The sequence below is a fragment of the Pleurodeles waltl genome, chromosome 11 (genome assembly GCF_031143425.1).
Source record: "Pleurodeles waltl isolate 20211129_DDA chromosome 11, aPleWal1.hap1.20221129, whole genome shotgun sequence".
NCBI lineage: Eukaryota > Metazoa > Chordata > Amphibia > Caudata > Salamandridae > Pleurodeles > Pleurodeles waltl.
Genome location: NC_090450.1, coordinates 360,711,889 through 360,783,977, shown reverse-complemented (window position 1 = coordinate 360,783,977; position 72,089 = coordinate 360,711,889).

The window sequence follows — 72,089 nt, the reverse complement described above, 5'->3', positions numbered from 1 at the left end:
TTGGCTCCCAGTGAAGGACAAATGTGGACTCATTTTGCAGGCCACGCAATTAATGCCCCGTTTTCTTACAGGCAATGTACGTTTTATTACCAGATATGGTAGTGATGTGGGGAGATTAAGTCATATTCCTAACAAAAACTGCTTCATGCTCCAAATGGATCTCACACTTAAGGAACTTGTTACGTCACATCCGAGTATTACTTACCAGAGGTTCACAACTGTTAAATAATATCATTAGTCTGACCTACCCAAGATCAGCTAAACCTCAACGTTGGCCAGGTCCTTTGTCTAATGGATTTTTCAAATGTGGATTTTGTTAGGCATGCAGATTAGCAATTGATAACAATTGCTCATTTAGTTACAATGGTAGCCCTGAATACTCCATCAAGATGCAGTTGACATGTCAAACTAAATATGTTGTATATGTTTTACTGTGTGCCTGTGGAAACATTTGTGTGGGAGCACTATGCGACATCTGAGGAAGAGAATCCTGAAACACATAACAGCTGTCAAAATGAACAATGATAAATACCCAATTGTTGTAAATGCGTCAACACATGATGCTATGAAATTGCATTGTAATCTTAAATTTCATGCTATTGATAATGTGCCTGTTGGTCCCAGGCATAGCAATAGGGAATTAAGCCAGCAATGTCAGCATGCTGAGTGGATAATGAAAATTCAAGCTGTTGACTGTGGCTTTACTATGAATCATGAACTACAGTATGTTGTGGGGGATTGAGCTTTTGTTTGCGTTGTGGGTTATTATACATAATTGGTTGCATTGCATTGATTCTCCTCCACACAGCTCTTTTTGATCACACTTTCTTTTGATCAGCCTTCATTTGTTTTTTCTCTCTTCCTTTTCATGACTTACTAGTCTACCACACTTTACAGAGGGCTTGTTGAGTTGAGAGTTATAGTGGGGATCTTACAGTTGATTTTGTGTCTTTAATAGTATACAATAATATTACATTGAATGGTTATTGGTGTACTCTGATCTCTAATAGATATGGCACCTGTGACTGATGTTAGTAATCCTTTGGCTCTCTTGAGGCATCATAGTTACAAGTGATTCTGTTTGTTAATAATGTCCACTTAAATGACTGTGGATACCACTTAATATTGAGCTTTAACTTGTATGTGCTCTATACTTGGCTCTACATTTATCACATATCACTTTTTGTATACTTTTGCGCATTTCTTTCTGTCACTTCCCATACAATAATTTTACAGAATGTATTTATGTAAGATATCGTTAAGAATATAAATACTTCTAAATGTTTGAGTTTAAAGCAACGTTAAATGAAAGGGGAGCACAGGAACACATTTAGGGCCACACGTACGAACGATTTTGCACATCGCAAATAGCAAATCTGTCTGTTTGCGACGTACAGAATGCAGTTCCCGAAGCACAAGCCCAGTTTTGCGATTCGGTAAACTTTTTACCGAATTACAAAACAGGATTACAACTTGCAATTAGGAAGGGGTGTTCCCTTCCTAACTGCGACTCACACTCCCATGTATGATTGTTTTGTGACCGCGAATGTGGTCCCAAAAAACAATCGCAGTTAGCACCAGTGGCGCTGAAGCTAACACATTCGCAAACGGCAAGGGGTCCCCATGGGACCTTCCCCTTTGTGAATGTCACTGAAAAAATATTTTCAAAGGAGGCAGTGGTCCTACGGACCACTGCATGCTCTGAAAAAATGAAACAAAAACGTTTCATTTTTTGTTTTTGTCATGCATCTCGTTTTCCTTTAACCTCTTAGCTGCTGGGCCTTTCCCCCCCCTAGTGCTGAGCCCTTTTTTGGCTATTTGGGGTGGTTCACTCTTAGGCCTTCATAACTTTTTGTCCACATAAGCTATCCATGCCAAATTTGTGTCCTTTTTTTACAACATCCTAGTGCTTCTAATGGTACCCAGAGTTTGTGGTTATCCCTGGAGGAGACCAAGAAATTAGCCAAAATACAGTGAAAATTTAGTTTTTTTCCAAAAGAAATGGGAAAAAAGGGCTGCCAAAGAAGGCTTGTGGTTTTTTCCCTGAAAATGCCATCAACAAAGGGTTTCTGGTGCTAAAATCACCATCTTTCCACCTTTCAGGAACGGGCAGACTTGAATCAGAAAACCACATTTTTCAACACGAATTTGGCATTTTACTGGGACATACCCCATTTTTACTATTTTTGGTGCTTTCAGCCTCCTTCCAGTTAGTGACAGAAATGGGTGTGAAACCAATGCTGGATCCTGGAAAGATAAACATTTCTCAAACCTAGACAAAATTCTGAATTCAGCAAGGGGTCATTTGTGTAGATCCTATAAGGTTTTCCTACAGAAAATAACAGCTGAAATAAAAAAATATTGAAATTGAGCTGAAAACAACAGCCATTTTTCTTTATGTTTTACTCTGTAACATTTTCCTGCGATGTCAGATTTTTTAAAGCAATATACCGTTATGTCTGCTGGACTCTTCTGATTGCGGGGATATAAAGGGCTTGTAGGTTCATCAAGAACCCTAGGTACACAGAGCCAATAAATGAGCTGCACCCTGCAGTTGGTTTTATTCTATACTGGGTATACAGCAATTCATTTGCTGACATATGAAGAGTGAAAAATAGGTATCAAGAAAACCTTTGCATTTCCAAAATGGGCTCAAGATAAGGTTTTGAGGAGCAGTGGTTATTTGCACATCTCTGAATTCTGGGGTGCCCATACTAGCATGTGAATTGCAGGGCATTTCTCAAATAGACGTCTTTTTTACACACTCTCTCATATTTGGAAGGAAAAAATGTAGAGAAAGATAATGGGCAATAACACTTGTTTTTCTATTCTATGTTCCTCCAAGTCTCCCGATAAAACTGATACCTCACTTGTGTGGGTAGGCCTAGCGCCCGCGACAGGAAATGCCCCAAAACACAACGTGGACACATCCCATTTTTGTGACAGAAAACAGAGCTGTTTTTTGCAAAGTGTCTAGCTGTGGATTTTGGCCTCTAGCTCAGCCGGCACCTAGGGAAACCTACCAACCCTGTGCATTTGTGAAAATTAGAGACCTAGGGGAATCCAAGATGGGGTGACTTGTGGGGCTCTGACCAGGTTCTGTTACCTAGAATCCTTTGCAAACCTCAAAACGTGGCTAAAAAAACAAATTTTCCTCTCACTTCGGTGACAGAAAGTTCTGGAATCTGAGAGGAGCCACAAATGTCCTTCCACCCAGCACTCCCCCAAGTCTCCCAATAAAAATTATACCTCACTTGTATGGGTAGGCCTAGCGCCCGTGACAGGAAATGCCCCAAAACACAACGTGGACACATCCCATTTTTCTACAGAAAACAGAGCTGTTTTTCGCAAAGTGCCTACCTGTAGATTTTGGCCTCTAGCTCAGCCGGCACATAGGGAAACCTACCAAACCTGTGCATTTCGGAAAACTAGAGACCTAGGGGAATCCAAGATGGGGTGACTTGTGGGGCTCTGACCAGGTTCTGTTACCAAGAATCCTTTGCAAACCTCAAAACGTGGCTCAAATAACACGTTTTCCTCACATTTCGGTGACAGAAAGTTCTGGAATCTGAGAGGAGCCACAAATTTTCTTCCACCCAGCGTTCCCCCAAGTCTCCCGATAAAAATGATACCTCACTTGTGTGGATAGGCCTAGCGCCCCCGACAGGAAATGCCCCAAAACAGAACATGGATACATCCCATTTTTTGACAGAAAACAGAGCAGTTTTTTGCAATGTACCTACCTGTAGATTTTGGCCTCTAGCTCAGCCGGCACCTAGGGAAACCTACCAATCCTGTGCATTTTTGAAAACTAGAGATCTAGGGGAATCCAAGATGGGGTGACTTGTGGGGCTCTGACCAGGTTCTGTTACCCAGAATCCTTTGCAAACCTCCAAATGTGACTAAAATAACACGTTTTCCTCACATTCCCGTGACAGAAAGTTCTGGAATCTGAGAGGAGCCACAAATTTCCTTCCACCCAGCGTTCCCCCAAGTCTCCCGATAAAAATGATACCTCACTTATGTGGGTAGGCCTAGCGCCCGTGACAGAAAATGCCCCAAAACACAACGTGGACACATCCCATTTTTTGACAGAAAACAGAGCTGTTTTTTGCAAAGTACCTACCTGTAGATTTTGGCCTCTAGCTCAGCCAGCACCTAGGGAAACCTACCAAACCTGTGCATTTTTTAAAACTAGGGACCTAAGGGAATCCAAGATGGGGTGACTTGTGGGGCTCTGACCAGGTTCTGTTACCCAGAATCCTTTGCAAACCTCAAAATGTGACTAAAATAACACGTTTTCCTCACATTTCCGTGACAGAAAGTTCTGGAATCTGAGAGGAGCCACAAATTTCCTTCCACCCAGCGTTCCCCCAAGTCTTCCGATAAAAATGATACCTCACTTGTGTGGGTAGGCCTAGCGCCCGCGACAGGAAATGCCCCAAAACACAACGTGGATCAATCACATTTTTTCATAGAAAACAGTGCCTACCAGTGGATTTTGGTCTCTAGCTCAGCCGGCACCTGGGGAAACCTAGCAAACCAGTGCATTTTTTAAAACTAGAAACCCAGGGGAATCCAAGATGGGGTGACTTGTGGGGCTCTGACCAGGTTCTGTTACACAGAATCCTTTGCAAACATCAAAATGTGGCCAAAAAGACACTTTTTCCTCTCATTTCCGTGACAGGAAGTTCTGGAATCTGAGAGGAGCCACAAATTTCCTTCCACCCACCATTCCCCCAAGTCTCCCGATAAAAATGATACCTCACTTGTGTGGGTAGACCTGGTGCCCGCGACAGAAATAGATCACACAACGGTCAATGTTGGTCCTTACATGAGGCAGCTGTTGACCCTGGGGTGATCCATTCCTGACGCAGGGACTAGGTGTAGGCACTCAAGTGGGGTAGTGTTTTTATCAGGACAGGTGAGGAATCACTGGGTGGTAGGAATTTTGTGGATCCCAGCATATTCCTGTAGTTTGTGTGACAGAAATGCGAGAAAAATAGAGTTTTTATTCAACATTTCAGCTTTGCAGGGTTTTCTGGGTAAGAAAACTTTGGGGAATCCACACAAGTCACACCTCTGTGGACTCCCCCGAATGTCTAGTTTCCAGAAATGTTTGGGTTTAGTGTATTTCTCTATATGGCCGCCGAACCCAGGACCAAAAACACAGGTGCCTGCCTTACAAAACCAGTTTGTTTTGCGATAGATAATTTTGATGTCTCCACAATACGATTTGGGCGGTGGAATTTGGGGCTGAACTAAATTGGGGAGCTCCCAAGAGAGCACTCTCTCTCTCTTTGCTTGCCGCCGCATTCACCTGCTCTCTGGGTTGGGCTAACCCACTATTACCCAGTTGCACAGACTGCTTGCGAAGGGACAGCAGGACTGTCCTCATCACCTCCCTCATAATGTACTGGAAGAGGAGTTATCGAATGGGACTCCTCCGACTGAAGAATCACTCCCAAAGTCTGCGCCATTGTCCTATCCCTCAGATGCTGTCTCAGTATCTGATGTCTCAGTCTCTGATCCTATGTCAGAGCTGTCCTCTATAACCCGAGTGCCGGCAGCAGTCACCCATCAAGATGCCATCTCTGCTATTGGCTAAACTGTTGCTCTAACACACTAGCCTACGTAGACAGTCACAAAATCGATGGTGTGTGTGAGATACGTGCAACAGTAGAGGCCACCTTACCTGCGCTTCTTCCCTCAATCAGCACGTTCTTTCAAGACACTCAAAAAACACCTTGTCATATACCATTCGTCACAGTCTTTAGCACCTCTTGCGCCCAGTCCAACAATCATTATTGGTGCTCCCACTCCCTCCTCCTCGGATTCCCTCATTACCACCCAGCAAAAGTTCCCTTCATCTCTCCATAGCCGCCCTCCACCCCGCACATACATTTAATTTGTATTATAGCGCAGGTAATGGCTGACTTTACTAATGTACTCAGCTATTTACATAAAATACAGATTTGCTCTTTGCAGTAGGCATATAAACCTTCTGCGCTTCTTTATGGCACTAAAACTGCCACTAGACAAGTCTGACCCTTTTGTAGCAGAAACATAATCACAATACTTACTTGACTTTTTTATTGCTGCCTAAAAGCTACAGTTGAAAAGCGTCTGTTGAAGTATGTGCATTGCTTTGAAGACGCAAGCTGCAACTGCAAGACAACTGGTGGCAAATCTATATATATATATATATATATATATATATATATATATATATAATTTTTGTATGTGGGTCTGGTTTTCCTGGAGGCCGATCACAGCGGGTGGGGGGCAGGGAGAGCTTCCGTGTGTCCCTGGGACCAAAAAAAATATATATATATATCCTCGGGTGCATCGCGAGCATTTATTAAACCCCGCTGGTGTCGGCCACTGGTCGTGACCCGCACCAGGGAGGTAGTACGGGCGTCGGCCAGTGGCCGACGCCCGCATTGAAGGGGTTAAGGAAAATGGGCTGCATTACAAAAAAAAACTGCTTTGTTTAAAAGCAATCACAGACATGGTGGTCTCCAGCAGGCCACCATCCCTGTGAGGGCGGCTATTCCCAAGGGGTTGCAAATTGCGACCTACCTCATGAATAATCATGAGGTGGGCATTTGCGACCCACTTGCGAGTCGCAAATAGTGTCAAGGACACTTTACTACATACGGTTTTGCGACTTGCAAATTGCGAGTCGCAAACAAAAACATTGATACATGTAGCCCTTACTTCAGTTGCCCTAATTGTACAAATATGAGTAATCATGTCTTCTTTCAATTACACCTAGTTGTTAATTTTGGTTGTGAATATGAACTGATTGCAGCCAGGTAAGTCAGCAGGCAGGATCACCCTACTATTGCCCAGATTTACAAAGAAGTTGTGTTGAGTTTGTGTTACTGTTTTGATATTGACCAGACGCAAAATTCATTTTGGTTGTTACAAACCTCGGTTTGTGTTGCTCTGTAAAAAAAAAAAAAAAAGAGTTAACTCAATGCAAGACACTGTGCTGCTTTGCCTTACTTTGCTCAGGTAAGTGTGGAGGCATGGGAATGTCTATTCACCAAACATTGACTCAGACATAAACCCATATCTACCAATACTTGCAGATACTGATTTGGGCTAAAAGTGGTGTGCCTGCCTATGGGTGGCATAGCAAAGAGAAATGTCTCTATTTTTCCCTGTTATTTCCTTATTGCTTTTGTGCTGCATTCTGCAGCACACACAGAAAGAGGAAATAGCCTCCAGGCATATTTTTTGTGCAAGAAGGTACACCTTTCCACACAAAAACTACTCTAACCATAATGCGGGCACCCCTGCACTATGGCACAAGGGTGCCTAAGTTGGCACAAGGCAACCCCAAGTCCATCAGTGCAAGAAGAGAACAGAACTGCCCCATTTCTTTAGTAACATGGTGCAGTTCTGATCTCTCCCTGTCAAGCAATACAGCAACTTCACCTGGTACACTGCGTTGCATGAATCAGTGAAGTGAACTGTGTACACCTGGGTCTATGTGTCGGCCTTTAGCAGTGGTGGAATGCAAGCTTCTTTAGCCCCCTCCATCTCCCATTACAAAGGGGCCCAACCCTCAAGAGGACCCCTAGCTATTCACAGGGCCCCAATAAGCGCAAGTTCAATGCATATCTTTGCTATATAGGAGACTTTGGGGCCCCACATAACATTCTGCAGGAGGGCCCCATCATTTTCTGTTATGCCACTGGCCTTTAGCGACGCAGTCAGGCACAGTGATTATGATAAGTAAGCTTTGAAGGTGGGCTGTGCAGGCGTGCACAGACCTCGCCACCCATGTAGGAGGCTGGCATGTCTTATAGTGGGTACCTTGTGGTACTTACACCATGTGCCAGGTCCAGTTATCCCTTATTAGTAGAATAGAGGTGTTTCTGGCAGCTTAGGCTGATGGAAGGTAGCTATGGCAAAGCAGCTTAGGCTGAACTAGGAGACATGCAAAGCTCCTACTATACCACTTATATCATATAGCACAATATCATAAGAAAACACAATACTCAGAGTTAATAAAAATAAAGGTACTTTATTTTAGATACAATATGCCAAAAGTATCTCAAAGAATACCCTCACTTAGGAGGTAAGTAATATACACAAGTTATATGTACACAAACCCAAAACAGGTATGCAACAGTAAGACAAGTAGTGCAAACAATGTAGAACCACAATAGGATGCAATAGGCAAACATAGGTCTAGGGGCAACACAAACCATATACTCCAAAAGTGGAATGCGAAACAAGAATGGACCCCAGACCTATGGGAAGTTGTAGAGGGTCGCTGGGACTGTAGGAAAACAGTCAGGGTGTCCAAAATACCCCACCCCAAGACCCTAGAAAGTAGGAGTAAATGTACCCTACTACTCCAGAAAGACACAATAGTCGTGATAGGGGGATTCTGCAAGAACCACAAGCACCAGCAAAACACTGAAGACGGAGTCCTGGACCTGAGGACCTGAAAAGGAAGGGGACCAAGTCCAAGAGTCGTGATAGTGTCCGGGGGTGTAGGAGCCCAGGAAACCCCGGATGAAGATGCAAAAGGGCTGCCTCCGGGTGGAATAAGCCAATGACTGTGCAACAACGAAAATGGCTAGGAACTTCTCCTTTGGATGGAAGATGTCCCACGGCGTGCTGGATGTTGCAAAAGTGTTTCCACGCAGAAATACTGCAAACAAGCCTTGCTAGCTGCAAGGGTTGAGGTAGAGGTGTTTGGGTGCTGCTGGGGACCAGGAAGGACCAGGATGTCGCCCCTTAGAGGAGGAGACAGAGGGGGTGCTCAGCAACTCAGAGAGCCCCCGCAGAAGCAGGCAGCACCCGCAGAAGTACTGGAGCAGGCACTTAGAATATCTGTGAACTCAGAGTCACAAAAGGAGGGTCCCATGATGTCAGAGTCCAACTCAGCGGGTTGAGCACTGCAGGATGGAGTGCTGGGGACCCAGGCTAAGCTGTACACAAAGGAATCCTTGGAGAAGTGCACAGAATCCAGAGCAGCTGCAAATCATGCAGTACACAGGTTTGCTGTCTGGCGTGGGGAGGCAAGAACTTACCTCCACCAAATTGGGACAGAAGGGCCACTGGACTGTGGGAGACACTTGGACCCAGCTCCTGTGTTCCAGGGACCATGCTCGTCAGGATGAGAGGGGACCCAGAGGACCGGTGATGCAGTCTTTTGCTGCCTGCATTAGCAGGGGGAGGATTCCGTCGACCCACGGGAGATTTCTTCTTGGCTTCCAGTGCAGGGTGAAGGCAGACAGCCCTCAGAGCATGCACCACCAGGAAACGGTTGACAAAGCCAGCAGGATGAGGTGCTATAATGTTGCTGGTAGTCGTCTTGCTACTTTGTTGCAGTTTTGCAGGCGTCCTGAAGCAGTCAGCTGTCAATCCTTGGCAGACGTCAAAGAGGGAAGTGCAGAGGAACTCTGGTGAGCTCTTGCATTTGTTATCTGAGGAATAGCCCAGAGGAGAGACCCTAAATAGCCAGAAAAGGAGGTTTGGTGACCAAGAAAGGAGGTTTGGCTACCAGGAGAGGTAAGAACCTATCAGAAGGGGTCTCTGACGTCACCTGCTGGCACTTGCCACTCAGAGCAGTCCAGTGTGCCCCCAACACCTCTGAATCCAAGATGGCAGAGGTCTGGGACACACTGGAGGAGCTCTGGGCACCTCCCCTGGGAGGTACTGGTCAGGGGAGTGGTCACTCACCTTTCCTTTGTCCAGTTTCGCGCCAGAGAAGGGCTGGGGGATCCCTGAACCGGTGTAGACTGGCTTATGCAGGGTTGGGCACCATCTGTGCCCATCAAAGCATTTCCAGAGGCTGGGGGAGGCTACTCCTCCCCAGCCCTTCACACCTATTTCCAAAGGGAGAGGGTGTACCACCCTCTCTCAGAGGAAATCCTTTGTTCTGCCTTCCTGGGCCGCGGCTGCCAGACCCCAGGAGGGCAGAATCCTGTCTGAGAGGTTGGCAGCAGCTGCAGTGGAAACCCCGAAAAGGCAGTTTGGCAGTACCCGGGTTCTGTCGAGAGACCCGGGCGATCATGGAATTGTTCCCCCAATACCAGAATGGTATTGCGGTGACAATTCTATGATCTTAGACATGATCCATGGCCATGTTCGGAGTTACCATTGTGACGTTACACAAAGGTAGTGACCTATGTGCAGTGCACGCGTGTAATGGTGTCCCCGCACTCACAAAGTCCGGGGAATTTGCCCTGAACGATGTGGGGGCACCTTGGCTAGTGCCAGGGTGCCCACACACTAAGTAACTTGCCACCCAACCTTCACCAAGTGAGGGTTAGACATATAGATGACTTATAGGTTACTTATGTGCAGTGACAAATGGCTGTGAAATAACGTGGATGTTATTTCACTCAGGCTGGAGTGGCAGTCCTGTCTAAGAATTGTCTGAGCCCCCTATGGGTGGCAAAAGAAATGCTGCAGCCCTAGGGATCTCCTGGAACCCCAATACCCTGGGTACCTAGGTACCATATACAAGGGAATTATAAGGGCGTTCCAGTGTTCCAATGAGAATTGGTAAAATTAGTCCCTAGCCTGCAGTGACAATTTTAAAAGGAGAGAGAGCATAAACACTGAGGTTCTGGTTAGCAGAGCCTCAGTGATACAGTTAGGCACCACACAGGGAACACATAGAGGGCATACATTATAAGCACTAGGGTCCTGACTAGCAGGATCCCAGTGACACATAGGCAAAAACAAACATACATATAGTAAAAATGGGGGGAACATGCCAGCAAGATGGTACTTTACTACAACCACTGGTCTCCAACTCTAAGGAAGCTCCAAGGCTCCTTAAGAGACCTTTTTCTCCCTGCAGAAAGGGAAACAGCCTGTGGGACAGGTATCATGTGCACTGTAATTTTCTCTACACAAGACACCGGTAATTGTGTGGATGGCACGCAAAAGATGATGAAAAGTCATTCAAACCAAGTGTGTTTTCTACGGCAAGCCACTGAAGGCAGACCAATAAGGGCATGCTAAGGACGGCGCAGAGGCCCAATCCCAGATTTATTTTCAGTGTGCTCTCTGGATAAGCAAGAGTACATGGATGTGGGAAGGACGGAAAGAGTACTACTCCCCAGTAAACAATGACTCCTGGGGGAGGGGCCATTTGGCACAAATTTATCTCTGCTTTCTGGACTGGCCTCTGAAGTGGATGCACACAAGAGGCTTCAACACTGCAGTTTCTGAGAGCTTTGTTTGGGGCCAACCAGTCCAAGAGTGTCCCCTTTGAGGTGAAATGTATGGGAAGCCCTGATAGGCCTCTAACGCAATAAGAGATGCTTCTTGTACTTTAGGGTGGGTACTACTGGCTTATTCTTTCTGCTTGGATTTCTTAGAATGGTTCCTTCTTTTGTTCATTTTCTCTCTCGTGCAGCCAGCCCTGCTGGCGCCTTAGTTGCACCATTTTTTAAGATGACTTGGACTCTGAGTGGGTTAGGGTGCAGTGGAGGGACTGTTTACAGGAGGTGGCACTGTGGTTCAGATATCCTGGTATCTGGCTGCTTTGCAGGTATTGGTCTAACGTTTTCAGTTTTTGGCCATGTGTGACCTCTATCACAGGTCATGGTATCCTTTCAGTATCTGGGTTTTCTGCCCGAAGGGATTCACTTTGGTTTAACTGCCTTGTTTTTGAGTGGTCAGAGGGGAGCTAAGTATGTTTCTGTGTTGTGTGGTTGCTAACGGGTCCTTCTATGTCAATTTATTACACATTATGACTCGTTTTAGGCCAATGAATCTTGTAACCCAGTGGAGGGACACCGTAGGATGAGATAACTGATCAATATGTCAAGCTATATATCAATAATGTCATCAATATGTACCACCACAATGCATTTTACTTTGGATAGAGACATTAATCAAATTGTCAGCGCAACCATGGCCTTTAAGCCATGAATAACCACACCTTTTGATAGAATTTTTTATGAATGTTATTCCCTATTGATTACAATCTACGAGCAGCAGGGTTAATCTCAATACCAGAAAGCATAAGAGCATAGTCACAATATGGCAACTGTGATAAGATTTCATTAATGCAAGAATCACAAACATAAGAACATGGCACGGCGTGAACATAGATCAGAATACAGTGAATATCATATATGTCTCAGTTCAGCATAGCGTAACGTCAGTCATTTGTCTATTTGCGTCAGTTGAAGTGAACTCCTATTCTAACCACTAATAAGCATCAGCATGTTGGGCTTCAGGCAAAAACTATTTAGAACACCAATTTAGAAAACATCTAACTATGGTCTCTATCAAAATGAGCAGTTGGTACCTAGAAAGGAAAAGCAAACAGACAAATTACAAATTGCATTGTCAAAATTACCCTCCAAAGATTAGGTCAGCACGCAGGATCAGTCTTCGTCTTCAGGACATCAGTCAAAACGCCATCAGTCTAAACTCGTATAAAGGATAGGGGACACTTCCCTCATAAGGAGGAGAAGTGTAAGGGGCAGTCTATGAGTGAGGATGATTTAATAAGTCTCAAAGTCACCAGACAGAGTGACAGAGTTTCTGGATAAAATCAAAAGCATTCCCTACCTAGTTATTCTGACCCTTCTGTGACATGGGTTTTTATCCCTTTTTCGTAATACCTTCCCCCAAAATTCTATTGGACATTTACTATACCCCACTATCTTTAACCTATCAAATTATACATTAGGTAATTCTAATTGTCACCCCACGATCATTCATAACACTTTGATTGGTCTTCGTAATTGGCGTTTTCGGAGGTGGCACATCCGGAGATTATTTCACAGCTTGGCACGTCTTCTCGGGTCATGAGTTCCTTTGTCCATGGTTTAAACGTCCTTGTACACTACATTTGTTTCAACTTTGTGTATAAACTCATACTAAAGCAGCAAGCATGCGGATGAGAACAGAATTTGTACTGATACATTGGGATGAAGAAAAGAACATTTGCAGGGTCATGGCCCTTTGCAAGTCAGCACGCTGAAAAACAGAAAAATGCTTTTAATATGAGAGCCAGGCAGCTAAAACCCACAGCTTACCCTAACTTAAGGCCTATGAGATTTTCAATATAATGCAATATCATAATTGTTAATATAACTTGATTAACCATAGCATTAGTGATTCTATTAATGAGTTATTAGTTTGCATATACATTGGTAGCCACACACATTATAGTCATAATTCGAGTGCACGTTTAAGCAAAATCACTATTATTGTCGTTTTCTATGCAACATCGTTAAGCATTGATATTAAGCATTTCATTTTTAATATATGTTATTTAAACTACGCTCTCTCATGGTCACACATGTCTCCAATGATGCTCTTTGCTCACATCTTGAACAGTTAACTTCAACAGCTGCCAGGGTGTCCTATATTCTAGTGCAGAACGTTCGCCAACCTGTGCACCGGCACCCTTTTCTCTGTTGTAGTTTCCTTGAGAAGGGTTCCACCACGATTATCTTACAAGCCATACCCTCTCACTTCCTCTTAGCACAGACTTTTAATGTATTCTTTATCCCCGTTCTCCTCTCTTCTGGGGTGTCTGAGCTCCATTATTTTAAGTTGTGGAAGGTTCTGCCTTTAGGTTTTATCCTGTTGCCATGAGCTTCCTTGGCAATGCTTTGTTAGCTGGAGTCTGCACCTTGGCATGCTGTGCCTAAGGCTGAAGACCCTCTTCTGGTGGGTTTCTTAGGTTACACTGTTTGTGACTTGGCAGCTTCTTGGGACAGGGCCCGGTTGCTCCTTTAAAGAGGTCTGTGGTGCACTGTCTCCCTTTTTATGGTCTAGCGTGCAAGGGCATGCACTAGTGCATATGTCTCTCTTGCAAGGCACCATTATATACAAAAATGGCTTGGAGCCTGCCTACAGCTTACCATTTGTTGACTTCATGTCATTCCTCTTTGCAGCCTCCTTAATTAGCCAGTGAATGCGAAATTTCATTTCTGATCATTTTTGTAGAGCAGAGACCAAGCAAAGATTTATTCAGGATCGAGCCTTTGAGAGCATCTAATAGTGCACGTATCTCGCTTCTAAGATAATATTTATACAAAAAGGGCTTGGATCCTTCCAATTGGTTACCATTTGTTGGTTTAACATCACTCTTCTTTGTAGCCTTCTTTATTAGGGAGTACATGTGAAACATAATTTCCGATATTGTTTGTGGAGCAGAGACCAAGCTCAGATTGATTCAAGTTAATCTGTGGCTGTCCACTGCTCCCAACGATATTGAGGTACTAGTTCTTCCTACCTGCCAGGCCCCCTGCCTACTGCTCTCTCCATAGCGCTTAGTTTTTTTCTTGTTTCTTTAGTCTCTGATTTTGCTCCATTAAAGGCACACAGGTTTTCATGTTTGGCAATGCTTGAGGCCTTTTCATGTGAACTGATTGTACTCATTGCCAGGAAGAGCCAGGGCAGGGCCACCCCCCTAATAATTTGAACGAGGTAGGCTCAAATGTGATGCCCCTTAAAAGCAGTGCGCCTGGGTCTATTTAAGTACAAACAATCTTACCCATATCGCACTACCTCCCAATTAGGGCCTATGGGCTTCTGGAATTTATTACCCAAGGTATTCATAACTCCCCCTTCGCGCACTAGTTATAAACGTCTTTGAGGCAAATAGCTTACCAAGATGGGGAAAAGGAAAGCTACCAGTAATCCTACTGAGCAGGGAAGGGCAAAAAGAGCACCTCGACACGCGGCCGAAAATTGTACGCTCACCCAAATTGACGATCTTATAGAGGAAGTGGAGAGTTTGCTAGCCACGAAACCCTCAAAATCTCGTAGGAAAGATGCTTCTTCCTCCTCTAATGTCATAAAATCTTTCTTCGCTCCTGTACACAGAGATTCGCAGATATCTATACCCCAAGGCACCAGCACAGAACTTAGGAAGTCAGAAATTTTAAAGAATCCAACAGAGAGCCCTAACTTAAATTTGCCTAACCGGCAAGATGGTGTATCCCCCCTGCCAAACTGTAATAACCGTTTCTTACCCCTTGTCCTACCATCGCCAGCTGAATTAGAGAGAACCATCTCAAGGGAAATTGAGAAACCAGTCCCAGTCATAGCCACTCAAGATGAACATCTAGCTGTCTTCCAGCTAGTAGAGATAAGAGATGAAATTTTAAGCCTTAGAGAGCATCTTACATCTTTTACTCATATGATATATGAGAAGCTGGACGGCATATCTGCAGTAATTGGGGATATAAGGAAGATACCACAAAAATTAGACCTTAATTCCTTACCAAAGTCAGTTGAAATACCGGAAACACCCATCCCACAGAGGCGTAGGCGTCAAAGGGTCGAAATGGTAACACAGACTACTCAGGGGGGCAATAGCGCACCTCCTGTAGCGTGTGTTCGTAATAACTACAATCCACCCTTGGACACAGGGAATAATTGGAAGGTGCACAGAGAAAGACACCTAGATACAAGCTCCAAATGCCCCTTGGGAAATAACCTCCAATGCCAGACTAAACATAACGTCTATGATATTTACATAACAAACGTCCCGAAGCTAAGTAAAGATCAATTTGAGCAAGGGGATTCCCTTAAAAATAAAGTTATACATTGGATAAGAAGGACAAAGAAGTGTAGATCCATTATAAGGGACGATATAGTCATTGCACAGAGACTTATAAAAATAGGTTCAACATCAGATCTCATAGGGATAAAATTGACCAGTCAGAATCTAGTTAAGGGCCTTTTGGCAATTGAGGAAAGAATGAGACCGGGCACCTCCTCCCAAATGACACTTGTTCACAAACTTCCGCAATCATTGACAAACCGGTCTCCACAAGAGATAAATAGTACTATAATGGCCCAATATTCTTGCCCGCAGAGAAGGGATCGAAAGCAAACCCATACTTCAGACATAGATTGACGCGAAGTCTCTGCCGTTGAAGTTCCTGCCGTTGAAGTTGGGAGCAATGGCATACCCAATCCCGACTCTTATACTACAAAAAATGACTTACCTGATATCCTGGGAGCAGAGCCTAAAACTTATTGTAGTGGCTCGCCAAAGGGAAAGTCCCAGCAAGAAATATTTTGTACATATGAGACTAGGGAAAATCTACCAGAAAATGGGCATGACCATGACCCACCGATTAAGATTCTATCCTGGAATGTGGCAGGCCTGACTCAGAAAATAGCTAATCCTGACTGGTGCAGACTTATAGATCAACACCACATCATTTTATTACAGGAGACCTGGGCGCCATCTGTAGTAAATAGAGAAGGCTATTGGACCTTCCAGAAGGCTGCATTACCATCACCATCAGGTAGGGCTTCAGGCGGCCTGATAATTTGGTTAAAACACGACTTGTTCCCAAAAGTTAAAGAGATAGTATCCCCTTTGAGGGATTTATTAGCCGTTGCAGTTGAAATTAGTACTGTTAAAGGTCTTGTTAACATAATAATTGTAAATTTATATATTAGACCTGGAACCCAAAGGACCCAGACCATCCAGATGAGTTCAATAGTAGAATTTCTTAACTGCTTACCTATTGGGCGGGGTATAATGGTTGCGGGCGACTTCAATATGCAATTGAATCGCGGAGATGGCAATCAGCAAGAGGGATCCCAGTTCACAGACTCATGGGATAGATCAGGGCCGGTGCAAATTACATCTAAGAAAGAAGGTGGAGCCTTAGACCTACTGGAAGACCTAATAAAAATAAAGGGATTAAGAATAGTAAATGGGAATACCAGATCAGACAATCCGGCGTCACCTACATATAGGAGAGGTGTATATACTAGCCACCTGGACTATGTCTTAGTAAATGACGCCCTCTGGAAATCCCTAACTGACATGATAGTTCTCCCTCGCATTGATAGTGACCATCTAGCCTTAAGTACCTCCTTTTCCACTATCTTATTTAGTTCCAAGACACTATCAACGTGGACTTCAAATAGTGCCCTCATTAGGACCAATGACCGTAAAAATGTGAAATGGGATCGGGTTGAAAGTGATGTAAATTTCCAGCTAGCGATCTATAGAACAGTTGCAACAACACTTTCCCCCCTGAAACATATAAATATCAAATTGGTTGATTTGGTCTATCTTCATAATATCTTGGCCATCCGACTAAAACCACACTTTCAGACGGTAAGGAGGCGGACAGAGACTGTGATTAAAACCTCTAGGTGGTTCTCCAACTCCTGCCGTCAAGCTAAGATACACTTACTGGGAGCACTTAAGGAAGGGAATTTAAGAGAGATAAGGAAGAGCAGGACTGTGTACAAAGATGTACTTAAAAATGCAAAAAAAGAATGGGCGAATAGGAATTGGAACAAGATGGTTGTGGCGCTCCAGGAAAAAGATCTTAACCTATTCTGGAAACTAGTGTCAGACAAGAGTAGCCCTCGAGAAATGGAAAGTTACCCTGTCATCCAGCCAGGAATTTGGATGACGCACTTTTCAAATATATACAGAAAACCACATACCAATAGCACTATTACACCCCTACTAAAACCTAATGATCCTGTTGGCAATACCCTAACGTGGGGGAGTACAACACCACCCAAATTTGACCTGGACTTATTCTCCATAAAAGAAACAACAGAGGCTCTCCAATCCACACGCAAGGGAAAGGCCCCTGGTCTTGATGGTATCCCAGGAGATTTATATCTTTCTCATCTGACAACGTGGTCATTGTATCTAAACGCACTTAGTAACGAAATACTGAGGGGGGGAGGACTCCCTACTACATGGCAAGGAGCAGTTATAGTCCCTATTTATAAGAAAGGGCCAAGGGAACAACCTAACAACTATAGACCTATCAGTCTTATTGATGTTAGCCAAAAAATCTTCGCTAAGCAAGTGCTGAACAGATTACAGACATGGATAGATGATGCCCAAATTCTCTCAGAATCCCAGGGAGGCTTCAGAAGAGGAGTGAGTACAATAGACCAGGTATTTAGGTTTAACCTCCTCTGCTGGAAATACCTGTCATTCAACAAAAGTCAACTGTATGTAGCTTTTATCGACTTAAAAGCTGCTTTTGACATGGTACCTCGGGATACATTATGGGAAGTTATGGAGAGTTATCAACCCAATAGCGAACTACTAAGACTGATTAGATATCTCCATGAAGGGACTTACGCTCATTTACGTTGGTCAGATAGTGGCGACCTAACGGAAGCCATACCCGTTAATAGAGGGGTTAGGCAGGGCTGCATCTTGGCACCAACACTATTTAACCTCTACATAAACGGTGCTGTGGACCAATTGCTACACTGTAATCATGATGCCCCTAGATTAGCTGGAACCCCAGTCCCTATTTTAATGTTCGCCGATGACACCTTAGTAATTTCAAGAACACCTATGGGCTTGCAAAACGAATTGGACACTTTTTATAATTTTTGCTCTAACAGAGGACTTGAAATTAATTCAACAAAATCTAAGTTTATGGCCTATAACCCACACAAACTATTTAGGGGGAAAATGATGATAGCAGGCCAACCAGTGGAGAGAGTCAGACAATTTGATTATTTGGGGATTAGGTTAAGTGACGACCAACGTTGGTCGGCACAGATTAAGAAGAGTCTGACAACACTTAGGCAAAGGTCTATAGTGATAGCTAAGAAAATAGCTAATACTTGTGAAGGGGAGATAACACCTGCCATCACCGTTTACAAATCAGTGGCAGTAGCGGCCTCAATTTATGGTGCCGAGCTTTGGGGTCATACCAACTATAGGTGTCTGACCACTGTAGAAAACCGGTTTATTCGAAATTTCCTAAAGTTGCCGATGAGCACCCCTCTCACTCCACTAAGATTTGATTTAGCCCTAAATGAAATACACAATGAAATTGCATTAAGACCCCTAATGTATTGGATTAATCTTTGGTCCTCAGAGGACCGGTCCATTCTCCATAAAGCACTAGATGAATTTCTTGCAAATGACAGCGTATTAAAGATCCCTTGGTTCAGATGCATCAGAGATACGTGTAAATTTCTTAAAATGGAGGAGGTGTGGAGTGCTCCCCACAATTTGGCAAAGGGAACAAAGGAACGTGTAAAAAGGTGTTACTGGGAGAGCATTCTGACCCAAATTTGGTTAAAAAATCATGGTAGTCTGACTTTGCAGTTCTTAGACCATAAATGTAGTCCCAAGTTCGAGGCCTATATGGATAATGTAAATCCTCCATATACCAAAACACTATTTATTAAATTTAGACTAGGGACTCTTCCGCTTAAGTCATTTACAGCGCAATGGAGACCGGAGGACTGCAATTCAATATACTGCCATCATTGTCAAAAGACAAAAGAGTCACTCGCGCACTTTATGTTTTTCTGCCCTAGATATTTGGTACCTAGGAAAAAGTGGATTGCTCCACTATGTAGGGCTATTGGGATAAGGGAATGGAATACGGCATTACGACTCCTAACAACTGATACAAATGATAAAATAGTTTTTTCTGTGGTGGGATATCTGCGAAGTGCATGGTTACTAAGAACAAAAGAACTATTATAAATGTGTAATTTTAATACATTGGTTCTAGACTATATTCACTTAATATATCAGTTTTTAACCGGATGAACCTAAAACCTAAACGGTCTGGATTTTAGTTTAAGGAATAATGACGATTTGTATGTTTTATAAATATATGACCTCACTATTTATTTAGGGTTCTTAAAAAAAAAAAAAAAAAAAAAAAAGGAAATTATGCTATTTTCTTCTTTTATCTCGGATAACAGAGACAAATGTTAAAATTGGTCACTCAGCGGCAAGGTTCTTGTAAAATGCACAGGTGACACGAACTAGAATTCTGATAATCATGTGCTTCTAATGTCCTGATTTTAGATTATATTTAATTAGTTTGATAAAATTTTAATTAATTGAAGTTAAATTTTAACAACCTAATACTTTTATATGTCTTTGAGATTTCGTAAAAACAAAAAATGTTTAAAAATAACGTTGTCTATACATTCTTAAAATTTTTAAAGTGCTATGCTTCTTAATCATGTTATGTCTTGTATTGTTTACTTTTATGGCTTATAGCCGAAATAAAGTTATATATGATGATGATTGTACTTTAAAACTTTCTGCACAGTTTTACCAATCAAACCAAGCATTCAATTTCTCACAGGAACATCACAGTCATAGGAACAAGAGTTCTTGCAAGTAGGAAAAGCGCACAGCTCTTCACACTTTTTCATCAAGAGGTGTGTGAACCTTCCCTTATCATCCATTAAATCAGAATATGACTCTTTAGAGGAGTAGGGTCTGCCTGCTCCTGCAGCTTCCAAACCAATTTCTCGAGAATACCAAGACTTGCTTTTATTGTACAGCCTTCTTCCACTTGACACGGAGGAAGGAAGGAAGTGATCAGAACTTGCAACATTAAGATCTGACATAGATCTCCACACCACGTGCATTAAAAGAAAACCTTTTGTACTTGGTTACATATGGATTCAGTTTTTGCTGCTTCGCATCAGTATCAACAATGGGGCTTAATGTTACTCGAGTTATCAGTACTTAATGTCTCTGGAAGATGAACGACACAGTTGGTCATAGACAGATCTCAAAGGCAGTCTCATTAACATCATGAACCATCTGTGCGCATGGAAGAGCACTCTCAGACCTGGCTTACTTTGTTTACAACTAGAATCTCTAACCAATAGGCAGAGATTCTGGTAGACCTATCCACGCCCTGCTGGATAGCAGAAACTGTACATTTCTTCCCCTTCTAGCCTCATTCAGCTCTGGTGACAACGGTATTGGGGAAAGCAAGTGAAGCCCCTAACAAACGCAGCTCAGCGCTGTCAAAGGTGCCACTGCAGGGAGAACACAACTGTTATGTAGATTCACTGTCCCAGAATGGTGGCCTTAATCCTCGTTCGTTCAGGCACACCACTCGGATCTGCAACAATTCCAGAATTGTCTGCGCCTTTGTTGCTGTCTTCCATGGGGTGTGAATTCAGAAGCAGGCCTTGCCTCTTGCACCTCGTTTACTTTTAGGTGCACACACTTGAGACATTTAGGCCCTGATTTAAGAGGGCATAGCGCCACTTTAATGCCACCCTAGCATATTTTTTTTTACGCTAAGGTGGCCTTTTCTTTGTGCCATATTTACAAAGTGGCTTAGTGCATACATTGTGCCACTTTGTAACCCTTTGCGCTACATTATGCCTTCACCAGCCATACTGTATGCAAAGGGTGGGGCCGAAAAAATTGCATTTCTTTGTGTCATTTGTCTGCACTTTTAACCCATGCTTAGAGCAGGCGTTAAAAGGGGGCAAACCACTGTTTACAATGGGACCCTATGTACTTTTTTAGAGTTAGTGCCAAACTTTTGGCGCTAATCCTGAACAGTACACCAATAGTGTCAGAAATTCTGACTCTATTGCCCCTATCCTGTGCCATGGTGCGCCATATTTTTAATTATGGTGCACACATGGTGGCAGTAGGGTGGTGCAAGGGGCCACAAGAAAAGTGGCACTACATGAGTATCTGCATTCCTAATATAATTTTCTCATTTTAACTTTCACTTCTGACATCAGCGTACTTTATTACTGCCTTATTAAGAATAATATTTAAAAGCTACTCTAGGAATAACCTTTACCAGAATTGCACATGCCACAACTCATGAAGTCAATGCACCTATAAAAGACATCTGGGAGTCAATGATTTTCATTCGGTAGGGGCTTGTGGCACAAAAACTTATTGTTACACTTAGATCCTTGAACTAACATGCTCAAATCCAATAGGTCTCGCCTATGCAAGATCAATAAACTTTGTCACTGTTTCTGTTAGCCATGTTGTACAGCCGCGGGGCTGCTGTGCAGCATGAAAGAAAGTAAAAATAAAGTGAAATGATGCAGTTAGAGATGGCTATGACATAGTGCTTTTTTTCTTTACTTTCACAGCACTGCTATATAACACAGCAAAGAAACGTTCACAAAGGCAATAGCTCTAGCATAGGCAAGAACTATAGGTCTTGCCAATGTTTGTTCATTCTTTGGTGTCATTTTGGCAGCATGTAGGTAGAGGGCTATGAATTTCCATAAGAATCTGCATTTATTTTCCCGGTGTTTCTGGTGTTCTACATTTCAGACGTAGGTTCTGGTATCCCTGATGGAAACCAAGAAATTAGCCAAAATACAGAAAAAAATTGTTTTATTCAAACAAATGGGAAAAAGGGCTACAAAACAAAGCTTGTGTTTTTTTCCCTGAAAATGGCATCAACAAAGGGTTTGCAGTGCTAAAAGCACCAGCTTTCCAGCTTTCAGGAACAGGCAGACTTGAATCAGAAAACCCAATTTTTCAACACAATTTTGACATTTTACTGGGACTCACCCCATTTTTACTATTTTTTGTGCTTTCAGTCTCCTTCCAGTTAGTGACAGAAATGGATGTGAAACCAATGCTGGATCCCAGAAAGGCAAACATTTCTGAAAGTAGACAAAATTTTGAATTCAACAAGGGGTAATTTGTGTAGATCCTACAAAGGTGTCCTACAGAAAGTAACAGCTGAAATGAAAAAATATTGAAATTGAGGTTAAAAAACCAGCAATTTTTCTCCACGTTTTACTCAGTAACTTTTTCCTGCGATGTCAGATTTTTGGAAGTAATATGCTGTTACATCTGCTGGACTCTTTTGGTTGCGGGGATATATAGGGCTTGTAGATTCATCAAGAACCCTAGGTACCCAGAGCCAATAAATGAGCTGCACCTTGTAATGGATTTTCATTTTATACCGGGTATACAGCAATTTATTTGCTGAAATATAAAGAGTGAAAAATAGTTATCAAGAAAACCTTTGCATTTCCAAAATATGCACAAGATAAGGTGTTGAGGAGCAGTGGTTATTTGCACATCTCTGAATTCTGAGGTCCCCTTACTAGCATGTGAAATACAGGGCATTTCTCAAATAGATGCCTTTTTTACACACTGTCTCACATTTGGAAGGAAAAAATATATAGAAACACAAAGTGCAATAACACTTATTCTGCTATTCTGTATTCCCCCAAGTCTCCCGATAAAAATGGTACCTCACTTCTGTGGGTAGGTCTAATGCCCACGACACGAAACGCAGCATGTACACATCACATTTTCCCAAAGAAAACTGACGTGTTTTTTGGAAAGTGCCTAGCTGTGGATTTTGGGCTCTAGCTCAGCCAGCACTTAGGAAAACCTACCAAACCTGTGCATCTTTTAACACTAGACACCTAGGGGAATCCAAGATGGGGGGACTTGTGGGGCTCTCACCAGGTTCTGTTACCCAGAATCCTTTGCAAACCTCAAAATGTGGGCAAACAAACACTTTTTCCTCACATTTTGGTGACAGAAAGTTCTGGAATCTGAGAGGAGCCACAAATTTCCCTCCACCCAGCGTTCCCCCAAGTCTCCCGATAAAAATGGTACCTCACTTGTGTGGGTAGGCCTAGCACCCGTGACAGGAAATGCCCCAAAACACAACATGGACATATCACATTTTCCCAAAGATAACAGAGCTGATTTTTGCAAAGTGCCAAGCTGTGGGTTTTGGCCTCTAGTTTAGCCGGCATCTAGGGAAACCTACCAAACCTGTGCCTTTTTCAAAACTAGTGACCTGGGGAATGCAGGATGGGGTGACTTGTGGGGCTCTCACAAGATTCTGTTACCCAGAATCCTTTGAAAATCTCACAATTTAGCCCAAAAAAAACTTTTTCCTCACATTTCGGTGACAGAAAGTTCTGGGATCTGCGAGGAGCCACAAATTTCCTTCCACCCAGCATTCCCCCAAGTCTCCCGATAAAAATGGTACCTCACTTGTGTGGGTAGGCCTAGCGCCCGTGACAGGAAATGCACCAAAACACAACATGGACACATCATATTTTCCCAAAGAAAACAGAGCTGTTTTTTTGCAAAGTGCCAAGCTGTGGATTTTGGCCTCTAGCTCACCCAGCACCTAGGGAAACCTACCAAACCTGTGCCTTTTTCAAAACTAGTGACCAGGGGAATGCAGGATGGGGTGACTTGTGGGGCTCTCACAAGATTCTGTTACACAGAATCCTTTGAAAATCTCACAATTTAGCCCAAAAAACACTTTTTCCTCACATTTCGGTGACAGAAAGTTCTGGGATCTGCGAGGAGCCACAAATTTCCTTCCACCCAGCGTTCCCCCAAGTCTCCTGATAAAAATGGTACCTCACTTGTGTGGGTAGGCCTAGCACCCGTGACAGGAAATGCCCCAAAACACAACATGGACACATCACATTTTCCCAAAGAAAACAGAGCTGATTTTTGCAAAGTGCCAAGCTGTGGGTTTTGGCCTCTAGTTCAGCTGGCATCTAGGGAAACCTACCAAACCTGTGCCTTTTCAAAACTAGTGACCTGGGGAATGCAGGATGGGGTGATTTGTGGGGCTCTCACAAGATTCTGTTACCCAGAATCCTTTGAAAATCTCACAATTTAGCCCAAAAAACACTTTTTCCTCACATTTCGGTGACAGAAAGTTCTGGGATCTGCGAGGAGCCACAAATTTCCTTCCACCCAGCATTCCCCCAAGTCTCCCGATAAAAATGGTACCTCACTTGTGTGGGTAGGCCTAGCGCCTGTGACAGGAAATGCACCAAAACACAACATGGACACATCACATTTTCCCAAAGAAAACAGAGCTGTTTTTTTGCAAAGTGCCAAGCTGTGGATTTTGGACTCTAGCTCACCCAGCACCTAGGGAAACCTACCAAACCTGTGCCTTTTTGAAAACGAGACACCTAAGGGAATCTAGGATGGTGTAACATGTGGGGCTCTCACCAGGTTCTGTTACCCAGAATCCTTTACAAACCTCAAAATTTGGCCCAAAAAACACTTTTTCCTCACATTTCGGTGACAGAAAGTTGTAGAATCTGAGAGGAGCTACCCAGTGCTCCCCCAAGTCTCCCAATCAAAATGGTACCTCACTTGTGTGGGTAGGCCTTGCGCCCGCGACAGGAAATGCCCCAAAACACAATGTGGACACATCAAAATTTTCAAATACTAAACATAACTGTTTTTGAGAGGGTGGGGCCTGCGTTTTTGGTCCTGGACTCAGTAGCCATATAGGGAAACCTACCACATCCAAACATTTCTGAAAACTAGACACCTGAGGGAATCCAGGGAGGTGTGACTTGCGTGGCTCCCCCAATGTTTTCTTACCCAGAATCCTCAGCAAACCTCACATTTAGCTACATAAATCAATTTTTTCCCACATTTCTGTGTGGGATCACTGCACCAGGACAGATTTCCTACCACCCAAAGTTCCCCTCAGTCTCCTGCTAAAAATGATACCTCATTTGTGCCTGTGACAGGGAAGAGCCAAAAACATGTCAACATTGAGGGGGAACCAAAGTGGGTCCAAAAGGAAGTTTGCAAAGAAAGATGTTTAGGCTGACAAGTGCGGCAGAAATGGCCTAAAGACAAGTTGCCCCCCAGGGGAGCGACCCCTGCCTAAAGGGTCGCTCCTCACATATAAAAAAATAATATAAACAAAGAAAAAAATCCCTGGTGTCTAGGTGTTTTTGCCCCCAAGGGGGGCTGATTGCCCTAATTACAATAGGCCGATCTACCCCCAAGGGGGCAGAAATGGCCTACAACAAATTTGCCCCACCTGGGGAGCGACCCTTGCCTAAGGGGTCGCTCCACTCACATGAAACTCAATTATAATAGGCCGATCTGACCCCAGGGGGGGGACAGAAACGGCCTAAAAATATTTTGCCCCGCTAGGGAGCGGCCCTTGCCCTTACGTATACATATAAATTAAAAACAAAATTCCCTGGTGTCTAGTGCTTTCTGTCCCCCTTGGGGGCAGAGTGACCTAATAAAAATAGGCCGATCAACCCCAAGGGGGGGCAGAAAAGGCCTAAAAGTAATTTTGCCCCAACTGAGCGACCGTTGCCTAAGAGGTCACTCCCCACATATAACAAAAAAAATAAAAAATTATCCCTGGGGTCTAGCGGTTTCTGACCACCCCCCCTCCCTGGGGCAGATCGACCTAATTATGATAGGCCGATCTGCCCTGGGGATTGGGGGGCAGAAATGGCCTAAAAATAAATTGCCCCTCTGGTTAGCGGCCCTTGCCCAAGGGGCCACTCCCCTTATTCAATAACAACAACAAAAAACTCCCTGGTGTCTAGTGGGCATTTCTGCCGTGATCAGGCAGCAGGAATGCAGAGAGAGACATCAAAGGAAAGGAAAGGAAAGGCCCTTCCTTTCCTTTTATGCTTTTGATGCTTTTGATGCCTTTCTCGGCCCCTCCAGTAGCTGCCCTGATACAAAGTTGTCACTCCCGGGTTTGTTCTGGGCTCTCCGTAAATCGTTTGTATCACAGGACATTCCACCATAAATGAAACAAGCATTTACAATGCAACGGGTCCCACATTACGTCGAGTTAGAGCTTTTAGCGTTGTAAACTCCTAACTGGACTTTTCTTGCCACATTAAATGAGAAAAAAAACAAGCGCGATCGCGCTGTGGAAAACGCAGTGCATTGCGCTGCAAAATAAAGGAAAAATTAGTCCAGAAACCATAGGGAAAACATGGAGCCTCGTATGTTTTCAGTAGTTGGTTGGTGCACTCGAGAAGGGCTAAACACCGGAAAAGGCATGACGTATGCATGCCTTTCACTAATCAAAGCAAGCGGATTTTAAAAGGCAAGCCCACAAACCAATGAAAGTGACCGACGTAGCATGGGTGTGGTTAAAATACCCCTAAAGGGAAATTAGAAGAGGGACAGAGCGCTTTGCGCTCGCCCCTAGAAACAGCATGGCTGTCCAATTCAGACTGAGCACACAGCCAGCAGCAGTACAGTGATTTTTTTTGTCTGAAGATTAAAACATAAATCAGTGTGGCTAGTGTGAGGCATTACACTGTTCTAACTAAAATTAGTATAGAAAATATAATGGATGAATCTTTTCAGTCGTCGTTAGAGAAGCATTAATAACCGAGAAGATAGTCTTCAAGGGTGCAACTCCACAGAAGTTCTTCAACAATTTGACAAACCAAGAGCTGAAAAAAAAAAAAAGAGTAGCAGCCAACAAGAAAGTTAGGATTGAGTCAGTTACCCAAAGGTAAAATAAGACAGTATTAAAATATCAGGGAGTTGAAGTAAAGAAAGAGAAATTAAAACTGTGGCATTCGAGACAGCTCTGGAATGTCAACCTCTGTCGACCAGACTAATTACACCCCTGAACCTCTACCAGGAGATAATACAGAGTTTTTTCAGGGTGCTGAAAATGCATTCTACATCTGATGCACTACGAGAGACCACAAAACATGGGCTGGTGTCTGTATGACCTGCTAAATGATTTGCAAATTATTTCCTTCATATTATGGAGGAAAAACAAAAACGTATTGACCACATTCACTTATCAGACTCTTTTCTGGACAAGCGCAGATATCCAGATTTAGCAACAGATTATAAATAAAGCTTTTGCTCTTTTCACAGCTGCCAAGGGGTGATCTCGCTATGATACAGAAAACCAGTTGCGGACTACCTTTACGTGGGCATGTGCCTATGGTAACTTCTCTGTGCAGAAGCGTTAAGAAGCTACCCTTGAAATAAGAAACTGTGAAAAGAAAACAGGAAAAATACACTAATAAAATAGCAGTTTTTTGGAAAGCAACTGAAACTGCACACTGCTCTGCATCAGTCGGACCTTCGTAAGGCAAGTCCTGCTGTCCTAGGACCCTTGATCGCAGACCAGGTACAATTAAACGTCGACAACAACCAAGAAGGGCTTTAAAGGGAATGGTCTTTTTCTCATGCTGACTAGGCCAGGGAAAAGAGTCTTGAACTGAATGAAAAGGCACCACAGTGCCGAGTGATCACGTGATCTTGTTTATCCACAAAGCATCCATGTCAAATTCTAATGCGTACACACAGCCTGCTCCTCCTCTCATAGATGAGCAAAAACAACCGAGCAGGGCCCGTTTGTTTATAGAAGTTAAAGCTGGCAGAGCTTGTGTGATGACCTGCAAGGAGCACCCTTCTCTCCACATTCCAGACAGTCAAGTTTTAGTTTGTTGCTGTGCCAACTCAATCGGTGTTCATCGCTGGAGATTCAAAAGTTAAGATTTGCAAGAGGGTAATGTTGAAAAAATCCACGACTGTCTCCTGAAAAAAACATCTGACGCTTCCTTAAAATGGTCAGGAGAGTCCTGCACAGGTGGCTATGTGCTGAGAACACGAACAGTGACATATGCAGCCCGTGCTAAATGTTCCAATGTAATCTTCAGGAACCATCTATATTTAAGAGACACTATTTTGTCTCACAGAAGAGTACTTCAAAAGGGCAACACAGTTTTTATGGCTTGGCAAATGTGGCGAACATATTTGCTCCTATTAGGGAGCGAGCGAGAGAAGGAAAGGCAGTCTTATTAAACACCTGGCATGGCGCGTGAACGGGCATGGAAAAATTACTACGGCAACAATATCACGCTGTGAATACCGGATGCAACCAAATGAGATCGCGTTGCGAAAATAGAGAAAAAGTCGTCCACAAACTGAATGGAAAACAGTGAAACGTGCATGTTTTCTGTACTTGGTGGATGTGCTCAAGGAGGGCTAACCACCGGAAAAGGCATGACGGATGCGTGCCTTCCACTAATGAAATCAAGCAGATTCTAACAGACAAGCCCACTAACCAATGAAAGACACTGACGTCACATGAACGGGCTCCGAGCCCTTATTAATCCCTAAAGCGTCTCGCTAGCGAAACGCATTCGCAAGCGCATGCGATGCAGGCTCGACCCTAAAAAGAGTACCTCTGAAAGAGGTTAGCAGTGTAAGGACGCTGTACAAGGGAAGCAGTAATTGGGCCATACTCTAAAGTAGGTACAAACACACAAAGAGGATGCAAAGCCAGCACTTGCTGACAAAACAGAAGCAAGTAAATTAGATTGATGATGAAGCCAACCAATGGTAAGCAATGGATGGACTCTAAGGCCTTTAAGCATTCAAAATATCTCAGAAGCAATAGCATATGTGCTGTCTCAAGGGAGACCTAAAGTATAGGACAGCAATACTCAAAGTGTGGCGTGGGGGCCACTTGAGGCCCTCTAGACCTTTTCATGCAGCCTACCAGTGAGCAGCAGCACAGGTTACTGTTTACTTGTCTAAGCGCTAATATTCAGGAAAAAAGTTAAATACATGGACATTTATTTGCTAGTTAACTAATGTCATGAAGTAACTTAGGCAGTGTCCTGCACCACTTAACTTTTGGAGCGTCTTTATTTTTAAAGACATCTTGCAACAAATGTGTAAAAATAGGATTACATTTTTTTCAAAATTCAAAAAAGTGTATTTCATTAACATGCAGAAGTGTTTCACCGTACCACTGCATTGAGAGTATGTTTTTAGAGTGATAGTTTTCAAACATGAATTTAGAAACAATCATATTTCCCTTCCCAACGTGACAACAATGTCAACAGTGAAATAAGAGGCAATTCAGTTGTCATGGGCACACTCTGGGTGGCTTAGGTTACTCATAGACATGGACACCATTATAATCAAACTCAGGAGAAGGCTTTATGCAAAGCACATTCTGAGCTTGTGTATTTTGAGGTCCTCCTATATGCTATAATGAAGATAAAGGAGTCAAAATGAAAAAAATAATTGCCTAGGATCAAACAGTTTGGTCAAGGGGAAGACAGGATTGATCCCAGTTTTTTCTGGTTTCACATTGTGCAGTTCAGCCACTAGATGTACATGCTTTGCTTCACCTATGGCCACCTTACACAATCCGTGACCCCCTGTCTCCATCTGGCTGGGATCAGTGCAGACTTCAGTCACACTACAGATCATACTTTGTGTCCCCTGGGCAAATGTTTGGGAGTACCCATGGTATAGGGTGTGATAGTACAGGAAGAGAGAGAAGGGGCAAACTGTCAAAGAGGCAAAGATGCCTGCCAAACATATTGAAGGGCATACAACAACCAATATAGTTCCCCCAAAACATTTGTTTCCTGTCTGGAGGGGAACAGCCTTTACCTCACAACCTTTACCAAGCAGAACCTGTACCACACAGACTTTACCAGACAGGTAAGTACCACACAGGTAAGTATTTTTACCTTTACTACGTAGTACTTTATCACAGAGGAAGTTTTTATGAATATCATGCTTTCTGTGTTCTTTAAAACGTCACTTCAGGGCTTAGGGATTGGTAGAGATAAAGATGACTTGAGGGTTGAGAAGTGAATAGAGTTAAAGGGATGTGAGGGTGACAAGAGGTGTGGCTTAAGCAGCCAAAATGGTGGTCGCCCCTTAGCAGAGCTCTGTCTTGATACCCCAGTTATCCCGCCATTTCCTTGCTTTGCGCCGGCAATTGGAGTCTGATATACTACCTGTTGCATCCCTCTCATCACCCAAGTTGTGCGGGCTGTGCAGTCTTCAGCTGTGACCCTGATGAGAGCCATTGACAGATCGAGGCATAACCAAGCCGGCCTTGTGGCAGTCCACCTTGGGGACATGGAGGAAATACTTCAGCAGCTGTCCAGGACTCTCTGAGGAGCACAGTCACTGCCTGCCCCTACTGGCACTAATCAACATACATTAATTGTTGTGCCAAGCTGACCATGCTGCAACGTCCTCGAGATCCAATTGACATCAGCAAGTGTAGGAAAGTAGACTCTTTCTAGCTTGGTTACCCCCACGTTTGGCCTCTTTTTCAGTGTGTTTGACTGTGTCTACTGGGATCCTGCTAACCAGGACCCCAGTAGTTATGCTCTCCCCCTTAAAATTGGTTGTTGGCTACTGTTAACACAGTATTTTACCCACAATTGGCATAGTGGTTCCCCCTTATAAGCCCCTTTTGAAGGAGGCTGGCCTGGTTTGTAGTGGGTACCTTGGGTACTTACACCTTATACCAGGTCCAGTTATCCCTTATTAGTGAAGATGTAGTGTTCTAGCAGCTTAGGCTGATAGCGGCAGCTGCAGCAGAGCAGCTTAGACTGAACTAGGAGACATGCAAAGCTCATTCAATACAACTTATAATTGCACAGTACTTATACACAAGTAAAGACAATATTCAGTGTTACCAAAAATAAAAGTATTTATTTGGGTGACACAGTACCAAAAATATCTTAGAGACAATACTCTTTCTGGAGGTAAGTATTATACACAATATATACACTAGACACCAAAATTAGTAAATAGTCATAGAACAATGCAAACAGTAGAAAATCCTATAGAATGCAATGGGAGAAAATAGGTATAGGGGCAACACAAACCATATACTAAGAAAGTGGAATGTGAATCACAAATTCCCCCTTAGACAAGTGTAGTGTGTGCACAATCGCTGGGACAGTAAGAATACAGTAAAGGTAAGTAAATTACCCCACCTCAGAGCCCAGAAAAGCAGGAGTAAAGTACTGCAAGTTTCCCTAGTGCACACTACACCTCGTTTTGGGGATTTTGCAGCAGACAACCAAGTCTGCAAAGAACAACTGCTGGATTATTGGACCTGAAGACCTGCAAAGGAAGGGGACCAAGTTCAGAAGTCGAAAGAAGTTCCAGGAAGGACAGGAGCCCCTGCCAACCCAGAAGAGGGTGCAAAAGAAGAGTCCCTGGTTAGTCGAAGACTGCATAAATGCACCCTAGGAAGAAGCTAGTGGGTTCCTGCATGATGCAAAAGATGTCCCACAGCGTGAAGATCGTTACAGATAAGAGTTTGTGTTGGAAGGCACCAACAAGCCTTGACCACAACAAATGGGCATTTTCCATCAAAATGGTGCTGGATAGACCCAGTAGGGACCTGTGGGCCGCAACTCTGTGTGATGAGAAAGAGGAGGCTCCCAGCACTTTAGGGTGTCCTCATGATGCCAGCCAGCACCCCCAGAAGTCGCAGGATCCGGGTTCAAAGGAGATGCAAAATGCAGTTGATGCAGCACAACAAAAGAAGGTCCCACGCTGCCGGAGAACACCTCAGCGAGTTGAGCATCACAGGGTGGAGTGCTGGGACCTGGGCCAAGCTGTGCACAAAGGAATTTTGCAAAGAATGCACAGAGGCTTCTGGAGATGAAGAAAACATAGTACACAGGGGTACCATCGTTCTCGGGAAGGCAAGGTCTAACCTCCTCCAAATTGCATCAGCAGGACCTCAGGTCAGTCTATGTTGATGATGTCCACCCTCTGTGTCCTTAGGAGCAAGCTCGTTGTTGTGAGAGGAGTCCCAGGGTACCAGTCGTCATCTTGGAAGGTGCCTGCTTGGAGCAGGGGAGTGACTCAGTCACTCCACTGGAGATTTCTTCGGTTCTTCTAGTGCAGGATGAAGACAGGGAATCCCAAGAGCGTGCACACCGTGGAAACTGTTGCAGTTGCTGACTTGGAGCTGAGGTTGCTGAAGAAAAGTGTCTCTTGTAGACACTTTGTTGCAGTTACAGAGTTTCTTGTAGCTGGCTGCGGTTGATCCGAGGTCAGAAGAGTCTGATGTTGTTGCAGAGAATTCCTGAAGGAAACTTGCAAGCAGAATCTGAAGAGAACCCACAGGAGAGTCCCTAAATAGCCCTTAGAAGGAGATTGGCTACCTTATTAGGTATGGACCTGTCAGGAGGGGTCTATGACATCACCTGCTGGCACTGACCACTCAGAGCCCTCCAGAGTGCCCCCACACCTTGTAAAGCAAGATGGCTGAAGTCTGGGACACACTGGATGAGCTCTGGGCACCACCCCTGGGGTGGTGATGGACAGGGGAGTGGTCACTCCCCATACCTTTGTCCAGTTTCCCACCAGAGAACTGGTGTAGACTGGTTCATGCAAGGAGGGCACCATCTGTGCCCTTGAAAGCATTTCCAGAGGCTGGGGGAGGATACCCTCCCCAGCCTGTAACACCTATTTCCAAAGAGGGTGTAACCCCCTGCTCTCAGAGGAAATGCTTTGTTCTGCCTTCCTGGGACTGGGCTGGCCAGACCCCAGGCAGGCAGAACCCTGTCTGTGAGGTGGCAGCAGCTGTAGCTGCAGTGCAAGCTTCAGAGAGCTGGTTTGGCAGTACTGGGTGTCCATGGTGAAGCCCCCAGGATACATGGAATTGGCACCCAAATACCAGATTTGGAATGAGGGGACAATTCCATGATCTTAGACATGTTACCTGGCTATATTCGAAGTTACCATTGTGAAGCTACATATAGGTATTGACCTACATGTAGTGCACACGTGTAATGGTGTCCCCACACTCACAAAGTCCAGGGAAATGGCCCTGAACTATGTGGAGGCACCTTTGCTAGTGCAAGGGTGCCCTCACACTTAGTAACTTTGCACCTAACCTTCAGCAAGTGGAGGTTAGACATATAGGTGACTTATAAGTTACTTAAGTGCAGTGAAAATTGCTGTGAGAAAGTGTGTGCACTATTTTGCGCAAGCTGCAATGGCAGTCCCATGTAAGGGTTTGTCTAAGCTCCCTATGTGGCAAAAGAATTGCTGCAGGCCATAAGGATCTCCTGGAACCCCAATGCCCTGGGTACCTAGGTACCATATACTAGGGAATTATAAGAGGGGTCCAGTACACCAATTGAAATTGGTAAATGAAGTCAGTTGCCTACAGTGACAAATTTAAAAGAAGAGAGAGCATAAGCGCTGATTTCTGGTTAGCAGAGCCTCAGTGACACAATTAGACACTACACAGGCATACATTTTAGGCCACAAACTATGCACACTACACTATGTCCAGTGCACGTGTAAAATGGCGTTCCCGCACTCACGAAGTCCGGGAAAATGGTGCTGGATGATGTGGGGGCACCTCTACTAGTGCAGGGGTGCCCTCACAAACAGGTACTTTGCATCGAGCCTTCAGGGTTGGAAAGCCTGAAATATAGGTGACTTATGAGTTACCTGGTGCAGTGTAAATGGCAGTGAAAGGGTGCATGCACCATTTCACGCAGGCTGCAATGGCAGTCCTGTAGAAGCCTTTGCATGGGCTCCTTATGGGTGGCAAAGGTAATGCTTCATCCAATAGGAATCCCCTGGAAACCCAATGCCCTGGGTACCTAAGTACCATATACTAGGGATTTTTAAGGGGTGACCAGTATGCCAATTTGGGATGAAATACTGGGTTACCAGTATGTAGTGACAACATTGAGAGGAGAGAGAGCATGAGCACTGGGGCCATGGCTAGCAGGATCCCAGTAACACAGTCCAACACACTGACATCAGTCAGACATTGGGGGTAACATGCCAAAAAGGGGGTACTTTCCTACACAATCCCCCTCCCAAACGAGGGACAATAAGGCTAACCTTGCCCAGATGGGTCTTTATTATCTAAGTCCAAATATCTGAAGAGTCCATCTGCAATGGAGTGGTTACTCCCAGGTCTATGTTCCACTGTAAAGTCCATCCCTTGTAGGGAAATGGACCACCTCAACAATTTAGGGTTTTCACCTTTCATTTGTTTTAACCATAAGAGAGGTTTGTGGTCGGTCTGAACTATGAAGTGAGCCCTAATTAGGTATGGTCTCAGTTACTTCAGGGCCAAGACCACATCAAAGGCCTCTCTCTCTATGGCTGACCAACACTTTTTCCTAGGGGTCAACCTTCTACTAATAAAAGCAACAGGTTGATCCTGGCCCTCTGAATTGAGTTGTGATAGCACTGCCCCAACCCCTACCTCTGAGGTGTCTGTCTGGAGAATAAACTTATTTGAATAGTTTTGGCTTTTTAGGACAGGTGCAGTACACATAGCCTGCTTAAGCTCCTCGAAACCTTTCTGACAGCTAGCTGTCCACAATACCTTTTTAGGCATTTTTTTAGAAGTGAGGTCATAAGGAGGGGCGACAATGGAACTATAATTCTTAATAAACCCCCTGTAGTACCCAGTGAGACCAATAAAGGCTCTGACCTGGGTCTGTGTTGTAGGGGGAGACCAGTCTAAAATAGTCTGGATATTTCCCTATAGTGGTTTAATCTGTTTCCCACCAATTTGGTGTCCCAGATAAACCACCTTCTCTGCCCTATCTGGCACTTTAAAGCCTTGATAGTGAGGCCTGCCTTTTGCAGGGCCTCCAAAACTTTCCGTTGGTGGACCAGGTGGTCATCCCAGGTGGAGCTGAAAACAGCAATATCATTAAGATATGCTGCACGGAAAGCTTCCAGGCCTTGGAGGACTGTGTTCACCAGCCTCTGGAAAGTTTCAGGTGCATTCTTCAAACCAAAGGGCATAACAGTAAAGTGATAATGCCCTCCAATGGTAGAGAAAGTAGTTTTTTGTTTAGCCTCTTCTGATAGCTTGATCTGCCAATACCTTGTCAAGTCAAACGTGCTGAGATACTTGGTAGATGCCAGTGTATCTATAAGCTCCTCTGCCCTGGGTATAGGGTGAATATCAGTCTTTGTGACTGTATTGAGCCCTCTATTATCAACACAAAACCTCATCTCCTTTCTCCCATTCTGAGAATGAGGCTTGGGTATTCGCACCACTGGGTTGGCCAAGGGGCTATCTGAGTGCTCAGTCACTCCTAATTCCAAAAGCTTCCGAACATCAGACTCAATGCAGTCCCTGACATGGTCAGGCTGTTTATAAATCTTACTTTTGACAGGTAAACTGTCTCTAGTATCTTTGGTGTGCTCACACCAAGAGGTTTGACCAGGTGTCAGAGAGAAGAGTTCAGAAAATTGGCCTAGGAGGTTCCAGCATTCCTCCCTCTGTTCTTCAGAAAGGCAATCTGCAAGAACAACTCCTTCCACTGAGCCATCACCTTCAGTGTTGGAGAATAGATCAGGGAGAGGGTCACTCCATTCTTCCTGTTCCTCATCAGTGGCCATGAGAAGGGTTAAGTCAGCCCTATCATAGTAGGGTTTTAGGCGGTTCACATGAAGTACTCTTAGAGGACTTCTGGGGGTGCCTAGGTCCACTAAATAAGTGGCCTCACCCTTTTTCTCCACCATCAGATGTGGGCCACTCCATTTGTGCTGGGGAGCTCTGGGTGCCACAGGCTCCAGTACCCACACCTTCTAGTCTGGGTGGTACTCAGTCAGGACAGCCTTCTGGCCTTGCCATTGTTTTTGCAGCTCTTGGTTTTTGATGGCCTTTTTCATGTACTCGGACATTCTAGATCTTAGGCCAAGTACATAATCCACTATATCCTGTTTAGGGGGGCTTTAAGGGTTGTTCCCACCCCTCTTTTACAAGAACTAATGGATCCCTAACATGGTGACAAAAAAGGAGTTCAAACGGGCTGTTTCCCACTCCCTTCTGTGGTACCTCCCAGTAGGCAAAAGGAGGCATAGTAAAATGACATCCCATCTCCTTCTGAGCTTTTCAGATAGTCCCATATTCTTACCTTTGAGATTTTTATTAAATCTCTCAACCAACCCATTTGTCTGGGGATGGTAAGGTGTGTGAACTTGTAGGTTACCCCACACTCTTTTACCCCACACTCTTTTACATTGCTTTAAGGTATACAGACACAAAGTTACTACCTCTGTCTGACACCACCTCTTTTGGGAAGCCCACCCTGGAAAAGATACCCAGGAGGGCCTTTGTCACTGCAGGAGCTGTAGTGGTCCTCATAGGAATTGCTTCTGGATATATAGAGGCATGGTCCACTACCACCAAGACAAACCTATTTCCAGAAGCAGTAGGAGGATCAAGGGGGCTAACAATGTCAACCCCTACTTTTTCAAAGGGGACCCCAACCATAGGCAGTGGGTTCAAGGGGGCCTTTGCGGTGCCACCAGTCTCACCAGTGGCTCGGCAAGTGACACGCTTTGCCCCATATGTCCAGCAAGGGGAATGTCATGTTGTTAGAAATGGGGTTTCCGGTTGGCTAGGGCATGCACCTAAGTCAGGCAGAACCCACCCACTCTAATCAGGTCAAGGGAGTTACACGTCCAAGATAACCCCTGCTCACCACATTGGTAGCTTGGCACGAGCAGTCCGGCCTAACCCAGAGTCAATGTGTAAAGCTTTTGCATAACACACATAGCGCACGTGATGCACTATCCCCACCACAAAGGAAACACAATACCAAGTTATATGAAAATATACTGTATTGTACACAACACAATTATTAGACCAAACACAACATGTCAGTAATATCATGCTACCTTAGCAGTTGTCAGAACGTTACACATTAGTTACTCTGCAAAACTAGCAGTAGTCACATATAACGCACAGGTTACTTAGTATTCTGCAACATAAGCAGTAGTCAGGAATTATATTACTACACAAATGCACTTGTCATAGAAATATCATAAACGCCCATATTAGGAACATTATAAAACTTATGGCAAGTCAAGAAAACATATTAGCATGCCATGCCCATAAAAGGAACATTTGCATACATATAGGAAACATCAAAAACATAGGTAGGCAACATATAAATCCATAATGTCTATATAAAGAACCTATGAGATATATATTGTCCTTTCAAAAGTACCTGGTTTCATGATGAAGGCACCTCCCGTGCCATGGAAAGTGCAAACAGGGCCCCCAGTGCTCCACTGCGCAAAACGGGGGCCCTCCAGTGATTTGGGGGAAGAGAAGGGCGACACGCACCTCCTCTGGATTTATGATGGGCCCCTCCTTGGGCCCGCGATCTCTGAGGGCCCCCCCAGGCCTCGACCAGACCTCACCAGGGGGGCCAAAGTCAACCAAACCATTAGGGAAGGAGGGGGGAGCCACGCACCCCCTCCAATTTGTAATGGGCCCCTCCTGGGGCCTTTAATCGCTAGGGCCCCCCAGTGCTCCACTGGCCCTTTCACAACGCTCCTGGGGCCCGTGATCACTGGTGCCTAGAAGGAAGACCAGCGGTACGGGGGGAGCCTCCGATGAGGCTTCCTTCCCCCCGCCCAGATGCTCTCTCCACGCGGTGACCCGTCGGCCGTAACAGAGGGCAGGCACCAGAGCAGGAGCCTGACGGTGCCACGGGGGTGCTCCGCAGAGCGTGCTTCGTCCCGGGGGCACAGAAGGAGCACGCTCACTCCTTTTTGTCAAGGAATGATGCCCTGGGGGTCCCAGAGCCACGCTCCTCTTCTGCTTGGCAGAAGTAGCCCAGGTCACGGCGGTGAATCGGGCAGTGATAATCAAGAGCGCTCCAGGTGCTTTTGAATTGAACTAAAAGCACTGTCGAGGCGCTAGGACGAACGCAGGGACAGTGCTTCCCCAGCCCTGCAGGATGAGGGTGAAACACTTTTCTAGGCACTCCAGGTGGGCAACAAAGCACTCTTCATGCTCAGGTAGTTGCAGGGGTCAGGGGCCACAGCACCCTGCCCCAGGGAGACAAAGTTCCATTGGGCACAGGGCGGCAGGGCCCAGCAGCAGGCCAGCTCAAGGTGGATGCAGGCAAGTGGCAGTTCCTTACAGTGACAAAGCTGGTCACAGGTCAACACAGCAGCAGCATTCCATGGCTGTTCCTGGTGAGTCCCTCCAGCAATCTGTGTCCATTTCCAGGTAAGTTCCAGTGTCACCAAATTGTGGAGAAAATTCCCCTGTACTTATACTCAGTTTTACAGAGTGTGCACAAAGGAGGGGAGGGGAGAGGAGGTTCTGACCAGTTACAACTGGTTCTGGGAGTGCCCTCTCTCTCCTCCAGCACAGGCTCCAAACATCAGTTGGAGGTAAACGACCCTAGTGTGTGGCGCCAGGGCACAGCCTTTACAAATAGAGGTGTGCCCCGCCTCTCCCTTCTCTCAGCCCAGGAAGACTATTCAGGTTGCAGATGCACCTCTGTGACACCTCCAGCCTCCCTGTGCACATGCCGTCTGAAAAGTATGCACAAAGACCAACTGTCACTCAGCCCAGACATGGATTGGAGTCAATCTGCAAAACACCAGAGTCCTAAGCACAGAGAAATGCTCACTTTCTAGAGGTGGGATTTCTGTAATAGTAATAAAAAATACACCTTCACCAGTAAGCAGCATTTCTTGCCACCATTACAACCATGCCAAACATGCCTACGCTACCCCTCATAAATCAGACAATACCCCCTACATATGAAGCAGGGCATTTCTGATGCAATTCTATGAAAAGGCAGCACTCATAGCAGTGAGACACCAAGTTAGGCTGTTTGTCACTACCAGAACAGGCCACACAACCTGGCACATGTCCTGCCTTCTACATACATAGCACTCTGCCCATAGGGCTAGCTAGGGCCTACGTTAGGGGTGACTTACATGTAGTCAAAGGAGAGGTCTGGGCCTGGCAAGTAAATTTAGATGCCAGGTCCCTGTGGCAGAACACTGCGCACACAGGCCCTGTACTAGCAGGCCTGAAACAGGTTTGAAAGGCTACTTCAGTGGGTGGCACAAGCAGCGCTGCAGGCCCACTAGTAGCATTTAATTTACAGGCCCTGGGTATAGAGATACCGCTGTATAAGGGACTTTTAGGTAAATTAAATATGCCAATTAGGCATAAGCCAATCATACCAACTTCAGATGGGAGAGCACCTGCAATTGAGCACTGATCAGCAGCGATAAAGTGCTCAGAGTCCTAGAGTCAACAGCGAGAGGTCAGAAAAAATAGGAGGAAGGAGGCAAAAACTCAGGGAATGAACCTGCCACAAGGGCCGGGTCCAAAACATGTGCTAGTGTCAGAAGAATCTCCCTATACTGCAAGGGAATGACCAGCCTCCTGGTAGCACCAGGTTTTGGGTCCCTTGCCTCTATATAAAGGAGATTAATTTCCCAGTACACTCTGTGAGAGTCACTGACATCCCCTGCTTCTTGTTTGACAGCTTGTTGTCTCAATCCCTCTAGTGTGGGACAGGTCTGCTGTGCCACACTCAACTTCTCCCTGGCAGGCCCCCTGAACCCAAAAGCTCAGCTGTGTCAGCCTGAGGCTCCTCTGGTGTAGGTTCTGCCTAAGGAGTAGAATCCTCCTCATCAAAAGGGGAATCTTCAGTGGGAGGAGGGATAGTGGTTAAGGGTTCACTCTTTCTAACCCCAGTTTTTGGGAGCACTTGGTCCTGTGTTCCAGGATCCAAGATTCCCTGTCCTCTTTGCTTCTTGGCCTGAGCCCTTGTCAAAGCAAAGGTGTGCCCAGGAATGCCCAGCATTTCTGCATGAGCCTCCAATTCTACTTCAGCTGAAACTGAAGTCTCCAAATCATTGCCCAGTAGACATTCTACAGGTAGGTCAGTGGATACAACAACTTTCTTTGGACCAGTAACTCCCCACCCAGTTGAGATTCACAACAGCCATGGGGTGGCTGACAGTGTTATTGTGGGTGTCAATCACTTGGTACTGATGACCAAGTAGATGTTGCTCAGGGGCTACCAGTTTTTTCCATCACCATTGTGACACTGGCACTTGAGTCCCTGTAGGCCTCAACCTGAACTCCATTTATTAGGGGTTGTTTCTTGTACTTATCCATGTTACGAGGACAAGGAACAAAGGTGGCAAGGTCAGTGCTACCTTCTGGGACTACAACAGCCTCAGTGGTTTCCCTAACTAAACCAACCCCTACCACATTACCCAGAGTGAGCCCTGCTAAATCCTTGGACTGGTTATTTGTAGCATTTTTCCCACTACCACTGCTATTACTAGGGGCACTAGTGGAAGCAGTGGGGGTTGTGGTGGTGGGAGGTTTGGTTTTCCTCTTGGGACAAGTGGTGTCACTTGCCCAATGGCCTTTGTTCTTACACATGTAACACCAAGGCTTTTTATTCTGCTTGTAGGAAGACAATTTAGATGCATCCCAGAGGATTTCTGTGGGCCTGATGAAGGCTTCTTGCTTTTTATCTTTGTCCTAACCTTTGTCATGTGACTTACCATCCTTCTTCTTGCCCTTTCACCCCCTGTATGAGCTTTTCTGCTCACCTTTATTTTGACCCATTTGTCTGCCTTCTTTCACAATTCTTGGGGAGAGGTCAGATCTGAGTCTACCAAGTACTGGTGCAACAAATGAGACACACAATTATTTAGAATACGCTCTATCAGAATTAGTTTATAAAGACCCTCATAGTCAGACACTTTGCTGCCATGTAACCAACCTTCTACAGCCTTCATAGAACAGTCCACAAAGTCCATTCAATCTTGTGAAGACTCTTTTCTTGTCTTTCTGAACTGTATTCCTAATTGTCTGAATCTTCTTCCCTGGCAGTGAGAAGTCTACCCCTCCCCTTGCCAGAAAAGGACGTCCACGGAATAGCAGCCTACTGCCCCTGAGGGACCCTCTGTGGTTTGTAGGCCCTCTCAAGTACAGCAAACCACGTATAGATGTCACCACCCTCCTTGTAAGGGAGGACAGTCTTGTGCAGATTTCTGCAATCAAAAGTATTCTCCCTGACACCATTATTACTGAAACTGCTGTTGCTGCCACCATGGGGAACTAACTGCAACCTCTGCCTCCCCCTCTCTCTCTACAGCCAAGGCCTCCCTATATAGTGCTAGCTGTTGCTGCTGTAGTCTCAGCCTGGCCTCCTCCAGTCTCAGTTTCCTGAACTCCCTATCTATGGAGTCATCACCTGGAGTTGAACCATGGGATCCCTCAGAAACTGACCTAACCTTAGTAACCTGACCTCTAGGGCTGAAGGGAGTCCTCCTAGAGTGACTACCCCTCCCACTGCCAGCTACACTAGATAGTTTGCTAGGGGGAAGATCTTTTGAAAAGCCCTCCCCTGAATATCCAGGATAATCCCCTGATTCTAAAGGGTTAGGATCTCCCCCCTCCTCCTCTTCCCGGTTACCAGACTGCTCCTGGTCATCCTGAAGAAGGAGACTCAAAAGAAAATTCTTATTAGGTTCTTCCCTACATCTAAGCTCCTCTCTGAGCAAAGCCCCTTGAGTTCTTTAAAGGTCATGCCCTCATAGGGAGTGCCCATGACCTTAGACCTAGGCCCAGCAGTAAACATAGGCCCTCATTACAACATTGGCAGTAAGTGCCGCTTACCGCCATGCTGACTGCCGCCAACATACCGCGACCGCGGCAGTATATCGATACGTGTATTATGACCCGCACATAGAAAGCTGCCACTATACAGACACACACACAAGTCCGCCTGCCAGTGGTAAACTGGCAGTACCAAAACCCACAACGTTACGCAATAGAAATACACCCACAGCATCATGACCGGCGAATCACCGCAGCGGTCATTAAACCACGGTAAACCATTGGCGGTACAGACAGCCGCGCTCAAAATACACATACACATACAAAACTACACCACATTGGACAATTCAAACTACACACACCTGACACACATGCACACCCTACACCCACACCAATATAAAACCCACACCCACACTACCCACAACCCTTTACGACCCAAAGATTTTGGCAAGTGAGAGAGAGACAAGCCAGGAGCACCCACTGATTCTGACCCACAAAACACCATCACCCATACACCATCCACACATCACCCATACACCATCCACACACCTCACAGCACACACCCGAACACATCACCCCACACACCCTCACACACACCACTCACACTACACCCATGGCACCACAACGACCCCCCAGGTTCTCAGAGGAGGGGCTAAGGATCATGGTGGAGGAAATCATCAGGGTAGAGCCACAGATATTCGGATCACAGGTGCGGCATACATCTATTGCAAGAAAGATGGAGCTAATGCGGAGAGTCATGGACAGGGTCAATGCTGGGACAGCACCCAAGAACAAGAAATGACATCAGGAAGAGGTGGAAGCCCTACGGGGAAGGTATGTTCCATGGTTGCAAGACACCAGATAGCTGTACAGAGGACGGGCAGTGAACCCCCATCTCCTCCCCCACAACTAACAACATGGGAGGAGCAAGTCTTGGTAATACTGCATCCTGAGGGCCTGGCAGGAGTAGCAGGAGGACTGGACTCTGGTAAGTCAAATATTTACTACTTTATCCCCTACCCTACCTGCATGCCATCACAAACAACAAACCCTACCCTCACCCCCATCACCCCACCACCTCACATATACCCCACCATCACAACCCACCCATCCCAATACCAAGCCCTGCATGCAACACCAATGCATGGACCCCCATCACAGACCTGCATGCACACCCATCACCACAGCATGCACACTAGTGACAATCACTTAGCCAAACAAATCACAACTCGCACAAGCCAAAGCTGCCTTGCTAATAACAACCATAGAGGGAAACATACCCATGCACAAGATTGCACACGCAGAAACAATAACACTGCATTTACATCCCCACAGGACCCCCACTCAATGTCACCGGAGAGGAGGTGCCAGCCACATCCAGTCTGCCCCAGAAGAGGCCCACAGTGATGACAGCAGCTCTGCATGCCTGGATCACGATGACCAACCTGGCCCATCAGGGACCTCTGTACAGTCGGTTACCCAGGCACAGTCCCAACCTACCACAGAGCTTCCCCCCTCAGGAAACACCACCACAGTACACACCCAGAGGGCCCATCCTTTCTGTCCCCAGGACACGTCAATCAGCGGTATGTCCACCACTACAGGGAACCCAGGCAACCCAACAAACACAGGACGATCAGGGACCTGGGGTCAGTGGCAGTCGGCAAACGGTTCAGTGGTGTAGGAAAGTACCATCTTCCCTGGCATGTTACCCCATTTTCACTGTATGTATGTATGTATGTTTTAGCCCTTGTGTCCCAGTGCTCATAGTATGTGCCCTGTATGTGTTCCCTGTGTGGTGCCTAACTGTATCACTGAGGCTCTGCTAACTGCGGGCTAGTGACTAAATTTACCAATTCTCATTGGCACACTGGTACACCCATATAATTCCCTTGTATATGGTACTTAGGTACCCAGGGTATTGGGGTTCCAGGAGATCCCTATGGGCTGCAGCATTTCTTTTGCCACCCATAGGGAGCTCAGACAATTCTTACACAGGCCTGCCACTGCAGCCTGAGTGAAATAACGTCCACGTTATTTCACAGCCATTTTTCACTGCGCATAAGTAACTTATAAGTCACCTATATGTCTAACCTTCACTTACTGAAGGTTGGGTTCAAAGTTACTTAGTGTGTGGGCACCCTGGCACTAGGCAAGGTGCTCCCACATTGTTCAGGGCAAATTCCCCGAACTTTGTGAGTGCGGGGACACCATTACACGTGTGCACTATACATAGGTCACTACCTATGTATAGCGTCACAATGGTAACTCTGAATATGGCCATGTAACATCTCTAACATCATGGAATTGTCCCCCCAGTACCATTCTGGTATTTGGGGGACAATTCCAAGATCCCTCGGGTCTCTAGCACAGAACCCGGGTACTGCCAAACTGCCTTTCCGGGGTTCCCACTGCAGCTGCTGCCAACCCTTCAGACAGGATTCTGCCCTCCTGGGGCCTGGGCAGCCCCAGCCCAGAAAGGCAGAACAAAGGATTTCCTCTGAGAGAGGGTGTTACACCCTCTCCCTTTGGAAATAGGTGTGAAGGGCTGGGGAGGAGTAGCCTCCCCCAGCCTCTGGAAATGCTTTGATGGGCACAGGTGGTGCCCATCTCTGCATAAGCCAGTCTACACCGGGTCAGGGATCCCCCAGCCCTGCTTTGGAGCGAAACTGGACAAAGGAAAGGGGAGTGACCACTCCCCTGACCAGTGCCTCCCAGGGGAGGTGCCCAGAGCTCCTCCAGTGTGTCCCAGATCTCTGCCAACTTGGAAACAGAGGTGTTGGGGGCACACTGGACTGCTCTGAGTGGCCGGTGCCAGCAGGTGATGTCAGAGACCCCCTCTGATAGGCTCTTACCTTTCTTGGTAGCCAATCCTCCTTTCTTGGTAGCCAAACCTCCTTTTCTGGCTATTTAGGGTCTCTTCTCCGGGGAATTCTTCAGCTAACGAATGCAAGAGCTCACCAGAGTTCCTCTGCACTTCCCTCTTCGACTTCTGCCAAGGATCGACCGCTGACTGCAACGTGGACACATCACATTTTTCTACAGAAAACAGAGGTGTTTTTTGAAAGTGCCTACCTGTAGATTTTGGCCTCAGGCTCAGCCGGCACCTAGGGAAACCTACCAAACCTGTGCATTTGTGAAAACTAGAGACCTAGGGGAATCCAAGATGGGGTGACTTGTGGGGCTCTCACCAGGTTCTGTTACCCAGAATCCTTTGCAAACCTCAGAATTTGGCTAAAAAAACACATTTTCCTCATATTTCGGTGACAGAAAGTTCTGGAATCTCAGAGGAGCCACAAATTTCCTCCCACCCAGTGTTTCCCCAAGTCTCCCGATAAAAATTATACCTCACTTGTGTGGTTAGGCCAAGCGCCCGCAACAGGAAATGCCCCAAAACACAACGTGGACATATCACAATTTTTGACAGAAAACAGAGGTGTTTTTTGCAAAGTGCCTACCTGTAGATTTTGGCCTCTAGCTCAGCCGGCACCTAGGGAAACCTACCAAACCTGTGCATTTTTTAAAACTAGAGACCTAGGGGAATCCAAGATGGGGTGACTTGTGGGGCTCTGACCAGGTTCTGTTACCCAGAATCCTTTGCAAACCTCAAAATTTGGCCAAAAAAACACGTTTTCCACTCATTTCGGTGACAGAGAGTTCTGGAATCTCAGAGGAGCCAGAAATTTCCTTCCACCCAGCGTTCCCCCAAGTCTCCCGATAAAAATGATACCTCACTTGTGTGGGTAGGCCTAGCGCCCGCGACAGGAAATGCCCCAAAACACAATGTGGACACATCACAATTTTCTGCAGAAAACAGAGGTGTTTTTTGCAAAGTGCCTACCAGTGGATTTTGGCCTCAGCCGGCCAAGGGGGGGCAGAAATGGACTACAATAATTTTGCGCCCACCCCCCCACCCCCCGCCTCTTGCGTGACATTGGCGCAAAAAAAGGAATATTCTAAATACAATTTGCCCCCCAGGGGAGCGACCCTTGCCTAATGGGTCGCTCCCCATCTCTAAAAAAACAAACAAACAAAAAAACACACAAAAAAAAAACATTTGCCCAGGCGCCTAGATGTTTCTGCCCCCAGGGGCCTAAAATAAATTTGCCCACCCCCCCCAACCCTCCCCCGGGAGCGACCCTTCCCTATGGGGTCGCTCCCCTTGCGTGACATTGGCGCAAACTCCCCACCCCGGTGCCTAGTGGTTTCTGCCCCCTTGGGAGTAGATTGACCTAAAATCGGCCGATCTGCCCCAAGGGGGGCAGAAATGGTCTAAATACAATTTGCCCCCCCCAGGGGAGCCACCCTTGCCTAATGGGTCACTCCCCATCTCTAAAAAAACTAACAAACAAAAAAAAAAAGACAAAAATAAATTTGCCCTGGCGCCTAGAATGGCCTAAAATAAATTTGTCCCCCCACCTCCCCAACCCCCCCGGGGAGCGACCCTTGCCTACAGGGTCGCTCCCCCTGCGTGATATTGGCACAAAAAAAAAAATCCCTGGTGCCTAGTGGTTTCTGCCCTCTTGGGGGCAGATTGACCTAAAATCGCCTGAAAATGTTCTAAATACAATTTGCCCCCCAGGGGAGCGACCCTTGCCTAATGGGTCACTCCCCAGCTCTAAAAAAACAAACACACAAAAAAAAAATTGCCCTGGCGCCTAGAGGTTTCTGGCCCCCCGGGGGCAGAAATGGCCTAAGATAAATTTGTCCCCCCTACCCCTCCAAACTCTCCGGGGAGCGACCCTTGCCAGGGGGTCGCTCCCCCAGCGTGACATTGGCACAAAAAAAAAAGCCACGGTGCCTAGTGGTTTCTGCCCCCTTGGGGGCAGATTGACCTAAAATCGGCCAAAAATGCTCTAAATACAATTTGCCCCCCAGGGGAGAGACCCTTGCCTACGGGGTCGCTCCCCCTGCGTGACATTGGCGCAAAAAAAAAAATCCCCGGTGTCTAGTGGTTTGATTGGCGTATCAAAAATCGACCGATCTGCCCCCAAAGGGGGCAGTAAATACAATTTTCCCCTCCAGGGGAGCGACCCTTGTCCAAGGGGTCGCTCCCCATCTGTTAAACAAAAAACAAAACAAAAAACAAAACGGTGTCTAGTGGTTTCTGCCCCCCTTGGGGGCAGATTGGCCTAATCAAAATAGGCTGATCTGCCCCCCAGGGGGGCATAAATGGCCTAAAATAAATTTCCCCCCCAGGGGAGCGACCCTTGCCTAAGGGGTCGCTCCCCTTGCGTGAAATTCACGTAAAAAAAAAAAACCTCCCTGGTGTCTAGTGGTTTCTGTCCCCCTTGGGGGCAGATTGGCCTCATAAAAATAGGCCAATCTGCCCCCAAGGGGGGCAGAAATGGTCTAAATATAATTTGCCCCCCTAGGGGAGTGACCCTTGCCTAAGGGGTCGCTCCCCACCTCCAATAAAACAAAACAAAACAAAAAAAAAAAAAAATAATCCCTGGTGCCTAGAGGTTTCTGCCCCCCTGGGGGCAGAAAAGGCCTTACAAAAAAATGCCCCTTTGGGAGCGACCATTGCCCAAGGGGTCGCTCCCTTAAGCCAATTTAAAAAAAGAAAGAAAATCCCTGGTGTCTAGTGGGCGTTTCAAAAGCCGGATTGATTTGTAATCCGGCTTTTGAAACGCTCAGAGAGACTTCAAAGGGAAGGAAATTCCTTTCCTTCCCTTTGAAGCCTCTCTGGGCCTCCCCCACGTGATCGAAAGAGAAATGCTTTGCATGAGCTGAGCTTCCAGCGCGATGGGAGGAGGCCCTCTGTGATTGTCAGCGAGCGATGCGCGCTGACGTCATGGGGGGTGGGGGGGGTCGGGGTGGAAGGGGAAGGGCTTCCCCTTCCATCCCTTCCTTGGGGGCGTGGGTAGGGAGAACATGGGGGGAGCGCTAGCGCTCCCCCCAGTTCCCGGGTGTAGGACGAGATCACCTCGTCCAAGGCACCCAAGGGGTTAAAGAGCAAGATTCCAGGAATCTGCACAAGATAGTCCCCCCTTAAAAGGAGGGGGATGACATTAATAAGTGGTTTGCTGCACTTGCGAGGGCCTGTATGGTACAGTTGGTCCCTCAAAGGCAGTGGGCTGCTATTTTGTGGCTTTCTTTCACTGGAAAGGGTAGGGATAGGCTCCTTACTGTCAGAGAAAATGATGCCAATAACTACAAAGTTTTGAACGATGCACTCTTGGATGGATTTGGCTTAACCACTGAACAATACAGGATTAAGTTTAGAGACACCAGAAAAGAGTCTCAAGACTGGACAGATTTTGTGGACTGTTCAGTGAAGGCCTTGGAAGGGTGGTTGCATGGCAGTAAAGTTTCTGACTATGAAATCCTGTACAATCTTATTCTGAGAGAGCATATTCTTAACAATTGTGTGTCTGACTTGTTGCACCAATACCTAGTGGACTCTGATATGACCTCTCCCCAAGAATTGGGAAAGAAGGCAGACAAATAGGTCAGAACAAGGGTGAACAGAAAAGTTCATACAAGGGGTGACAAGGATGGCAAGAAGAAGGATGGTAAGTCTTTTGAGAAGGGTGGGGACAAAAGTAAGCATTCTGAGTCTTCATCAGGCCCACAAAAATCCTCTGGGGGTGGTGGGTCCAAATCCTCTTCTAATGATCAACCTAAAAAGCCTTGGTGTTATTTGTGTAAAGTCAAAGGCCATTGGGCAAGTGATTCCACTTGTCCAAAGAAAAACACCAAACCTCACACCAAATCTACTACTAATAGCCAATCCAAGGGTGTTGCCGGGCTCACTATTGGCAATGTTGTTGGGGTTGGTCTTGTTAGGGAGACCACAGAGGCTGTTTTAGTCTTTGATGGTGGCATTGATTTTGCCACCTTGGTTGCTTGTCCCCTTAATATGGGTAAGTACAAGCAACTTCCCCTAATCAATTGTGTTGAGGTTGAGACCTACAGGGACACAGGAGCCAGTGTAACTATGGTGATAGAAAAACTAGTCCACCCTGATCAACCACTACTTGGTCAGCAGTACCAAGTAACAGATGCTCATAACAATACTCTTAGCCACCCAATGGCTGTTGTGAATCTCAACTGGGGGAGGGGTTACTGGTCCAAAGAAAGTTGTGGTAGCCACAGATTTACCTGTAGACTGTCTACAAGGAAATGATTTGGAGACATCACCTTGGGTAGAAGTGGAGTTGGAGGCCCATGCAGTAATGCTGAGCATTCCTGACCATATTTTTGCTTTGACAAGTGCTCAGGCCAAAAAGCAAAAAGAACAGGGTGACTTATATCCTGGAACAATGGACAGAGTGCTCTCTAAAGCTAGGGTAGAAAGGGTTAATCCCTGCCCACTATCCCTCCCTCTACAGATGAGTCCCCTTCTGAGGAAGAGGAATTTCCTCCCTGTGCAAAACCTATACCAGAGAAGCTGGCAGCAGACACTGCTGAGCTTTCGGGTGGAGGGGGGCCTGCCAGGGAAGAGCTGACTGTGGCACAGCAAACCTGTCCCACATTAGAGGGTCTCAGACAGCAAGCTGTCAAGCAGCAAAATGGGGATGTCAGTGACAGTCATAGGGTGTACTGGGAAGACAACCTCTTGTACACAGAGTCAAGGGACCCAAAACCTGGAGCAGCCAGGAGATTGGTCATTCCCCTGCAGTACAGAGAGTTTCTTCTCACCCTAGCACATGACATTCCTTTGGCTGGGCATTTGGGCCAGGCGAAAACTTGGGAAAGACTTGTCCCCTTGTTTCACTGGCCTCATATTTCAGAGAATACAAAATACTTTTGTAAGTCTTGTGTGACCTGCCACACCTAAGGCCCCCTTAATTCCACTTCCAGTGGTTGCAATGCCCTTTGAAAGGGTAGGGGTTGACATAGTTGGCCCCCTTGACCCTCCAACTGCTTCAGGCAATAGATCTATCTTGGTTGTAGTAGACCATGCCACAAGATATCCTGAAGCCATACCTTTAAGGACCACTACAGCTCCTGCAGTGGCAAAGGCCCTTATGGAAAACATTTCCTGGGTGTGTTTTCCTAAAGAGGTGGTGTCAGACAGAGGTAGCAACTTCATGTCTGCATACCTAAAAGCAATGTGGAAGGAGTGTGGTGTTACCTACAAGTTCACCACCCCTTACCATCCACAAACAAATGGTCTGGTTGAGAGGTTTAATAAAACTCTCAAAGCTATGATAATGGGACTCCCTGAAAAACTCAGAAGGAGATGGGATGTCCTGTTACCTTTGCCTCCTTTTTGCTTACAGGGAGGTACCCCAGAAAGGAGTGGGCTTCAGCCCCTTTGAACTCCTCTTTGGGCACCCTGTAAGAGGTCCACTTGCTCTCGTGATGGAGGTTTGGGAACAACCTTTAAAAGCTCCTAAACAGGACATAGTGGGCTATGTACTTGACCTAAGATCCAGAATGGCTGAGTACATGAAAAAGTCCAGTAAAAACCTTTAGGCCAGCCAGGAGCTGCAAAAGCAAAGGCATGACCAGAAGGCTGTCCTGATCCAGTACCAACCAGGACAGAACGTATGTGTACTGGAGCCTGTGGCCCCAAGAGCACTCCAAGACAAATGGAGTGGACCCCATTGAATTGTTGAGAAGAAGGGTGAGGTTACCTATTTGGTAGACCTGGTCACTGCCAGGAGACCCCTAAGGGTGATTCATGAACCCAACGAAGACAGGGCTGATCTCACCCTGCTCATGGCAACAGATGAGGGACAGGAAGAAGAGAGTGACCCTCTCCCTGATCTCTTCTCCACCACTGAAGCAGACACCATAGTGGAGGGAGTAGTTTTAGCAGATTGTCTGACTGCAGAACAGAAAGACAACGGCATCAATATCTTAAGCCAATTTTCAGACCTCTTTTCACTTGTACCAGGTACAACATCCTGGTGTGAACACACAATTGACACTGGAGACAGCCTGCCTGTCAAAAGTAAAATGTATAGGCAGCCTGACCATGTCAGAGACTGCATCAAACAAGAGGAGCAGAAAATTTTGGATTTAGGGGTGATTGAACCTTCTGAAAGCCCCTGGGCTAGCCCAGTTGTGCTTGTACCAAAACCTCACACCAAAGATGGAAAGAGGGAGATGAGGTTTTATGTAGATTACAGAGGGCTTAATCAGGTAACCAAAACTGATGCTCACCCTATACCCAGGGCAGATGAGCTCATTGATACACTAGCTTCTGCCAAGTATCTTAGCACTTTTGATCTAACTGCAGGGTATTGGCAGATTAGATTGGCAGAAGATGCTAAACCAAAGACTGCATTTTCTACCACTGGAGGACAATACCAATTCACAGTAATGCCCTTTGGTTTGAAAAATGCACCTGCCACTTTTCAGAGGTTGGTGAATACAGTCCTGCAAGGGTTAGAGGCTTTCAGTGCAGCATATCTAGATAATATTGCTGTCACTAGCTCAACCTGGGATGATCACCTGGTCCACGTATGGAAAGTTTTGGAGGCCCTGCAAAAGGCAGGCCTCACTATCAAGGCCTCAAAGTGCCAGATATGGCAGGGGAAAGTGATTTATCTGGGCTACCTGATTGGTGGAGAACAGATTGCACCACCACAGGGGAAAATCCAAACTATCATGGATTGGGTTCCCCCTTCAACTCAGACCCAGGTGAGAGCCTTTTTAGGCCTCACGGAGTACTACAGGAGATTCAACAAGAATTATGGCTCCATAGCAGCCCCTCTTAATGAGCTCACTAGCAAGAAAATGCCTAAGAAGGTGTTATGGACAGCTAGCTGTCAGAAAGTTTTTGAGGAGCTCAAACAGGCCATGTGTTCTGCACCTGTCCTAAAAAGCCCATGTTGCTGCAAAACAAGAAGTTCATTGTTCAAACTGATGCATCTGAATTAGGGGTAGGGGCAGAACTATCACAACTGAATTCTGAGGGCCAGGATCAACCAGTTGCTTTTATCAGCAGAAGGTTGACCCCTAGAGAAAAGCGTTGATCTGCCATAGAGAGGGAGGTCTTTGCTGTGGTCTGGGCACTGAAAAAGTTGAGACCATACCTGTTTGGCACTAACTTTATTGTTCAGACAGACCACAAACCTCTACTAAAACAAATGAAAGGTGAAAACCCTAAATTGTTTAGGTGGTCCATATCTCTACAGGGAATGGACTATACAGTGGAACATAGACCTGGAAGTGCCCCCTTTAATGCAGATGGACTCTCCAGATATTTCCACTTAGACAATGAAGACTCATCTGGACAAGGCTGGTCTTATTGTCCTTCGTTTGGTGGGGGGGGGGGGGTGTATAGGAAAGTACCATCTTGCCTGGCATGTTACCCCCATTTTCACTGTATATATGTATGTTTTAGCCCTTGTGTCACTGGGATCCTGCTAGGCAGGACCACAGTGCTCATAGTATGTGCCCTGTATGTGTTCCTGTGTGCTGCCTAATTGTATCACTGAGGCTCTGCTAACCAGAACCTCAGTGTTTATGCTCCCTCTGCTTTCTAAATTTGTCACTGCAAGCTAGTGACTAAATTTACCAATTCTCATTGGCACACTGGTACACCCATATAATTCCCTCGTATATGGTACTTAGGTACCCAGGGTATTGGGGTTCCAGGAGATCCCTATGGGCTGCAGCATTTCTTTTGCCACCCATAGGGAGCTCTGACAATTCTTACACAGGCCTGTCACTGCAACCTGAGTGAAATAACTTCCACGTTATTTCACAGCCATTTTCACTGCACATAAGTAACTTAGAAGTCACCTATATGTCTAACATTCACTTGGTGAAGGTTGGGTGCAAAGTTACTTAGTGTGTGGGCACCCTGGCACTAGCCAAGCTGCCCCCACATCGTTCAGGGCAAATTCCCCGAACTTTGTGAGTGCGGGGACACCATTACACGTGTGCACTATACATAGGTCACTACCTATGTATAGCGTCACAATGGTAACTCTGAATATGGCCATGTAACATCTCTAACATCATGGAATTGTCCCCCCAGTACCATTCTGGTATTTGGGGGACAATTCCAAGATCCCTCGGGTCTCTAGCACAGAACCCGGGGTACTGCCAAACTGCCTTTCCGGGGTTCCCACTGCAGCTGCTGCCAACCCTTCAGACAGGATTCTGCCCTCCTGGGGCCTGGGCAGCCCCAGCCCAGAAAGGCAGAACAAAGGATTTCCTCTGAGAGAGGGTGTTACACCCTCTCCCTTTGGAAATAGGTGTGAAGGGCTGGGGAGGAGTAGCCTCCCCCAGCCTCTGGAAATGCTTTGATGGGCACAGGTGGTGCCCATCTCTGCATAAGCCAGTCTACAACGGGTCAGGGATCCCCCAGCCCTGCTTTGGAGCGAAACTGGACAAAGGAAAGGGGAGTGACCACTCCCCTGACCAGTGCCTCCCAGGGGAGGTGCCCAGAGCTCCTCCAGTGTGTCCCAGATCTCTGCCAACTTGGAAACAGAGGTGTTGGGGGCACATTGGACTGCTCTGAGTGGCCGGTGCCAGCAGGTGATGTCAGAGACCCCCTCTGATAGGCTCTTACCTTTCTTGGTAGCCAATCCTCCTTTCTTGGTAGCCAAACCTCCTTTTCTGGCTATTTAGGGTCTCTTCTCCGGGGAATTCTTCAGCTAACGAATGCAAGAGCTCACCAGAGTTCCTCTGCACTTCCCTCTTCGACTTCTGCCAAGGATCGACCGCTGACTGCAACGTGGACACATCACATTTTTCTACAGAAAACAGAGGTGTTTTTTGAAAGTGCCTACCTGTAGATTTTGGCCTCAGGCTCAGCCGGCACCTAGGGAAACCTACCAAACCTGTGCATTTGTGAAAACTAGAGACCTAGGGGAATCCAAGATGGGGTGACTTGTGGGGCTCTCACCAGGTTCTGTTACCCAGAATCCTTTGCAAACCTCAGAATTTGGCTAAAAAAACACATTTTCCTCATATTTCGGTGACAGAAAGTTCTGGAATCTCAGAGGAGCCACAAATTTCCTTCCACCCAGTGTTTCCCCAAGTCTCCCGATAAAAATTATACCTCACTTGTGTGGTTAGGCCAAGCGCCCGCAACAGGAAATGCCCCAAAACACAACGTGGACATATCACAATTTTTGACAGAAAACAGAGGTGTTTTTTGCAAAGTGCCTACCTGTAGATTTTGGCCTCTAGCTCAGCCGGCACCTAGGGAAACCTACCAAACCTGTGCATTTTTTAAAACTAGAGACCTAGGGGAATCCAAGATGGGGTGACTTGTGGGGCTCTGACCAGGTTCTGTTACCCAGAATCCTTTGCAAACCTCAAAATTTGGCCAAAAAAACACGTTTTCCACTCATTTCGGTGACAGAGAGTTCTGGAATCTCAGAGGAGCCAGAAATTTCCTTCCACCCAGCGTTCCCCCAAGTCTCCCGATAAAAATGATACCTCACTTGTGTGGGTAGGCCTAGCGCCCGCGACAGGAAATGCCCCAAAACACAATGTGGACACATCACAATTTTCTGCAGAAAACAGAGGTGTTTTTTGCAAAGTGCCTACCAGTGGATTTTGGCCTCAGCCGGCCAAGGGGGGGCAGAAATGGACTACAATAATTTTGCGCCCACCCCCCCACCCCCCGCCTCTTGCGTGACATTGGCGCAAAAAAAGGAATATTCTAAATACAATTTGCCCCCCAGGGGAGCGACCCTTGCCTAATGGGTCGCTCCCCATCTCTAAAAAAACAAACAAACAAAAAAACACACAAAAAAAAAACATTTGCCCAGGCGCCTAGATGTTTCTGCCCCCAGGGGCCTAAAATAAATTTGCCCACCCCCCCAAACCCTCCCCCGGGAGCGACCCTTCCCTATGGGGTCGCTCCCCTTGCGTGACATTGGCGCAAACTCCCCACCCCGGTGCCTAGTGGTTTCTGCCCCCTTGGGAGCAGATTGACCTAAAATCGGCCGATCTGCCCCAAGGGGGGCAGAAATGGTCTAAATACAATTTGCCCCCCCCCAGGGGAGCCACCCTTGCCTAATGGGTCACTCCCCATCTCTAAAAAAACTAACAAACAAAAAAAAAAAGACAAAAAAAAATTTGCCCTGGCGCCTAGAATGGCCTAAAATAAATTTGTCCCCCCACCTCCCCAACCCCCCCGGGGAGCGACCCTTGCCTACAGGGTCGCTCCCCCTGCGTGATATTGGCACAAAAAAAAAAATCCCTGGTGCCTAGTGGTTTCTGCCCTCTTGGGGGCAGATTGACCTAAAATCGCCTGAAAATGTTCTAAATACAATTTTCCCCCCAGGGGAGCGACCCTTGCCTAATGGGTCACTCCCCAGCTCTAAAAAAACAAACACACAAAAAAAAAATTGCCCTGGCGCCTAGAGGTTTCTGGCCCCCCGGGGGCAGAAATGGCCTAAGATAAATTTGTCCCCCCTACCCCTCCAAACTCTCCGGGGAGCGACCCTTGCCAGGGGGTCGCTCCCCCAGCGTGACATTGGCACAAAAAAAAAAGCCACGGTGCCTAGTGGTTTCTGCCCCCTTGGGGGCAGATTGACCTAAAATCGGCCAAAAATGCTCTAAATACAATTTGCCCCCCAGGGGAGAGACCCTTGCCTACGGGGTCGCTCCCCCTGCGTGACATTGGCGCAAAAAAAAAAATCCCCGGTGTCTAGTGGTTTGATTGGCGTATCAAAAATCGACCGATCTGCCCCCAAAGGGGGCAGTAAATACAATTTTCCCCTCCAGGGGAGCGACCCTTGTCCAAGGGGTCGCTCCCCATTTGTAAAACAAAAAACAAAACAAAAAACAAAACGGTGTCTAGTGGTTTCTGCCCCCCTTGGGGGCAGATTGGCCTAATCAAAATAGGCTGATCTGCCCCCCAGGGGGGCATAAATGGCCTAAAATAAATTTCCCCCCCAGGGGAGCGACCCTTGCCTAAGGGGTCGCTCCCCTTGCGTGAAATTCACGTAAAAAAAAAAAACCTCCCTGGTGTCTAGTGGTTTCTGTCCCCCTTGGGGGCAGATTGGCCTCATAAAAATAGGCCAATCTGCCCCCAAGGGGGGCAGAAATGGTCTAAATATAATTTGCCCCCCTAGGGGAGTGACCCTTGCCTAAGGGGTCGCTCCCCACCTCCAATAAAACAAAACAAAACAAAAACAAAAAAAAAAAATCCCTGGTGCCTAGAGGTTTCTGCCCCCCTGGGGGCAGAAAAGGCCTTACAAAAAAATGCCCCTTTGGGAGCGACCATTGCCCAAGGGGTCGCTCCCTTAAGCCAATTTAAAAAAAGAAAGAAAATCCCTGGTGTCTAGTGGGCGTTTCAAAAGCCGGATTGATTTGTAATCCGGCTTTTGAAACGCTCAGAGAGACTTCAAAGGGAAGGAAATTCCTTTCCTTCCCTTTGAAGCCTCTCTGGGCCTCCCCCACGTGATCGAAAGAGAAATGCTTTGCATTTCTCTTTCGATCGCGCTGGAAGCTGAGCTTCCAGCGCGATGGGAGGAGGCCCTCTGTGATTGTCAGCGAGCGATGCGCGCTGACGTCATGGGGGGTGGGGGGGGTCGGGGTGGAAGGGGAAGGGCTTCCCCTTCCATCCCTTCCTTGGGGGCGTGGGTAGGGAGAACATGGGGGGAGCGCTAGCGCTCCCCCCAGTTCCCGGGTGTAGGACGAGATCACCTCGTCCAAGGCACCCAAGGGGTTAAAGAGCAAGATTCCAGGAATCTGCACAAGATAGTCCCCCCTTAAAAGGAGGGGGATGACATTAATAAGTGGTTTGCTGCACTTGCGAGGGCCTGTATGGTACAGTTGGTCCCTCAAAGGCAGTGGGCTGCTATTTTGTGGCTTTCTTTCACTGGAAAGGGTAGGGATAGGCTCCTTACTGTCAGAGAAAATGATGCCAATAACTACAAAGTTTTGAACGATGCACTCTTGGATGGATTTGGCTTAACCACGGAACAATACAGGATTAAGTTTAGAGACACCAGAAAAGAGTCTCAAGACTGGACAGATTTTGTGGACTGTTCAGTGAAGGCCTTGGAAGGGTGGTTGCATGGCAGTAAAGTTTCTGACTATGAAATCCTGTACAATCTTATTCTGAGAGAGCATATTCTTAACAATTGTGTGTCTGACTTGTTGCACCAATACCTAGTGGACTCTGATATGACCTCTCCCCAAGAATTGGGAAAGAAGGCAGACAAATAGGTCAGAACAAGGGTGAACAGAAAAGTTCATACAGGGGGTGACAAGGATGGCAAGAAGAAAGATGGTAAGTCTTTTGAGAAGGGTGGGGACAAAAGTAAGCATTCTGAGTCTTCATCAGGCCCACAAAAATCCTCTGGGGGTGGTGGGTCCAAATCCTCTTCTAATGATCAACCTAAAAAGCCTTGGTGTTATTTGTGTAAAGTCAAAGGCCATTGGGCAAGTGATTCCACTTGTCCAAAGAAAAACACCAAACCTCACACCAAATCTACTACTAATAGCCAATCCAAGGGTGTTGCCGGGCTCACTATTGGCAATGTAGTTGGGGTTGGTCTTGTTAGGGAGACCACAGAGGCTGTTTTAGTCTTTGATGGTGGCATTGATTTTGCCACCTTGGTTGCTTGTCCCCTTAATATGGGTAAGTACAAGCAACTTCCCCTAATCAATTGTGTTGAGGTTGAGACCTACAGGGACACAGGAGCCAGTGTAACTATGGTGATAGAAAAACTAGTCCACCCTGATCAACCACTACTTGGTCAGCAGTACCAAGTAACAGATGCTCATAACAATACTATTAGCCACCCAATGGCTGTTGTGAATCTCAACTGGGGGAGGGGTTACTGGTCCAAAGAAAGTTGTGGTAGCCACAGATTTACCTGTAGACTGTCTACAAGGAAATGATTTGGAGACATCACCTTGGGTAGAAGTGGAGTTGGAGGCCCATGCAGTAATGCTGAGCATTCCTGACCATATTTTTGCTTTGACAAGTGCTCAGGCCAAAAAGCAAAAAGAACAGGGTGACTTATATCCTGGAACAATGGACAGAGTGCTCTCTAAAGCTAGGGTAGAAAGGGTTAATCCCTGCCCACTATCCCTCCCTCTACAGATGAGTCCCCTTCTGAGGAAGAGGAATTTCCTCCCTGTGCAAAACCTATACCAGAGAAGCTGGCAGCAGACACTGCTGAGCTTTCGGGTGGAGGGGGGCCTGCCAGGGAAGAGCTGACTGTGGCACAGCAAACCTGTCCCACATTAGAGGGTCTCAGACAGCAAGCTGTCAAGCAGCAAAATGGGGATGTCAGTGACAGTCATAGGGTGTACTGGGAAGACAACCTCTTGTACACAGAGTCAAGGGACCCAAAACCTGGAGCAGCCAGGAGATTGGTCATTCCCCTGCAGTACAGAGAGTTTCTTCTCACCCTAGCACATGACATTCCTTTGGCTGGGCATTTGGGCCAGGCGAAAACTTGGGAAAGACTTGTCCCCTTGTTTCACTGGCCTCATATTTCAGAGAATACAAAATACTTTTGTAAGTCTTGTGTGACCTGCCACACCTAAGGCCCCCTTAATTCCACTTCCAGTGGTTGCAATGCCCTTTGAAAGGGTAGGGGTTGACATAGTTGGCCCCCTTGACCCTCCAACTGCTTCAGGCAATAGATCTATCTTGGTTGTAGTAGACCATGCCACAAGATATCCTGAAGCCATACCTTTAAGGACCACTACAGCTCCTGCAGTGGCAAAGGCCCTTATGGAAAACATTTCCTGGGTGTGTTTTCCTAAAGAGGTGGTGTCAGACAGAGGTAGCAACTTCATGTCTGCATACCTAAAAGCAATGTGGAAGGAGTGTGGTGTTACCTACAAGTTCACCACCCCTTACCATCCACAAACAAATGGTCTGGTTGAGAGGTTTAATAAAACTCTCAAAGCTATGATAATGGGACTCCCTGAAAAACTCAGAAGGAGATGGGATGTCCTGTTACCTTTGCCTCCTTTTTGCTTACAGGGAGGTACCCCAGAAAGGAGTGGGCTTCAGCCCCTTTGAACTCCTCTTTGGGCACCCTGTAAGAGGTCCACTTGCTCTCGTGATGGAGGTTTGGGAACAACCTTTAAAAGCTCCTAAACAGGACATAGTGGGCTATGTACTTGACCTAAGATCCAGAATGGCTGAGTACATGAAAAAGTCCAGTAAAAACCTTTAGGCCAGCCAGGAGCTGCAAAAGCAAAGGCATGACCAGAAGGCTGTCCTGATCCAGTACCAACCAGGACAGAACGTATGTGTACTGGAGCCTGTGGCCCCAAGAGCACTCCAAGACAAATGGAGTGGACCCCATTGAATTGTTGAGAAGAAGGGTGAGGTTACCTATTTGGTAGACCTGGTCACTGCCAGGAGACCCCTAAGGGTGATTCATGAACCCAACGAAGACAGGGCTGATCTCACCCTGCTCATGGCAACAGATGAGGGACAGGAAGAAGAGAGTGACCCTCTCCCTGATCTCTTCTCCACCACTGAAGCAGACACCATAGTGGAGGGAGTAGTTTTAGCAGATTGTCTGACTGCAGAACAGAAAGACAACGGCATCAATATCTTAAGCCAATTTTCAGACCTCTTTTCACTTGTACCAGGTACAACATCCTGGTGTGAACACACAATTGACACTGGAGACAGCCTGCCTGTCAAAAGTAAAATGTATAGGCAGCCTGACCATGTCAGAGACTGCATCAAACAAGAGGAGCAGAAAATGTTGGATTTAGGGGTGATTGAACCTTCTGAAAGCCCCTGGGCTAGCCCAGTTGTGCTTGTACCAAAACCTCACACCAAAGATGGAAAGAGGGAGATGAGGTTTTATGTAGATTACAGAGGGCTTAATCAGGTAACCAAAACTGATGCTCACCCTATACCCAGGGCAGATGAGCTCATTGATACACTAGCTTCTGCCAAGTATCTTAGCACTTTTGATCTAACTGCAGGGTATTGGCAGATTAGATTGGCAGAAGATGCTAAACCAAAGACTGCATTTTCTACCACTGGAGGACAATACCAATTCACAGTAATGCCCTTTGGTTTGAAAAATGCACCTGCCACTTTTCAGAGGTTGGTGAATACAGTCCTGCAAGGGTTAGAGGCTTTCAGTGCAGCATATCTAGATAATATTGCTGTCACTAGCTCAACCTGGGATGATCACCTGGTCCACGTATGGAAAGTTTTGGAGGCCCTGCAAAAGGCAGGCCTCACTATCAAGGCCTCAAAGTGCCAGATATGGCAGGGGAAAGTGATTTATCTGGGCCACCTGATTGGTGGAGAACAGATTGCACCACCACAGGGGAAAATCCAAACTATCATGGATTGGGTTCCCCCTTCAAATCAGACCCAGGTGAGAGCCTTTTTAGGCCTCACGGAGTACTACAGGAGATTCAACAAGAATTATGGCTCCATAGCAGCCCCTCTTAATGAGCTCACTAGCAAGAAAATGCCTAAGAAGGTGTTATGGACAGCTAGCTGTCAGAAAGTTTTTGAGGAGCTCAAACAGGCCATGTGTTCTGCACCTGTCCTAAAAAGCCCATGTTGCTGCAAAACAAGAAGTTCATTGTTCAAACTGATGCATCTGAATTAGGGGTAGGGGCAGAACTATCACAACTGAATTCTGAGGGCCAGGATCAACCAGTTGCTTTTATCAGCAGAAGGTTGACCCCTAGAGAAAAGTGTTGATCTGCCATAGAGAGGGAGGTCTTTGCTGTGGTCTGGGCACTGAAAAAGTTGAGACCATACCTGTTTGGCACTAACTTTATTGTTCAGACAGACCACAAACCTCTACTAAAACAAATGAAAGGTGAAAACCCTAAATTGTTTAGGTGGTCCATATCTCTACAGGGAATGGACTATACAGTGGAACATAGACCTGGAAGTGCCCCCTTTAATGCAGATGGACTCTCCAGATATTTCCACTTAGACAATGAAGACTCATCTGGACAAGGCTGGTCTTATTGTCCTTCGTTTGGTGGGGGGGGGGGTGTATAGGAAAGTACCATCTTGCCTGGCATGTTACCCCCATTTTCACTGTATATATGTATGTTTTAGCCCTTGTGTCACTGGGATCCTGCTAGGCAGGACCACAGTGCTCATAGTATGTGCCCTGTATGTGTTCCTGTGTGCTGCCTAATTGTATCACTGAGGCTCTGCTAACCAGAACCTCAGTGTTTATGCTCCCTCTGCTTTCTAAATTTGTCACTGCAAGCTAGTGACTAAATTTACCAATTCTCATTGGCACACTGGTACACCCATATAATTCCCTCGTATATGGTACTTAGGTACCCAGGGTATTGGGGTTCCAGGAGATCCCTATGGGCTGCAGCATTTCTTTTGCCACCCATAGGGAGCTCTGACAATTCTTACACAGGCCTGTCACTGCAACCTGAGTGAAATAACTTCCACGTTATTTCACAGCCATTTTCACTGCACATAAGTAACTTAGAAGTCACCTATATGTCTAACATTCACTTGGTGAAGGTTGGGTGCAAAGTTACTTAGTGTGTGGGCACCCTGGCACTAGCCAAGCTGCCCCCACATCGTTCAGGGCAAATTCCCCGAACTTTGTGAGTGCGGGGACACCATTACACGTGTGCACTATACATAGGTAACTACCTATGTATAGCGTCACAAGGGTAACTCCGAACATGGCCATGTAACAGGTCTAAGATCATGGAATTGTCACCCCAATACCATTCTGGTATTGGGGGGAAATTCCATGATCCCCCGGGTCTTTAGCACAGAATCCTGGTACTGCCAAACTGCCTTTCCGGGGTTTTCACTGCAGCTGCTGCTGCCAACCCCTCAGACAGGATTCTGCCCTCCTGGGGTCTGGGCAGCCCCAGCCCAGGAAGGCAGAACAATGGATTTCCTCTGAGAGAGGGTGTTACACCCTCTCCCTTTCGAAATATGTGTGAAGGGATGGGGAGGAGTAGCCTCCCCCAGCCTCTGGAAGTGCTTTGATGGGCACAGATGGTGCCCATCTCTGCATAATCCAGTCTACACCAGTTCAGGGATCCCCCAGCCCTGCTCTGGCACAAAATTGGACAAAGGAAAGGGGATTGACCACTGCCCTGACCAGTACCTCCCAGGGGAGGTGCCCAGAGTTCCTCCTTTGTGTCCCAGACCTCTGCCATCTTGGAAACAAAGGTGTTGGGGGCACACTGGACTGCTCTGAGTGGCCAGTGCCAGCAGGTGACGTCAGAGACCCCCTCTGATAGGCTCTTACCGTTCTTGGAAGCCAATCCTCCTTTCTTGGTAGCCAAACCTCCTTTTCTGGCTATTTAGGGTCTCTTCTCTGGGGAATTCTTCAGATAACAAATAGAAGAGCTCACCAGAGTTCCTCTGCACTTCCCTCTTCGACTTCTGCCAAGGATCGACCGCTGACAGCTCCAGGACGCCTACAAAACCACAACAAAGTAGCAAGACGACTACCAGCTGCTGGGGACCAGGAAGGACCAGGATGTTGCCCCTTAGAGGAGGAGACAGAGGAGGCGCTCAGCAACCGAGAGAGCCCCCACAGAAGCAGGCAGCTACCGACTGCTAGCAACATTGTAGCGCTTTATCCTGCCGGCTTTCTCGACTGTTTCCTGGTAGTGCATGCTCTGAGGGCTGTCTGCCTTCACCCGGCACTGGAAGCCAAGAAGAAATCTCCCATGGGTCGACAGAATCTTCCCCCTGCTAACACAGGCACCAAACATCTGCATCACCGGTCCCCTGGGTCCCCTCTCATCTTGTTGATCGTAGTCCTTGGAACACAGGAGCTGGATCCAAGTGACCCCGACAGTCCAGTGGTCCATCTGTCCAAATTAGGTGGAGGTAACTCCTTGCCTCCCCACGCCAGACAGTAATCCTGTATACTGCGTGAACTGCAGCTGCTAAGGCTTCTGTGCACTTTTGCAAGGAATCCTTTGTGCACAGCATAGCCCAGGTCCCCAGTACTGTGTCCTGCTTTGCTCAACTCGCTGAGTTGACCACTGGCTTTGTGGGACCCTCCTTTGTAGTGTTGAGATGACTGCTGTGCTTAGTTTTCTTGAACCCCTGTTCAAGTGCTTCTACGGGTACTGTCTGCTTTTGCAAGGGCTTTCTGTACTGCTGTGCACCCCCTCTGTCTCCTCCTCCAAGTGGCGACCTCCTGGTCATTCCTGGGCCCGGGCAGCACCCATTTTCTCCAACCACGACCTTAGCAGCTATCAAAGCTTGTTTGCAGTCTTTCTGCGTGGAAACAACTCTGTATCTTCCAGCACACCGTGGGACATCTTCTGTGCAAAGGAGAAGAAGTTCCTGGCATTTTCTGTTGTTGCAGAATCTTCAGCTTCTTCCACCCGGAGGCAGCCTTTTTGCACCTTCATCCTGGGTTTAGTGGGCTCCTGCCCCCCCGGACACTTTCGTGACTCTTGGACTTGGTCTTCTTCCATTACAGGTCCTCAGATCCAGGAATCCATCCTCAGTGCTTTGCAGTCAGTTGTGGTCTTTGCAGAATCCCCTATCACGACTTTAGCATGTCTCTGGGGAAGTAGGGTAACTTTACTCCTACTTTCAGGGTCTTGGGGTGGGGTATCTTGGACATCTTTAGTGTTTTCTAACACTCCCAGTGACCCTCTATAAACTACACTAGGCCTGGGGTCCCTAAGTGGTTTGCATTCCACTTTCTTAGTATATGGTTTGTGTTGCCCCAGGCCTATTGCATCTTATTGTATTCTACAATGTTTGCACTACTTTTCTTACTGTTTACTTACCTGTTTACTTACCTGATTTTGGTTTGTGTGTATATTTTGTGTATTTTACTTACCTCCTAAGGGAGTATATCCTCTGAGATACTTTTGGCATATTGTCACTAAAATAAAGTACCTTTATTTTTAATAACTCTGAGTATTGTGTTTCTTCTGATATAGTGCTATATGATATAGGTGGTATAGTAGGAGCTTTGCATGTCTCCTAGTTCAGCCTAAGCTGCTCTGCTATAGCTACCTCTATCAGCCTAAACTGCTAGAACACTACTAATAAGGGATAACTGGACCTGGCACAAGGTGTAAGTACCATCAGGTACCCACTATAAGCCAGGCCAGCCTTCTACATTGGTGGTGTGCAGTGAGATAAGTACTTGTAACTGCTTTACCACTTTGTTTGTGCTTTTCATAAGAAAAACATATACCAAATACTTAAAAATATACACAATTAACCTAAACAGTTTAACTTTCCTTCTACAAACTTTCTAAAAAGTTTCAGAAAAGTTTTAAAACTATACACAGTTAACCTAAACAGTTTAACTTTCCTTCTACAAACTTTCTAAAAAAGTTTCAGAAATGTTTTGAAAAGTTTTGAAACGTTTGAAAAAGTTTTCCTCTTTTCTCTAAAAGTTTCTAAACTTTTTTCTTTCTATCCTAACCCCTTTCTAACAATCATGTCTGCAGTAGAACTTACTCCCACAGTTGTCCAGGCAACCAATGATAGTTTAAACTTTAAAAGTTTGAGGGGTCTCTGCATAGAAAGAGGTTTAAGCATTGGTAAGAACCCTGCCAAAGATCTTCTCCTTAGCCTTCACCTAGAAAGTGACCAGAACCAGTCTGGCCCATCCCAGGATCAGGAGTAGAGGAGGGGAGTACCCAGCAAGACTCAGAGGAGTCCCCTGAGGATGCTGGGGAGGGTTCATCCAAAGACCTGAAAGCTAACAGCCCTCCTAGTGACACTTGTAATGGTAGGGGGTCACACACTAGTGGGGCACCTTTTACTCCAAAAGGCCAGGTTACTAGAGACCAGCCACTTAGAGACAGGTTCACTTCTGCCAATTCCCACATCTCCTCTGTGTCCTCTGTGTCTCAGAATTCCCAAGCCTCCCACCCTGAGGATAACACTATGGAAAGGGAACTCAGAAAGCTGAGCTTGGAAGAGGCTAGACTGAAGCTCAGACCGCAACAGTTGGCCTTAGACAGGGAATCTCTAGATGTAGAGAGGGAAAGGCAGAGGTTGGGGTTATTCCCCACGGTGGCAGCAGCAGTGTTTTGATAGCAATCCTGTAAGAGAACAAGATTCCAGAAACCTGCATAAGATAGCCCCCCCTTACAATGAGGGGGGTGACATTAACTAGTGGTTTGCTGCACTTGAGAGGGCTTGTATGGTACAGTTGGTCCCTCAAAGGCAGTGGGCTGCTATCTTGTTGCTATCTTTCACTGGTAAGGGTAGAGATAAGCTCATTACTGTCAGAGAAAGTGATGCTAATAATTACAAAGTTTTGAAGGATGCACTCTTGGATGGTTTTGGCTTAACCTCTGAACAATCCAGGATAAAGTTCAGAGATGCCAGAAAAAAGTACTCTCAAGACTGGACAGACTTTGTAGACTGTTCAGTGAAGGACTTGGAGGGTTGGTTACATGGCAGTAAGGTGACTGACTATGAAAGCCTGTATAATCTAATCCTGAGAGAGCATATTTTGAACAATTGTGTGTCTGATTTGCTGCACCAGCACTTGGTAGACTCAGATCTGACCTATACTCAAGAATTGGGAAATAAGGCAGAGAAATGGGTCAGAACAAGAGTGAACAGAAAAGTTCATACGGGGGTGACTAGGATGGCAAGAAGAAGGATGGTAAGTCTTCTGACAAGGGTTGGGACAAAGAAAAAAAAGCCTTCTGAGTCTTCATTAGGCCCACAAAAATCCTCTGGGGGTGGTGGGTCCAAATCCTCTTCCCACAATCAAAAGAAGCCATGGTGTTATTTAAGTAAAAGTAAAGGCCATTGGGCAAGTGATTTCACTTGTCCAAAGAAAAACACCAAGGCTCCCACTACCACAACCCTAACTGTGTCCTCTAGTGCCCCCAGTAATAGCAGTGGTGGTGGGAAGTCTTCTACAAATAGCCATTCCAAGGGTGTAGCTGGGCACATCATTGGTAATGTAGTTGGGGTTGGTCTTGTTAGGGAGACCACAGAGGCTACTTTAGTCTCTGATGGTGGTATTGACTTTGCCACCTTGGTTTCTTGTCCCCTTAATGTGGGTAAGTACAAGCAACTTTCCCTAATAAATGGTGTTGAGATTGAGGCCTACGGGGATACAGGAGCCAGTGTCACTATGGTGATTGAGAAACTGGTTCACCCTGATCAACACCTACTTTGTCAGCAGTACCAAGTTGCTGATGCTCATAACAACACTCTTAGCCACCCCATGGCTGTTGTGAATCTCACGGGGGGGTTACAGATTCAAAGGAAGTTGTGGTAGACACTGAATTACCTGTAGATTGCTTACTAGGCAATGATTTGGAGACATCAGCTTGGGCTGAAGTGGAGTTGGAGGCTCATGCAGCAATGCTGGGCATTCCTGGCATATCTTTGCTTTGTCAAGGGCTCAGGCCAAGAAGCAAGGAGGACAGGGACACTTGGATCCTGGAACAAAAGACCAAGTGCTCCCAAAAGCTAGGGGTAGAAAGGGTAAATCCTTGCCCACTATCCCTCCCTCTCCAGAATATTCCCCTTTTGAGGAAGAGGAATCCTCTCCCTGTGCAGAACCTACACCAGATGAGCTGGCTACAGACACTGCTGAGCTTTTCGGTGCAGGGGCCTGCTAGGAAAGAGCTGAGTGTGGCACAGCAGACCTGTCCCACACTAGAGGGTTTGAGGCAGCAAACTGTCAACCAGCAGAATGGGGATGTCACTGATAGCCATAAGGTGTATTAGGAAGACAACCTTCTTTATACTGAGTCAAGGGACCCTAAACCTGGAGCTGCCAGAAGATTGGTTATCCCTTTGCAGTATAGGGAGTTTCTTCTAACCTTGGCACATGACATTCCTTTGGCTGGGCATTTGGGACAGAATAAAACTTGGGACAGACTTGTTCCATTGTTTCACTGGCCTCATATGTCAGAGGACACTAAATAGTTTTGTTGCTTTTGTGTGACCTGCCAAGCCAGTGGCAAGACTGGTGGGACACCTAAGGCCCCCTTAATTCCACTCCCGTTGGTTGGGGTGCCCTTTGAAAGGGTAGGGGTTGACATAGTTGGCCCCCTTGATCCTCCAACAGCTTTAGGCAATAGATTCATCCTTGTGGTAGTGGACCATGCCACTAGGTATCCTGAAGCGATTCCCTTAAGGACCACTACAGCTCCTGCAGTGGCAAAGGCCCTCCTGGGAATCTTGTCCAGAGTGGGCTTCCCTAAGGAACTGGTGTCAGACAGAGGTAGTAACTTCATGTCTGTATACCTCAAAGCTATGTGGAAGGAGCGTGGTGTAACTCATAAGTTCACTACTCCTTATCATCCACAGACAAATGGTCTGGTTGAGAGGTTTAATACAACTCTCAAAGGTATGATTATGGGACTCCCTGAAAAACTCAGAAGGAGATGGGATGTCCTGTTGCCATGCCTCCTTTTTGCTTGCAGGGAGGTACCCCAAAAAGAGGTGGGCTTTATCCCCTTTGAACTCTTCTTTGGACACCCTGTAAGAGGTCCCCTTGCACTTGTGAAGGGGGGTTGGGAACAACCTTTAACAGCTCCAAGCAAGACATTTTGGACTATGTACTTGGTCTAAGATCCAGAATGGCTGAGTACATGAAAAAGGCCAGTAAAAACCTTCAGGCTGGCCAAGGGCTCCAAAAGCAATGGCATGACCAGAAGACTGTCCTGACCCAGTACCACCCAGGACAGAAGGTGTGGGTATTGGAGCCTGTGGCCTCAGGAGCACTCCAGGACAAATGGAGTGGGCCCCATCTCATTGTTGAGAAAAAGGGTGAGGATACCTACCTGGTAGACCTAACAATGCAAGGAGTCCCCTTATGGTGCTCCATGTCAATCACCTAAAACCCTACTATGACAGGGCTGACTTAACCCTGCTCATGGCAACAGATGAGGGACAGGAAGAAGAGAGTGACCCTGTCCCTGATCTCTTCTCCACCACTTAAAGTAATGGTTTAGTGGAGGGAGTGGTGCTTTCAGATTGCCTTACTGCTGAGCAGAAGGACAACTGTGTAAATCTCCTAGACCAATTTTCTGACCTCTTCTCACTAATACCAGGTACCACTACCTGGTGTGACCACACAATCAACACTGGAGACAGTTTACCTGTCAAAAGGAAGATGTATAGGCAGCCTGACCATGTCAGGGATTGCCCAAAAGAAGAGGTACAGAAAATGCTGTACCTAAGAGTGATTGAGCCTTCAGAAAGCCCATGGGCTAGCCCAGTGGTGCTTGTCCCAAAACCTCACAGTAAAGATGGTAAAAGAAAATGAGGGTTTTGTGTTGACTACAGAGGTTTCAATCAAGTAACTAAAACTGATGCTCACCCTATACCCAGGGCAGATGAGCTAATCTATAAACTGGCTTCTGCCAAGTATCTAAGCACTTTTGATTTAACTGCAGGGTATTGGCAGATTCAATTATCAGAAGATGCTAAACCCAAAACTACATTGTCTACCATTGGAGGGCACTATCAGTTCACTGTGATGGCACTTGGTTTGAGGAATGCACCTGCCACTTTTCAGAGGTTGGTGAACACAGCCCTGCAAGGGTTGGAAGCTTTTAGTGCAGCATATAGAGATGATGAAGCTGTCTTTAGCTCAACCTGGGATGAGCACCTGGTCCACCTATGGAAAGCTTTCGAGGCCCTGCAAGAGGCAGGCCTCACTATCAAGGCTTCAAAGTGCCAGATAAGGCAGGGGAAAGTGGTTTATCTGGGCCACCTGGTAGGTGTGGAACAGATTGCACCACTGCAGCGGAAGATCCAGACCATTATGGAATGGGCTCCCCTACAAATCAAACCCAGGTGAGAGCCGTCTTAGTCCTCACAGGGTACTATAGGAGATTCATTAAAAACTATGGCTCCATTGCAGCTCCTCTTAATGACCTCACTAGTAAGAAGATGCCTAAAAAGGTATTGTGGACAGCAAAGCTGTCAAAAGGCTTTTGGTGAGCTCAAACAGGCCATGTGCTCTACACCTGTCCTAAAAAGCCCTTGTTACTCCAAAAGGTTCATAGTCCAGACTGATGCATCTGAATTAGGGGTGGGGGCAGTGCTATCACAGCTTAACACTGAGGGTCAAGATCAACCTGTTGCTTTTATCAGCAGGAAGTTGACCCCTAGAGAAAAGCATTGGTCTGCCATAGAGAGGGAGGCCTTTGCTGTGGTCTGGGCACTGAAAAAGTTGAGACCATACCTGTTTGGTACTCACTTTATTGTTCAGACAGACCAAAAACCCTTATTATGGCTTAAACAAATGGAAGGTGGAAACCCTAAATTGTTGAGGTGGTCCATCTCCCTACAGGGAATGGACTATACAGTGGAACATAGACCTGGGAGTACCCAATCCAGATGGACTCTCCAGATATTTCCACTTAGACAATGAAGTCTCATCTGGGCAAGGTTAGCCTTATTGTCCCTCGTTTGGGGGGGGGGGTTGTGTAGGAAAGTATCATCTTGTCTGGCATGTTACCCCCATTTTTACTTGTGTGCCAGTTTGTTTTTGCTTGTCTCACTGGGATCCTGCTAGTCAGGACCCCAGTGCTCATAGTTTGTGGCCTGAATGTGTTCCCTGTGTGGTGCCTAACTGTGTCACTGAGGCTCTGCTAACCAGAACCTCAGTGCTTATGCTCTCTCTGCTTTTAAAATTGTCACTACAGGCTAGTGACCATTTTTACCAATTCTAATTGGCACACTGGAACACCCGTATAATTCCCTAGTATATGGTACCTAGGTACCCATGGAATTGGGGTTTCAGGAGATCCCTATGGGCTGCAGCATTTCTTTTGCCACACATAGGGAGCTCAGACAATTCTTACACAGGACTGCCACTGCAGCCTGAGTGAAATAACGTCCACGTTATTTCAAAGCCATTTTATACTGCACTTAAGTAACCTATAAGTCACCTATTTGTCTAACCCTCACCTAGTGAAGGTTAGGTGCAAAGTTACTAAGTGTGAGGGCACCCTGGCACTAGCAAAGGTGCCCCCACATTGTTCAGAGCAATTTCCTGCAGACTTTGTGAATGCGGGGACACCATTACACGTGTGCACTACATATAGGTCAATACCTATATGTAGCTTCACAATGGTAACTCCGAATATGGCCATGTAACATGTCTAAGATCATAGAATGGTCCCCCCATGACAACTCTGGTAATGTGGTGCCAATCCCATGCATCCCTGGGGCTCCAGCATGGACCCTGGGTACTGCCAAACTAGCTCTCCGGGGTTTTCATTGCAGCTACTGCTTCTGCCAACCCAAAGACAGGCTTCTGCCCTCCTAGGGTCTGTGCAGCCCAGTCGCAGGAAGGCAGAACAAAGGATTTCCACTGAGAGAGGGTGTTACACCCTCTCCCTTTGGAAATAGGTGTTAAGGGCTGGGGAGGAGTAGCCTCCCCCAGCCTCTGGAAATGCTTTGAAGGGCACAGATGGTGCCCTCCTTGCATAAGCCAGTCTACACCAGTTCAGGCATCCCCCAGCCCCTGCTCTGGCACAAAACTGGACAACGGAAAGGGGAGTGACCACTCCTCTGTCCATCACCACCCCAGGAGTGGTGCCCAGAGTTCCTCCAGTGTGTCCCAGACCTCTGCCATCTTGACTGCAGAGATGTGAGGGCACAATGGAGGCCTCTGAGTGGCCAGTGCCAGCAGGTGACGCCAGAGACCCCTCCTGATAGGTGCTTAATTGACTAGGTGGCCAATCCTCCCCTGAGGGCTATTTAGGGTCTCTCCTGTGGGTTTCTCATCAGATAACGACTGCAAGAGCTTACCAGAGTTCCTCTGCATCTCCCTGTCCGACTTCTGCCAAGGATCGACCGCTGACTACTCCAGGACGCCTGAAAAACCCGCAACAAAGTAGCAATACAACTATCAGCAACATTGTAGCGCCTACTCCTGATTTTTTTCATGACTCTTTCCTGGTGGTGCATGCCCTGGGGGATGTCTGCCTTCACCCGGCACTGGAAGCCAAGAAGAAATCTTCACAGGCACCAAACTTCTGCATCAGCGGTCCTCTGGGTCCCCTCTCATCTTGACGAGCGTGGTACTTGGAACACAGGAGCTGGATCCAAGTGACCCCGACAGCCAGTGGAGGTAAGTCCTTGCCTCCCCACTCCAGACAGTAATCCTGTGTACTGTGTGAACTGCAGCTTCTAGGGCTTCTGTGCACTTTTGCAAGGAATCCTTTGTGCACAGCATAGCCCAGGTCCCCAGCACTCTGTCCTGCTTTGCCTCAACTCGCTGAGTTGACCACCAGTTTCGTGGGACCCTCCTTTGTAGTGTTGAGACGACCGCCGTGCTCAGTTTTCTTGAACCCCTGTTCAAGTGCTTCTGCGGGTGCTGCCTGCTTCTGCATGGGCTCTCTGTGCTGCTGAGTGCCCCCTCTGTCTCCTCCTCTAAGGGGCCCGGGCAGCACCCATTTTTTTCAACTGCGACTCTTGCAGCTATCAAGGCTTGTTTGCAGTTTTTCTGTGTGGAAACAATTCTGCATCCTCCAGCAGGCCGTGGGACATCTTCTGTGCAAAGGAAATGTTCTTGGAATTTTCCGTTGTTGCAGAATCTTGCGCTTCTTCCACCCAGAGGCAGCCATTTTGCACCTTCATCCGGGGTTTAATGGGCTCCTGTCCCCCCGGACACTTTTGTGACTCTTTGACTTGATCCCCTTCCTTTACAGGTCCTCGGGTCCAGGAATCCGTCTTCAGTGCTTTGAAGCCAGTTGTGGCCTTTGCAGAATCTCCTATCACAACTTTAGTGTGTTTAATCCTACTTTTCAGGATCTTTTGGTGGGGTATTGTAGGAGGCTGGCCTGGCTTATAGTGGATACCTGATGGTACTCACACCTTGTGTTAGGTCCAATTATCCCTTATTAGTAGATTAGTAGTGTTCTAGCAGCTTAGGCTGATAGAGGTAGCTATAGCAGAGCAGCTTAGGCTGAACTAGGAGACATGCAAAGCTCCTACTATACCACTCATATCATATAGCACTATCATAAGAATCACAATACTGAGTGTTACTAAAAATAAAGGTACTTTATTTTAGTGACAATGCACCAAAAATATCTCAGAGGATATACTCCCTTAGGAGGTAAGTAACATACATAAAATATACACACAAACCAAAATCAGGTAAGTAAACAGTTAGAAAAGTAGTTCAAACACTGTAGAATACAATAGGATGCAATAGGCCTATGGGCAACACAAACCATATACTAAGAAAGTGGAATGCAAACAACTTAGGGACCCCAGGCCTAGTGTAGTGTGTAGAGAGTCGCTGGGAGTGTAAGAAAACACTGCTGGTGTCCAAGACACCCCACCCCAAGACCCTGAAAAGTAGGAGTAAAGTTACTCTACTTCCCCAAAAACACACGAAAGTCGTGATAGGAGATTCTGTAAAGACAACAACTGACTGCAAAGCACTGAAGATGGATTCCTCGACCTGAGGACCTGTAAAGGAAGGGGACCAAGTCCAAGAGTCACAAAAGTGTCCGGGGGGCAGGAGCCCACTAAACCCCGGATGAAGGTGCAAAATGGCTGCA